Source organism: Somniosus microcephalus, chromosome 15, assembly GCF_052327205.1.
Source record: "Somniosus microcephalus isolate GS21.2 chromosome 15, FLI_Smic_1.0, whole genome shotgun sequence".
Classification (NCBI taxonomy): Eukaryota; Metazoa; Chordata; class Chondrichthyes; order Squaliformes; family Somniosidae; genus Somniosus; species Somniosus microcephalus.
This window is the reverse complement of record NC_141001.1, coordinates 9,025,948-9,098,036: the sequence shown is the minus strand read 5'-3', so window position 1 is coordinate 9,098,036 and position 72,089 is coordinate 9,025,948. Positions and strand designations below refer to the sequence as shown.

General features: G+C 46.8%; 1 protein-coding gene and 1 pseudogene across 1 annotated transcript; both read left to right on the top strand.

Annotated features, from left to right (window-relative positions):
• The first annotated feature begins 21,477 nt into the window (after nucleotides 1–21,477).
• On the top strand, nucleotides 21,478–56,568 carry LOC147106536 (mucin-6-like). Its single transcript, XM_086008470.1, has 7 exons — nucleotides 21,478–21,597; nucleotides 24,471–24,656; nucleotides 26,902–27,201; nucleotides 35,479–35,635; nucleotides 54,490–54,630; nucleotides 54,955–55,017; nucleotides 56,498–56,568. The coding sequence occupies exons 1-7, from the start codon at nucleotides 21,478–21,480 to the stop codon at nucleotides 56,566–56,568; spliced, it is 1,038 nt and encodes a 345-aa protein (XP_085864596.1).
• On the top strand, nucleotides 42,597–54,220 carry LOC147106537 (uncharacterized; annotated as a pseudogene).
• Nucleotides 56,569–72,089: the final 15,521 nt, after the last annotated feature.

Here is a 72,089-nt window from a genome sequence, read left to right as displayed (position 1 = left end):
CTCGTGTCCATGTTTGGACCAAGACTGTAATGAGGTCTGGAGTCGACTGGTCCTGGCGGAATCCAAACTGGGCATTAGTGAGCAGGTTATTGGTGAGTAAGTACCGCTTGATAACACTGTCAATGACACCTTCCATCACTTTGTTGACAATTGTGAGTAGACTGATGGGGCGGTAATTGGCCGGATTGGATTTGTCTTGCTTTTTATGGACAGGACAAACCTGGGCAGTTTTCCACATTGTCGGATAGATGCTAGTATTGTAGCTTTACTGAACAGCTTGGCTAGAGGCGCAGCTAGTTCTGGAGCACAAATCTTCAGCACGACAGCTGGGATGTTGTCAGGGCTCAAAGCCTTTGCTGTATCCAGAGCGCTCAGCCGTTTCTTGATATCACATGGAGTGAATCAAATTGGCTGCAGACTGGCTCCTGTGATGGTGGGGACTTCAGGAGTAGGCCGATATGGATCATCCACTCGGCACTTCTGCCTGAAGATGGTTGCAAACGCTTCAGCCTTGTCCTTTGCACTCACGTGCTTCATGGAGCCTCCTCCTCCCGTTAGTTGTTTAATGGTCCACCACCATTCACGACTGGATGTGGCAGGACTGCAGAACTTTGATCTGATCAGTTGAGTGTGGGATCGCTTAGCTCTGTCTATAGCATGCTGCTTCCGCTTTTTAGCGTGCATGTAGTCCTGGGTTGCAGCTTCCCCAGTTTGGCACCTCATTTTTAGGTACGCCTGGTGCTGCTCCTTATTGAACCAGGGTTGGCCCCCTGGCTTGATGGTAATGGTACAGTGAGGGATATGCTGGGCCATGAGGTTACAGATTGTGGTCGAATACAATTCTGCTGCTGCTGATGGCCCACAGCGCCTCATGGATGCCCAGTTTTGAGCTGCTAGATCTGCTCTGAATCTATCTCATTTAGGATGGTGGTAGTGCCACACAACACGATGGAGGGTGTCCTCAGTGTGAAGACGGGACATCGTCTCCACAATGACTGTGCGGTGGTCACTGCTACCAATGCATTTACAGATGCATCTGCGACAGGTAGATTGATGAGGACGAGATCAAGTAAGTTTTTCCCTCTTGTTGGTTCTCTCACCACCTGCCGCAGGCCCAGTCTGGCAGCTAAGTCCTTCAGGACTCAGCCAGCTCGGTCAGTAATGGTGTTACCGAGCCACACTTGGTGATGGACATTGAAGTCCCCCACCCAGAGTACATTCTGTGCCCTTGCTACTGTCAGTGCTTCTTCCAGGTTGTATTCAACATGGAGGAGTACTGATTCAACAGCTGAGGGAGGGCGGTAGGTGGTAATCAGCTGGAGGTTTCCTTGCCCATGTTTGACCTGAATCCATAAGACTTCATGGGGTCCGGAGTCAATGTTGAGGACTCCCAGGGCCACTCCTTCCCGACTGTATACCACTGTGCTGCCACCCCTGGTGGGTCTGTCGTGCTAGATGGTGATGGAGGAGTATGGGGCCTTGGCTGAGAGATATGATTCTGTGAGTATGACTATGTCAGACTGTTGCTTGACTAGTCTGTGGGACAGCTCTCCCAATTTGTTAGTGAGGAGGACTTTGCAGGGTCGACTGGGCTGGGTGTGCTGATGTCGTGTCCGTAGCCAGTGCCGAGGCCAGGTGGTCTGTCCGGTTTCATTCTTATTATTGTTTTTCGTAGCGGAGTGACATGTGGGATTCATGTTATAGTTTGCTGATAGATTGTTTATGAAGGGATTATTATCAACACTGAGGGAAAGGTGGTAGTGCTTGTAAGTATCAAACATTATTACATTGCCTTCTTAAAAGGTATGACTGCCTCTTATCTTGATTGCTCTGAGGAAGTCATTTAACTTTTTGCAGCATTGAGTTCCTGTGCTGGGCATGGTGGAGCTGGCATTTACTGCCGAGGCTTCCCCCTTCCATTATTCCTCAACAGCACATTTCAATGGATGATTTTGATTATTCTCAGAGGACTTCCTTCCTCTGCCTTATTTGGACTAGCAGCACATTGACCAAAAATATCAGAGAACTTGAGGGCTGACTTCTCAAGCTAGCTCTTAAGTTGCTAGTAAAATGGAGGGGGATAATAAGCAAGCATATAAGTCGAGCATCTTTATAGTCTGCACAAGCCTTATGTCTCAGCATAGAGACTCGGGAAGAAGACATCAATCAATTGGTATTGCTGGTCCCATGAGGCCAATGATCCTTCTTCCTCCGGGAGACAGATGTTCTTGCCTCACCTTGTCCTTCTGTGACACTGGTGCCTACTGATTATTGTGAACTTCATGCTGATGTGTCTACCAATGGTATTGTTGTGTAGTGTATAGAACATGATTACAACTTATGCCATCTTTCTTGGGATTGTAGCTGAAGCATTCTTTGAGCTCAGTAAAAGCCTGCTCAGCCATGAGACGTACTGTATCGCACTTTAGCACTTTAGGTGTTGGCCGTATCTCAGTGGTAGTACTCTCGCCTCCGAGTCAGAAGATTGTGGGTTTAAATCCTATTTCAGAGACTTGAGCACAAAATCTCAGCTGACACTCCAGTGCATTACTGAGGGGGTACTGCACTGTCAAAGGTGCTGTCTTTCAGATGAGATGTTAAACTAAGACCCCGTCTTTCCTTTCAGGTGGATGTAAAAGATCCCAAAGCACTATTTTAATGAAGAGCAGGGGAGTTCTCCCCGGTGTCCTGGCCAATATTTACCCCTGAACCAACATCACTAAAACAGATTATCTGGTCATTTTTGTATTGATTTCTTTGTGGGTTCAATGACGAGACATTTATGAAAGAGAATGTCTTTTAATCTAAAGTCTGTTCAACTCTTTATACAGCATTCAGGAGACACCATGCTAGTGCTGCATCTAGAATGAAACTGAAACTAAACTAAACTGCCTTGCTTGTCTCGGTCACATGCCCTCTGCTGGTCAGGCACAAGCAATCAATACATGCAAACATGCTCGTAAGGCATCATAATCAAACAGGCAAATACCATCTCTATTTGCTGATATCATTACATCTCCTTTTCTTAAAACAAAAGTATTTTACTTTTAACTAACAACATGTTTTCTTTGTATTAATCTGCATTTTAACTGTAACACTTAATGAACTTACATTATCATTATCATGATCAAGGTTTTTTAACCTTGCTTTGTGTGTTCACATGAAATACGTCAATACACTCGAACTTGAAGAAAGAATAAGATAACATTACTTCCTTCTATAACAATAGTCCTTAAATTTGCTCAATGAGTCTCTCAGGAGGCTTCACGTGTCTTGAGGATTCTCTGATTGATTGTCCTTGAATCTGAGTTGTTGCCTCAGATGATTGGTTCTCAGCTGTGTGATCAGGTTGTTCAACAGCATCAGTCTCTTGACCTGCTGTGGCTGGTCCCATGAGAAGATCTCGACGATTTCTTCTCAGAACAGCACCTTCATCTGTTTGAATGGTGTATGATCTTGGTTGAACTTCACTTAGGACAGTTCCCTTCTGAGTCCATGTGTTTGTTTTGTCTTTCAACCTTACTTGGTCACCAGTGTGGAGTTCAGGTAGGTTTTGTGTTCCTCTGTCATAGTAGTACTTTTGCTTTTCTTTCTGTTGTTCTTTGAACTTCCTCACTTTCTCCCCCTCTTTTGTTTTCAGGAGGTTCTCCGGGATGGGTAGGTTTGACCTTAGCCGACGTCCCATCAGGAGTTGGGCTGGTGACTTACCACACTCGAGCGGCGTTGTGCGGTATACAAGCATGCTTTGGTAGAAGTCAGTTCCACTGTCTTTTGCCTTGTACGTCAGTCTTTTCACTGTCTGGACCGATTTTTCCACTAGTCCATTGGACTGTGGAAAGTGAGGACTTGACGTTGTGTGGACAAAGTCCCACTCTTTGGCAAAGTGTCGGAAACTTGCATTGTAAAACTGGGGTCCGTTGTCTGTGAAGACCTCGCTTGCCACGCCATGGCTGGAGAATATGGCTTTCATACATGTTATCACAGCATCTGCAGTGGTGGTGTACAGTCTACAAACCTCTGGATACAGGAAGTAATAGTCTGTGACTACAAGATAGTCCTTCCCTTGACATACGAATAGGTCAGCGCCTACCTTCTGGTAAGGTCTGTCTGGCGCTGGGTGTGGCTTTAGTGGTTCTACCGGATTGCTTGCTCGATATTTCAGGCATATTGTGCAGTTTGACACCTCATTTGTCACATCTTGGTTGATTCGTGGCCAGTACATCACCTCTCGTGCTCTTTTCTTAACACTTTTTGATTCCCAGATGTCCTCCATGGATCTTTTTTAACATCTCTTTTCTCAGACTCTTTGGGATAACTATTTTACTTCCTTTGTAGATGATGTCTTCGACCACTGATAGTTCCGCCCTGCAGTTCCAGTATTCTGCCATGTCAGGTGAGCAGTCTTGCTTCATGTTGGGCCATCCATCCAAGATGCTTTTCCTCAGTCGTCTCATTGTTTCATCTTTGTTTGTCTCAGTCTTTATGAGCTCCATTTTTGCATCTGCTATGGGCAGTGCACTTGTGATCATGTCCACGTAGGCGTTCACTTTTTCATCCATTGTGTTATTTGCAGGCTCACTTGGGTCAACAGCCCCAGACAACGTGTCTGCTGTATACATCAGCTTACCCGGTGTGTACGCAACATTCAGTGTATAGCGTTGCAGCCTGATCATCATTCTTTGTATTCTAAGCGGACAGCTATTTAGTGGCTTTTGGAACAATGCAATCAAGGGCTTATGGTCAGTCTCTACACTGATTGCTTGTCCTGCCACAAACTGGTGAAATCTTTCACAGGCGTATGTGATGCTGAGCAGCTCCTTTTCTACTTGAGCATATCGCGTCTCCGCGTCTGTCATTGAGCGCGATGCATATGCAATAGGTTGCCAGTAGTCATATTGTTGCAGAAGAACGGCACCGAGCCCACTCTGTGATGCATCTGATGATATCTTGATGGGTCTCGCTGGGTCATAAAACCTCAGAACTGGTTCCTCTGTGAGCAGTTTCCTTAGATCGCTCCATGACTTCTCATGCTCATGATTCCATTCCCATTCTATGTTCTTTTCAGTTAGTCTTCTCAGTGGCGCCATCTTTTCTGAGAGGTTGGATATGAATTTCCCCATGTAGTTGATCATTCCATTAAACCTCTGCACGTCCTTTTTGCATTGTGGCTTTGGCATATTCTCAATGGCGGACACCTTTCTGGGATCTGGTCTGATGCCCTCACTGCTAAGGATATCTCCCACGAATGTCAGTTCTGTCACCCCGAGCTGGCATTTCTCTCTATTCAGCTTCAGGTTTGTTTGCCTTGTTGCTTCCAGCACTTTTTTCAGTCTCTCGTCATGCTCAGTTCTCGTGGTTCCCCATACTATGATGTCATCCATTGATGTATCAACTCCCTCCAGGTGCTCATAGATCATATGGATAGTTTTGTGATACACTTCAGGAGCTGAGGCAATGCCAAATGGTAACCTTAGGAATCTGTATCTGCCAAATGGACTGTTGAACGTGCACAGTCTTGAACTTGCCTCATCCAGCTTCATCTGCCAAAATCCTGATGATGCATCTAACTTGCTGAAATACTTTGCATTTGCAAACTGTGACATGATTTCCTCACGCGTAGGAAGCTTGAAGTGCTCTCTCTTTATTGCTCTGTTTAGATCTCTTGGATCCAGGCAAATTCTGAGCTTTCCATTCTTTTTGTCCACTACGACGAGGGAACTCACTCACTCAGTTGGCTCATCTATCTTCCGAATCACGTTCAGGCTTTCCATCCTGTCCAACTCTGCCTTCAGTTGCTTTTGAAGAGCAAACGGAACTTTTCTGCATGGATGTATGACCGGTGTCATACTTTTATCTACTCTGATCGTGTGTTCTCCTGGAATGCAGCCTAGACCCTTAAATAGGTCTTTGTACTCTTTCATGAGTTCATCATAGACTGTCTCTCCTTCGCTTTCCACAATGAGGACTCTCTTTACCAGGTTCAGTCTCTCACAGGCTTTTAAACCTAGTATGGCTTGCACATCCTTTGGCACCACGATTAATGCTAGCGTGTGCTCTCTGTCCTTGTGTGTTACTTTGACAATGCATCTTCCTTTCACTGGCATATCAGTACCTGAGTATCCTGTCACTTTCACTTTTATTCCATGTATCTTTGGCCTGGGTCTAATTTTCTTAAAATCAGTCTCTGATATCACATTAACTTGTGCTCCAGTATCCAATTTAAATGGAATGTGTATGTCATTCACTTTTAGTGTCAACATCCAGTCTCTTTCTTCTTTTTTGTTTTCAGACACAACATCTACATAGAACTCCTCTATCTCGCTTTCATCTACTGTATGGACCTTGCTTTGTTGCGCTTGGTTCTTACAGCAACGGGCATAATGGTTGTTCCTGTTGCAACTATTGCATGTTTTACCATATGCTGGACACTTTTTTGGTGGATGCTGTGTACCGCATCGACTACATGACTTTCGATTGTCCCTTTCATTTTCGTTCGCTGGCCATGCCTCCTTTTTCACATTGGTGCTCTTTTTGTTAAACGGTTTGTATCCATTCATTCTCACTGCATCCACGTTGCAGCTATTGTCACTGAACAGCTCCTTTGCCTGCAACTTCACAGTCTCTGTAGCCCTACACAGTGCTATGGCTTTTCCCAGGTCTAGATCTTGCTCTCTTAGCAGTCTTTCCCTTAGACCATTATCTGGAATACCACACACCAGTCTGTCTTTTATCAGCGAGTCTGTCAGTCCCCCAAATTCACACGATTTGCTTCTGTTTCTCAGTTCAGTCACATACTGATCAATAGTCTCTCCCGTTTTCTGTACACGTGAAAAATCTGTGCCTCTCAAACGTCACGTTACGTTTAGGTATGCAGTAGGCCTCAAACTGTTCCATTATTTTATCTAGTTTCATTTTGTCTCCATCAGCAGCGAATGTGAAGTTATTATACACCTCCAGCGCTTCATCACCCACGACATGTAAGAACAGTGACGATTTCTTTTTATTACTTTTCTCGTCAGCTCCGATTGCCACTAAATACGACCCCACACGTTGTTTGAACCTCCTCCAATTTTCAGCCACATTACCTGTCAACTGAAGCGTCGCCGGTGGGTGTAAACCTTCCATTTTTCACTTCGTTAGCTATTCTCCAATGGTAAGCAACGATGTTCTCTTTTGGCTTGCTAATTTGTGGAGAGCTGATTTAACTTCAGATTTTTTCTCTTCATCTCTTTCAATCACTTCTGACACCATGTATTGATTTCTTTGTGGGTTCAATGACGAGACATTTATGAAAGAGAATGTCTTTTAATCTAAAGTCTGTTCAACTCTTTATATAGCATTCAGGAGACACCATGCTAGTGCTGCATCTAGAACGAAACTGAAACTAAATTAAACTGCCTTGCTTGTCTCGGTCACATGCCCTCTGCTGGTCAGGCACAAGCAATCAATACATGCAAACATGCTCGTAAGGCATCATAATCAAACAGGCAAATACCATCTCTATTTGCTGATATCATTACAATTTTCACATTGCTGTTTGTGGGACCTGGCTTGAGCAAATCGGCTGCTGTGTTTCCTACATTACAATAGTGACTACACTTCAAAATTACTTCATTGGCTGTAAAGCACTTTGTGATGCCCTTTACCTCTGCTATGTGCATCAAGTATTTCCTCCTTTTAGAAGAGCCCGGTAATGTTGGCACAACAATCTGCATTTATATAGCTCCTTTAATGTCATAAAATATCCTAAGGCACTTCAAAGGAACATCATCAGATACAGGATGCATGTTTCACTAGAACTAGGTAAGCAGTTGGTCACTTACCATCTGCACATTAATGGAGTGAAAGCCCTTTTGTTTTAGGTATACTTTTTTTCTTGCCTGTCCCCAGCAAACCTTTACTCTCTCCCAAGCTGGTCATTCCCCCTGGTATTACCTCCATCTTCATCCCTCAAGTCCAAAGGGCGTAGACGTGAATGTATCTGACACACAACTGCTTTAACTGTCCATCACCAGACCTGGCCGCACCACACTATCAGGTCTTGCTGCCCGCGCTCTACTCTAGGATCATCCTGAAATACAAAGATAAGCCCTGGCTTCTTTTCTCCACCACAACTATCTCCTTAAACCCACTCCACTACCCCCCCCCCCACCCACCTTCATCTCCAGCAACAACTGCGAAGAGCTCCTGGACTTCCTTGTCACTAAGATTTAGACCATCCATTCAGTTGCCTCTGCCACATCCCCCTTCTCCTTGCCCACCAAGCCATACTTCCTCCAAGATTCCCCCTGTCCTAGCTTTTAACGTGTGTTTTTCTCGAGCTTATCGCCTATCTCCCTTCATGCTCTCTTTGAGCTCTCTGTAAGCCTGTCCCTTCCTAGTTCCCATGCTAGCTGACATTATAAATGATTCCCTCTCCTCATATCCTGTCCCCCTTCCTTTCAAAGCTGGCAGCACCCCCATCCTTAAAACTCCCACCTTTGACTCCTCTGTCCTTGCTATCTCCAATCTCCCTTTCCTCTCAAGTCCTAGAATGCGTTGGCGCCTCCCAAATTCCTGCCCATCTGCCATGTTAGAATCTCTGCAATCAGGTTTCTGACCCTGCCACAGTACTGAAACGGCCTTAATCAAAGTTACAAAGGACATTCCCTATGACCATGGTGCACTAACAATCTTTAAACTACTTGACCTCTCTGCAATTTTTAAAACACAGTTGGCCACACCAGCCTCCTCGAACATCTCTCCTGCATTGTCCAGTTCAGTATGATTGCCCTCGCTCTGTTCCACTCTTACCTATCCAATCATAAGCACGTCATCTCCAACAATGGCTTCTGTCCTGCCTTCACACTATAACCTCTGGAGTGTCCCAAAGATCTATCTGTGATATACAAAGACATCGCATCAGATTCCAACACCCAGCTCTACCTCACTACCACCTCTCTCGATTCCTCCACTGCCTCTGTGTTGTTGGTCTGCTTTTCCAACATCCAGTTCTGGATGAGCTCCAATTTCCTCCAGCTAAACATTGGGAAGACTGAAGCCATTGTCTTGGGGCCCTGCCACGAACTCCGTACTTTGGCCGCTGATTCAAACCCTCTCCCTGGACACCGTCTCTGGTTGAAGCTGACTGTTTACAACCTCAGCATCCGATTTGACCCCGATCTGAGCTTCCGACCCCATATCCTCTACATCACAAAGTTCGATTACTTCCATTTCTGTAACATCGCTCAATTTCACCCCTGCCTCAGCCCATCTCCTGCTGAAACCCTTATTCATGCTTTTGTCACCTCCAGATTTGACTACTCTAATGCTCTCCTGATGGAACTCCCATGCTCCAAGATCCATAAACTTCAGCTCATCCAAAATTCTGCTGTCTATATGCTAACCTGCATCAAGTCCCCCTCCTCCATCACTCCTGTGCTCACTGACCTACATCGCCTCCAATTTAAAATCCCTATCCCTTTATGACCTTGAACCTTGCTTTCTCTGTAACCTTCTCCAGTCCTGCAGTCCTCTGCATTCCTCTAACTCTGGCCTCTTGTGCTTTTCCGACTCCTTTCACCTCACCATTGACGACCATTCCTTCAACTGTCTAGGCCCCTGTGCTCTAGAATTCCCTCCCTAAATGACTCAGCCTCTTTCTCCTCCTTTAAGACTCTCCTGAAAACCTACCCCTTGGACTAAGCTTGTAGCCATCTCTCCTATCTTCTCCTTCACCTTCGTGTCAATTTTGTCTGATATGCTTGGGACGTTTTTTCTCATTGGCGATGCTACATAAATGCAAGTTGTTGTTTTGCTCGCTCTTCTTAGGCAGTTCCTCGGAACCGAGGATGATTTGCTTCCACACTAAAAATGAGTTCTCAGGCGACTGATGAGTCCAATGTGGGACCTACAGTCTCTGTCACAGGTGGGGCAGACGGTGGTTGAAGGGGCGGGTGTGTGGGGTGCTTGGGTTGACGTGTGCTCCTTCCGCTGTTTGCGCTTGGCTTCCGCTTGCTCCCGGCGAAGAGACTCGAGGTGTTCGGCGCCTTCCTGGATGCTTCTCCTCCACTTTGTGCGGTCTTGGACCAGGGATTCCCAGGGGTCGGTGGGGATGTTGCACTTTTTCAAGGAGGCTTTGAAGGTGTCTTTGAAGTGTTGCCTCTGCCCACCTGGGGCTCTCTTGCCGTGTCGGAGCTCCGATAGAGCGCTTGTTTTGGGAGTCTCGTATCGGGCATGCGGACGATGTGGCCCGTTCATCGGAGATGATCGAGCGTGGTCAAAGCTTCGATGCTGGGGATGTTGGCCTGAGCGAGAACACTGACGTTGGTGCACCTATCCTGCCAATGGATTTGCAGGATCTTGTGGAGGCAGCGTTGGTGGTACCTCTCCAGTGCTTTGAGTTGCCTGCTGTACACAGTCCATGTCTCTAAAGCATACAGGAGGGCAGGTATCACTACTACTCTGTAGACCATGAGCTTGGTGCTGGGTTTGAGGTCCTGGTCTTCAAACACTCTCTTCCTCAGGCGACCAAAGGCTGCACTGGCACACTGAAGGCGGTGTTGGACTTCGTCATCGATGTCTGCCCTTGTTGACAGTAGGCTCCTGAGGTATGGAAAGTGGTCCACGTTGTCCAAGGCCTCATTGTGGATTTTGATAATCGGGGGGGGCAGTAATGTGTGGCGGGGGCAGGTTGGTAGAGGACCTTTGTCTTACGGATGTTTAGTGTAAGGCCCATGCTTTCATATGCTTCGGTGAAGGTGTTGACAATGGTTTGGAGTTCAGCCTCGTCTGCATACTGTAATTCGATGACAGAGGATGGGACAACCTTGGATTTGGACTGGAGGCAACGGAGGTTGAACAGTTTCCCGTTTGTTCTGTAGATTAGCTCCACTCCAGCGAGGAGCTTACTGAGGGTGAGATGGAGCATTGCAGCCAGGAAGATCGAGACGAGCGTTGGTGCGACGACACAGCCTTGCTTGACCCTAGTCCGTACGTGAATTGGGTCTGTGGTGGATCCGTTGGTCAGGATCACAGCTTGCATTTCATCATGAAGCAGGCGGAGGATAGTGACAAACTTTTTAGGGCAGCCGAATTTGAGGAGGACATTCCATAATCCCTCACGATTGATGGTGTCGAAGGCCTTTGTGAGGTCAAAGAAGGCCATGTACAGCGGTTGGTGCTGTTCCCTGCATTTCTCTTGTAGTTGACGCGCGGTGAAGATCATGTCCATTGTGCCCCTTAGTGGGCGGAATCCACATTGCGACTCGGAGGAGCTCTTCAGCCACTGGGAGAAGGCAATTGAGGAGGATTCTTGCAATGACTTTCCCTGTGGCAGACAGCAGGGAGACTCCTCTGTAATTCCCGCAATCGGACTTGTCACCTTTCTTGAAGATGGTCACGATTAATGCATCTCTGAGATTCCCTGGCATGCTCTCCTTCCAAAGAAGAAAAATGAGTTCATGTATTCGTGCCAATCGTGCTTCTCTGCCATGTTTTAGCGCCTCGGTGGGGATTCCATCTGCTCCTGAGGCCTTGTTGTTCTTCAGTTGTTGGATGGCCTTTCCAACCTCATGCCGGGCTGGGGTTGTGCTGAGGTGGTGGCGGGTAGCATGCTGCGGGATGGAGTTGAGGACACTCGAGTTGAAGACAGAGTCTCGGTTAAGGAAATCTTCGAAGTGCTCCTTCCAGCGGGCACTGACTGCCTTTCTGTCCTTGATGAGTACCTCTCCGTTCTTGTCCCGCAGTGGGGTAGGACCATAGGTGCTTGGGCCATAGGTGGTCTTGACTGCGCTAAAGAATACACGCACGCTTTTGGATCTCCTGCACTTTCTCCACCCACCATCTGTTCTTTAGGTCGCGAGTTTTTTGTCGGACCTCGGCCTTCAGGCGTCTGTACAGCTGCTTTCTTGCTCTCGAGTTCTGTTGCTGTTTCCAGATCAGGAATGCCTTGCGCTTGCGGCTTATTAGTTTCTGGATCTCCTGGTTGTTCTCGTCGAACCAGTCTTGGTGTTTCCTGGTCGAGTGACCGAGCGTCTCTTCACAGGTGCTGATTATGGAGGCCTTGAGTGCAGACCAGGCACTGTGGACACTCTGTATTTCTGAGCTGGCCAAGTCCTAAAGGACATAGCTGCCAGACTGGGTCTGCGACAGGTGGTGAGGGAACCAACAAGAGGGAAAAACCTACTTGATCTCGTCCTCACCAATCTACCTGTTGCAGATGCATCTGTCCATGACAGCATTGGTGGAAGTGACCACCGCACAGTCCTTGTGGAGACGAAGTCCCGTCTTCATGTTGAGGATACCCTCCACCGTGTTGTGTGGCACTACCACCATGCTAAATGGGACAGATTTCGAACAGATCTGGCAACTCAAAACTGGGCATCCATGAGGCGCTGTGGGCCATCAGCAGCAGCAGAATTGTATTCAACCACAATCTGTAACCTCATGGCCCGGCATATCCCTCACTCTACCATTACCATCAAGCCGGGAGATCAACCCTGGTTTAACGAAGAGTGCAGGAGAGCATGCCGGGAGCAGCACCAGGCATACCGAAAAATGAGGTGTCAACCTGGTGAGGCTACAACACAGGACTACTTGCATGCCAAACAACGGAAGCAACATGCGATAGACAGAGCTAAGCGATCTCACAACCATCGGATCAAATCAAAGCTCTGCAGTCCTGCCACATCCAGTCGTGAGTGGTGGTGGACAATTAAACAGTTAACAGGAGGAGGAGGCTCCAAAAATATCCCCATCCTCAATGATGGTGGAGCCCAGCACGTGAGTGCAAAAGACAAGGCTGAAGCATTTGCAACTATCTTCAGCCAGAAGTGCCGAGTGGATGATTCATCTCGGCCTCCTCCTGAGGTCCCCAGCATCACAGATGCCAGTCTTCAGCCCATTCAATTCACTCCACGTGATGTCAAGAAACGGCTGAAGACACTGGACACTGCAAAAGCTATGGGCCCTGACAACATTCCGGCAATAGTACTGAAGACTTGCGCTCCAGAACTAGCTGTGCCCCTAGCCAAGCTGTTCCAGTACAGCTACAACATTGGCATCTACCCGGCAATGTGGAAAATTGCCCAAGTATGTCCTGTCTACAAAAAGCAGGACAAATCCGACCTGGCCAATTACCATCCCATCAGTCTACTCTCAATCATCAGCAAAGTGATGGAAGGTGTTGTCGACAGTGCTATCAAGCGGCACTTACTCAGCAATAACCTGCTAACTGACGCCCAGTTTGGGTTCCGCCAGGGCCACTCAGCTCCTGACCTCATTACAGCCTTGGTCCAAACATGGACAAAAGAGCTGAACTCAAGAGGTGAGGTGAGAGTGACTGCCCTTGACATCAAGGCAGCATTTGATCGAGTGTGGCATCAAGGAGCCCTAGCAAAACTGAAGTCAATGGGAATCAAGGGGAAAACTCTCCATTGGTTGGAATCATACCTAGCACAAAGGAAGTTGGCTGTGGTTGTTGGAGGTCATTCATCTCAATCACATGACATCACTGCAGGAGTTCCTCAGGGCAGTGTCCTAGGCCCAACCATCTTCAGCTGTTTCATCAATGACCTTCCCTCCATCATAAGGTCAGACTTGGGGATGTTCGCTGATGATTGCACACTGTTCAGCACCATTCGAGACTCGTCAGATACTGACGCAATCCATGTCCATATGCAGCAAGACCTGGACAACATTCAGACTTGGGCTGACAAGTGGCAAGTAACATTCGCACCACACAAGTGCCAGGCAATGACCATCTCCAACAAGCGAGACTCTAACCATCTCCCCTTGACATTCAATGGCATTACCATCACTGAATCCCCCACTATCAACATCCTGGGGGTCACCATTGATCAGAAACTGAACTGGACCAGCCCTATAAATAATGTGGCTACAAGAGCAGGCCAGAGGCTGGGAATTCTGCGGCAAGTGTCTCACCTCCTGACTCCCCAAAGCCTTTCCACCATCTACAAGGCACAAGTCAGGAGTGTGATGGAATACTCTCCACTTGCCTGGATGAGTGCAGCTCCAACAACACTCAAGAAGCTCGACACCATTCAGCATAAAGCAGCCCACTTGATTGGCACTCCATCCACCACCTTCAACATTCACTCCCTCCACCACCGGCGCACCGTGGCTGCAGTGTGTACCATCTACAAGATGCACTGCAGCAACTCGCCAAAGCTCCTTCAACAGCACCTTCCAAACCTGCGACCTCTACCACTTAGAAGGACAAGGGCAGTAGACGCATGGGAACATCACCACCTACAAGTTCCCCTCCAAGCCACACACCATCCTGACTTGGACCTGTATCGCCGTTCCTTCACTGTTGCTGGGCCAAAATCCTGGAACTCCCTTCCTAACAGCATTGTGGGTGTACCTACACCATATGGACTGCAGCGGTTCAAGAAGGCGGCTCACCACCATCTTCTCAAGGGCAATTAGGGATGGGCACTAAATGCAGGCCTAGCCAGCGGCGCCCACATCCCATCAATGAATTAAAAAAAAAAAATTTTTTTTAATCACTGGGTGTCGTCAGGTTGGTTGTGAGGCACAGGCTGAATAGGGCTTTCCTAGCGGGGTCTTTGAGTGCTCCAGCATTGATTTTCCTGCGGCATTGCTTCTGTTGCCGCCGCTGCTTTGGGGCTACGTTGATGGAGATGACAGAGTGGATTAGGCGATGGTCTGTCCAGCAGTCGTCAGCTCCTGTCATGGTGCGGCTGATGTGAACGTCATTGCGGCCCCTCGCTCGGACGGTGACGTAGTCCAGCAGATGCCAGTGCTTGGAGCGAGGGTGTTGCCATGAAGCCTTGTACTTGTCTCTCTGACGGAACAAGGTGTTGGTTATGACAAGGCCATGTTCTACGCATTTTGTCAGGAGAAGGGTACCGTTGGAGTTGGCTTTCCCTACCCCCTCTCTGTCGATCATACCTTCCCAGAAGTCTGTGTCCTTTCCAACTCTGGCGTTGAAGTCCCCAAGGAGGATCAGCTTGTCACCCGTTGGGACTCGGGACAGGGATTGTTCGAGGCTGGAGTAGAATTCCTCTTTGGTCTCGCCTGTGGTTTCCAGTGTTGGGGCATACGCACTGATGACCGTAGCGCACTGGTTCCGGGCTAGGGTGAGCTGCAGAGTCATGAGGCATTTGTTTATTCCACAAGGGGAGTCTCTGAGACGTTCAACTAGCTCATTTTTTATGGCGAAGCCGACCCCATGGAGGCGGCGTTCTTCTTCAGGTTTGCCTTTCCAGAAGAAGGTGTAACCACTGGCCTTCCCCTGCCCGCTGGGTCTCGCTTAGGGCGGCAATGTCTATGTCGAAACGTCTGAACTCCTGGGCAACGATAGCAGTACGTTGTTCCGGTCTGTCGCTGTTGGGGTTGTCCATCAGGGTCCTGACGTTCCAGGTCCCGAACTTCGTTTTAAAGGGTGGAAGATGCCTGTGCATGAATTCTTTTAACGTGGGGTGGCCGTTGCACACCAGCTACCACACGGGCTTCACAGAGCAAGGTCTTGGTCCAATGGCAAGGGGATCCAAGACGATTGGAGACCAGGCTCTGCTACATCAGCCTAGCACACACACACACAAACATACTCCTGCTGTCCTCCTCCCTCCTTCCCGCAGGTCCTCTCTGCCTGGGTTTCACAGGCTGCAGTGTGGTCCTCCCGACCCCACTGCTGGTCCACGCTGCGCCACTCCTGGGCCTCGATTTCACTGCTGGGCTTGTCTTCGCTCCTGGGCCCCGACCTCACTCCTGGGCCCCGTCCTCGCTCCTGGGCCCCGCCCTCGCTCCTGGGCCCCGTCCTTGCTCCTGGGTCCTGACCTCGCTCCTGGGTCCCGTCCTCGCTCCTGAGTCCCAACCTCGATCTTGCACGCCGTCCTCGCCCCTGGGCCCCGTCCTCACTCCTGGGCCTTGTCCTCGCTCCTGGGTCCCGTCCTCGCCCCTGGGCCTCGTCCTTGCCACTGGGCCTTGTCCTCGCTCCTGGGCCTCGACCTCGCTCCTGGGTCCTGAACCTCCTTATACTATGGGGGAGAAATTCAGTTGTTTGTGCCACCCGTTAGTGCCTTAAGAGGGCGATAAGTGGGGCGCGAGGCGGCTAGCGCCCGGGCGCGGCGAGACCGGCACCTCTCGCGAAATTGAGCGGACATTTAGCGGCGGCGCAAAATCGCAACGCCCGCTCAGCTGCGCGCGCAGATCCTGACGTCATTTCATGGTGCAACACCCTTGGGGCACCCCGAACCGGAAATTTAGTGGCGCCCCCCTCCTTTCCGCCTGGCGCTCCCAGCGACTGGTTGACTGGAACGGTTCCCAGTCGCTGTGGGGCTGGGGGGGCGCTATTTAAAGGGGGCTCTTCCTGGTTTCTTTGTGGTAGCCATTTTTGGACCACTCCTTCTGTGAGAAAGAGATTTTCAGAGAGACAAAGGGAGAGAGCTTTCTGCATTGAGTGAGCGCTCGCAGAGGTACTTTTGGCTTCGGCCCAGAACTCTGTAGTTGGTTTGCTTTTTCACTGGCATAACCTTGAGTGGCCACATATTATGGGGACTGCAATGGGTGGAAACGTTGGGTTTCTCCATTGCATTGAGAGGGCTCAGAGACGCTAAGAGAGAGTGCTAATCATGGCCAGACGGAGGAGGGCCAACAGGCGTCGGCACACGAGACCTTACCCTCCCAGGGTTTTCCACCAACAGTTCTCATACCTCAACATGTCTGAGGAGCAGTGTTTTCGGAGGCTGCGATTCAGCAGGGAGGTGGTCACTGAGCTCTGCCACCTGCTTCAGCCAGATCTGCAGCCTCAACTGAGGAGCAGGACGTCTCTGTCGGTGGCAGTGAAGGTGACAGTGGCTCTCAACTTCTATGTCACCGGCTCCTTCCAATCCGCTACTGGGGACATTGCCAATATCTCCCAGTTCGCGGTGCATTGCTGCATCTGTCAAGTTACGAATGCCCTCTTTAAAAGGAGACATCAGTACATTTCCTTCCCCATGACCCCGGACAAGCAGCAAGAGCGTGCAATGGGATTTGCAACAATAGCGGGCTTCCCCGTGGTCCAGGGCACCATTGACTGCACGCATGTGGCTTTGCGGGCGCCACAAGAGAATGCCGAGGATTACCGCAACCGGAAGGGGTTCCAGGTTGAACGTCCAGTTGGTGTGTGACCACAGACAGCTGATAGTCGCTGTCAATGCCCCCTTTCCAGGCAGCAGCCACGACGCCTTCATCCTGCGCCAGACTTCTGTGGCAAACCTTTTCGAGGCCCCGGCTCACCCAGGAGGCTGGCTTCTCGGGGACAAGGGTTATCCTCTGTGCACCTGGCTGATGACCCCACTCCGTGCTCCCAGCACCCCTGCTGAAGAACGATACAATGAGAGCCATCAAGCGACCAGGAACATCATTGAGCACACAATCGGCGTGCTCAAGCAACGGTTCCGCTGTCTGGACCATTCCGGGGGAGCCCTTCAGTACTCACCTGAGCGAGTCTCCCATTTTGTTGTAGTGTGCTGCATGCTACATAACCTGGCAATCCTCAGGACTCAGCCACTGCCACCAGCATTGGAGCACCAGCAGAGGAGGAGGAGGAGCACCAAGACGGGAGGGAGGCACAAAGTGCAAGGGCCGTCTGTCAGCGGCTTATTGCAAGTCGGTTCTAGGCGCCCTCTGAGGGAATGGCTTCTGCCATTGAAAGAACGTGAATGGAACCGTTCCGCAGCCCCTAAGCCAGTCAAGGCAACAAATAGTTCAAAGAGCAAACATGCACATTCTGAATAAAGACACTTCTTTATTTAACAAACTGTGTGCCCTTCCCGCATGACAAAGTAATAGAGATAAACCCCCAAAAAAGCAGTCAGACACATAACTGGCTCTCACAACCTGGAGACAATGAACAAAACAGTAACCAAAAAATGACCACGATCCTCGGCCTTCAATAAAACATTTAACAGCATTTTGCCACACCACCTACTTTTTGCCCTTCGAGGGTGATCTGTTTCACTTGCGAGATTCACCCCTTCCCACCCTGCAGCTCCTCCGCAACGGGACCCCAGTGGCTGCAGCAAGGCTGGGGGAAGGCTGCTGAGTGTCAGAAACTGAGACTGCAGATGCCCTTGAGGGAGGGCCTGGACCAGCTCTGGGCCTGGAGGGCCCGGCTGCTGACTGCTCCAACTCTGCATGGGCGGCAGCAGTATGTCCTACAGGTGGTGGCATCTCCAGTGGCGACGGGGCCAATCATCCGGCCTGCCATAATCCACTGGACTCACTGCTCCAGATCGGTGAGGGCTTGAAGGTGAGGCCGGCCTCCCCCGGTCCGTTGCTGCTGCCTCCTGTTATGGGCCAGCTTGCCCTGCAAGAGAAAGGATGGGCTCTGAGTACAGTGTGAAGCCCTGATCTTGGCTGCACTGCCTCCCATGGTGGACTAGCCCTTACAGTGTGAAGCCCTGATCTTGGCTGCACTGCCTCCCATGGTGGAATAGCCCTTACAGTGTGTAAAGTGCTGAATGTGCGTGTGAGTTTCATGAAAGGCCCATAGGTGTTGGATGAGGGCTGGGCATTGGGGCTTTCAGGACCCTTTGGCCATAAAGTGAGGTGGACATGCAGGGATGAAGAGGATACTGAAAAGGGTACTCACCCTGACGACCCGAGTGAGGCCGTTGAACTTCTTCCTGCATTGCACAGGGGTCCTAGGCACCGTGCTGCTGGAGGTCACTCTGTGAGCCACCTCCCTCCAAGCTTTGCGATAGTCGTTGGGCAGCGGCCTCCTGCCACTGTCCGGGAACAGGATAGATCGCCTGCGCTCCACTGCGCCAACCAGAACCTGCAAGGCCCCCCTCACTGAACCGCTGCGCTCGCTCCCTGGCCCTCTCCATGGTCCTAGGCATAAGAATGTGGCAGTAGGTCTGTCCAGGCCGAGAATCAGGGCTCCGATGCGCAGGGTGTGGCTGCAATCCAAGATCGAACCTCCCCTTTAAGAGCTGACCGGCGCCAGCGTGTCTGCGTGCAATCGCTAACTGGCCGCACCTGCGCTGCGCCCGCCCTCGGTGGTAGCGCCTTGCTTCTCCGGCTTAGTGCCTTAAGACAGTCGTGCAGCACCTGTTTTAGCGCTCCAAGCACCTCCTGGGGCGAAGCAGGTCAATTTAGCAGTAGGTGGCGATAATTTGCGCCGGGCGCTAAATTTTGCGCCTGCTCGAGTATTACGCCCCAAACGTGGCGATACTGAATTTCTCCCCTATGTCTCCTTCCAGTGAGTGTGTCCCACGGTGTCTCCTTCCAGTGATGGTGAGCAGGATCAGTAAAAACATTCAGGGCGCGGGGTTAGATAGCCTTTCTAACCTGGCCTGTTAAAAACACTGTGTGGCAGGGCTGAGGGGAGATGGAAGGTAATCTTTCTAACTGGGGCTGGTAAAGGCACTTGGGTTTGGAGGGGGCAGCCGGCACCATGCTGCAGTAAGAGGGGGAGCCAACTTGAAAAGTGGCTCGACAGAGGGTGATGCCTCACAACATTGGCCTGGAATTTGTGGTGGGTAATAACAGAGAACGAACAGCGTTCACTGGCATTACCCCTTTGAAACTGACTGCAACTTTAGGATGTAGCAATGCGCGTCCTAATACGGAAATCCTGAAGTTGCGGTCTGTCATTCACTACTCCGACACCGGCTGCGCTGTGCACCAACCCCCAACCCCGAGCCACCAATCAGTGAAATCTGTCAAATCATGGAAACTGATGAAAACTTTGGCCTAGAAATTGAGTTTTGGCGCAGCCAGGGCTTTAGCGCCGGAAGTTAGTGCCGGAGGTAAGTCGCGCTGGTCGGGCCCAAAATTCACCAATTCTGCGCCCAAACGGCTGCCGGCGCTGCTGAGAGCTGTTTGCGCCTGAAAACTGGCGCTACGCGCTGAATATCAGCGCTATTCCGGCGCTGCGGCGCCCGCTGCGGTGCGGCAGGTTCGGGAAGTGCAGGCCTCCTCCTTCCCTTAAGGAGGAGCTGCCTGCACCCGGCCGCGGCCCGCGAAAATCTTTTTAAAAATGAGCCCGGCACCTCGGACAAGTGCCGGGCTTGCTTCTGTTCCGGGGGGGGGTGGGGGGGGGAGTCCGGGGAGGGAGCTGCGGCCAGGCGGCCGGCGGGAAAGCGGCCGGCCGCCGCGGTGCCTTTAATGCGCCGGCGCAAAGTCATGTAAGACTCTGTTGCCAGAGTCTTGGTTGCGGCTGCCACGGGCGAGGCGGCCGCAACTGAATTTCGGCGCTGGGGCCCGTCGGCATGGCAACCGGGACGCTGCGCACACCGATGACGTCATCGGTGCCGGCGCAGCGCTACCGGTCTACCGCGGCGGAAGGGCCCCAGGCAATTTCGGCGCCGGCGCCAATTGCAGCGCTAGACCCTCTAGCGCCGCAAAATCGGCGCTAAGGGCACTGAATTTCTAGGCCTTTGTCTCTTCCACGGTAACACCGCTGTTAAGCACCCATTAAAAGTTAGACCCTTTTGGATTAAATGTAACTGGGGATTTAACAGCGTATTGACTGCTAAACAAATGTTATGGCCCTGAAAAACTAATTTAATTTTGTGGAGTGTCAAATTTACCCATTTTAATAAAAATTACAATTTTTAAGAAACTTTAAAAAATGATTTTAAATCTTATTTTAAAGTTTGTTCATCTTTATTTCAGGTTTGCCTTTTCCCCATGTGAGAGCCCCAGTCTTTGTTTTGCTCTCTCTAACATTTAAAAAAAGTTAGAATCATTACCCACTTCCTGTCTGTGAGAATTCTGCATTTTGATTGGCTGCTTAGACAGCTTGTTGATGTCACCAGCTCGTGTTAGGGATTCCCCATTAACTTGCGTTGATTTCAATTACGCGTCGGAAAAGCAGAACTTCTCGCCACAGAGATCGCGAGTTCCTGGGTCAAAATCTTGGAACTCCCTTCCTAACAGCACTGTGGGAGTACCTTCACCACTCGGACTGCAGCGGTTCAAGAAGGCGGCTCACCACCACCTTCTCAAGGGCAACTAGGGATGGGCAATAAATGCTGGCCTTGCCAGCGACACCCACATCCAAGGAACAAATATATAAAATAAATATTTTTAAACTTTACCTTTGAGAAAAAAATATTAAATGGGATTGTTCGAGTCTTTGAAGGATATAAATTGGAGCACACCACCCACTGGTCGGGATTTACAACTGCATGGTTACCATTGGCGTGCAACATTACCTAACTTATCATTGCAATTATCTATCACAGCACCACTAACCTGTATACCAGGCACTGTAGAGGATGTTGTGACCCACTCTGCATTTTAATATATAATAGATGAATTTTCAAAAGGCATTTGATAAGAGCATACTAGCTAAAGAGTATAAGGAATTGAAGGTAACTTCATGAAATGGATAGGAAATTAATTGGGAGATAGGAGGCAGTTAGTTGAGAGAGAAGTTTGAGCAGCGACCAGTGGTGTCCCTCAGAAATTGTTTCTGGTGCATCATCTTCTAAATCATTAATGAATCTATGTAGTATGAATGAGCTGGATTTGGAAATAGAGGAAAATATGCCCAAGTTTCCAGATGATACCAAGACAGGAGATATAGTGAACTGTGAAGAAGACAGCAGGAAACTACAAAAGGGCATAGCTAAAGTGACTGAGCAAATGCAGATTAACATAAATTGTGAATGGCAGATGTGAGCATAATCTAAATGGGAAAGCCCCCAAGAAGACCCGTAGATATTGATAAACAAAGGAACTTAAGGATACAGGTGCATAAACAGCAAAATGGCCCTAACCAAAGTCACAGCAACGTTTTCTATGACTGTGACCATGATGTATTATCCCTCCTCAACCTTTGCAGCCTTCAACACAGTTGACCACACCATCCTCCTCTTTCATCTGTTACCAGCTCGGTGGGATTTCCCTCGCTTGGTTTCATCTTACCTACCTGATCGTACCCAGAGCATATCAGCAATGACTTTTCTTCTCACCCCTGAACTATTATCTCCGGCGACTCCTGAGCATCCAGCCTTAGTTCTCTCCTGTTCCTTATCTGCATACAGCTCATTGGTGACATTATCAGAAACAAAGGGTCAGCTTCCACATGTACATTGGGGAGACCAAACGCAGATTGGGTGACCGCTTTGCGGAACACCTCCATTCAGTCCGTAAGGGTGACCCAGAGCTTCCGGTCGCCTGTCATTTTAATTCACCGCTCCATTCCCACTCAGACCTCACTGTCTGCGGCCTCTTGCATTGTTCCACAGAAGCTCAGCGTAAACTCGAGGAACAGCACCTCGTCTTCCGATTAGGCACTTTACAGTCTTCCGGACTCAATATCAAGTTCAACAACTTCAGATCATAACCTCGGCCCCAATTATATTTTTATATTTTTTATCCACACTTTTGGTTTGTGCCTTTTCCTTTATTCTCTCTCTCTCCCACATGGCAGCTGTCTCTCACTCTGCCAGCGCATTTCACACTTCATCTAGAGCCATTGTCTGTTTCTTTACCTGTCCTATTACCATCTCGTCTCACCTTTAATATCTCTTAATGTCTCTTCTTTCATCCCCTCCCCCATTTCCCAGCCCCTAAACTGCCTTTTGTTTCATTTCCTGCCTTTTCTCTCAGTTCTGTAGAAGGGTTTTGACCCGAAACGTTGACTCTATTTCTCTTTCCACGGATGTTGCCTGGCCTGCTGAGTTTTTCCAGCATTTTCTGTTGTTATTTCAGATTTCCAGCGTCCGCTATTGTACATTGATGACACCCAGCTTTTCCATTACCTCCATTATCTCTCTTGACCCCTCAACTGCCTCTGTGTTGTCAGACTGCTTGTTCATTTCCAGTTTTGGATGGGCCTTAATTTCCTTCTGTTAAGAAGTGGGAAGACTGAATCCATCGTCTTTGGCCACAGCCACAAAACCTGTACCCTCATTCCATTTCCCTCCCCAGCCATTGTCTCAGGCTGAACCAGACTGTTTGCATCCTTGGTGTCTTACTCAACAAGGAGCTGAGCATCTGATCCCATATGCTCTCCTGTCAGTCTGAAATATTGAGCATTCTGATTTGGTAATTGTATGCTTGGGATAGGAAATGATTACGATGGCCAAAAAAGCTAGTGGAAGAAGAGAACGCTTCAGACAAGCTTGGGCCTCCTTGTCACAAGTAGCAATTTCAGAGTTCCATAAAGGCCATGCCTATCCAATGACAAAATGTTGTTCTATTATTTGGCATACTAGAAAGAAAACTTATCTCTTACTACCGGACAAAGTAGAGCCCAAGGCAATGCAGACCGCACATTTAATGAAGATAGTTTACTGCAAGTCAGATTCCACAGCCTATTACATGAGAGAAATATTGCCAGGCTGTCAATCCATTACAACATAGTTACAAGATTGAATAAATCCAAAATCAGTAGAATTCTGCCAAACCTTCTTACACTGCTTCACCTCGTTATGAGGAGTGGGCCTTTGGCGTAGCGGTAGTATCCCCGCCGCTGGGCCAGAAGGCGTAGGGTTTCGAACCCCGCTCCAGACAGTCCCGGCAAGTGGAGTCGGAGCTCCGGTTCTAAATTCTGGGTTGACATCCAGCGGGATACTTGCGTCTGTGGGTGTGGGTGGCCCCCCCGTCGTATGGGTTGTGGGAGCCCGTAAAACCCTCCCACCATAGGACTAACCACCCTAATGGCTGGTACGAAGGTGGTTACGGTCACAGAAGGAGCATTAACGCAGCCAGAAATCCTTCCACCACTTCATACAGTTCCCCAAAGGGAACAGTATGAAGACATGTACGACGACGACCTCACTATGTAACTTTATCTCAGTGTCACTACTGGGATCTCTCTTCTTATGCACGTAGAAGTTTCAATGCAGAGATATCCTATCACTTGTTGAACTGTAGTTGCTGGAAGATACGGTCAGCAATTGGAAATCAGCAACTTTCCTGCTGATATTGAGGACAATTTCTGGAAATCTCTCTGGTCTCAGCATCAACAAATAGAGTCAATTTTATGAGATGTCCTTATTGTTGTTGCTTTTGGTTATACCCATCTGTATAGACAAAATATACAAACAGCAGGCACTTTTGGAATCTACAAAGACATTTTTGTCCTATTTATTCAGTAATGTAAAACCAGAATTTTGCCCCTTTTCTATTATCAGAAGTGTACCAGAACATTAAAGGATTTATTCAGTGATCCCGTGCTTACCAGTGGAGAGCCTCACTCTGCAGAAGTGCAGGTTGGCGAACTGCCGCTACAGTATTTTAGCTCTTATTTTTGACCTGCACTCTCATCTAGCCAGGCTTCCCATTGGAAGTGCGGGATCACTGAATTTATCCATGAATTATTATCAATAATCAGAATTTCTTCATCAGTTTCTTCTTCAGCCAACAGTATTTATTGATTAAAATTAATTTGTCATGCCTATATGGAATTGCGGTTTTAGTAAAACAAATAGAAGTAATTTCTGTATATTGTTATCTGTGATCATACAAATACATAGCGATTTGTATTGTTCTTCCAGGACTTTCTAATCAAAATGACAGACGGCACTTACAAGGTCATACCTGAACATGCTGCCGATAAATTCACTGTGGTTCACAATCAGATGTACCTCATATTTTATTTTGGAAACCCTGAAAGTCTTCAGCTAATAGTTACATGGAACTTAAAGATGAATACTTACATCCAGATTGTTGGACCATCAGAGGTAATTAAACAACAATTCCTATAAGAATACATGTATTTTTGTAGGCATGAATGGGTATATCTAGAGCAGGTGTGTCAAACTCAATTTATATGGTCGGCCTGATTTTACAACCTGGCTCATGGCGGGGCCACATTAAGCAACAGTTACTTAGACTGGGGTAGAAATTAGTTTGTGTTTTGCCCATTTTTTGCCTACAAAACCCACGCCATTACCCAGTGTTCCCACACTTCTCCCGACCCCCCTCTCTCCCCCGGGGCGGATGGAACTGTTCTGCTGGCCATATGTTTGACGCCCCTGATGTAGGGGCTGGAGTATCAGGGCCTGAGGATCAGGGGTGGGACGGAAGCATGGATCGGGGCTGAAGCATCGGGGCCTGAGGATCGGGGGTGGGAGGGAAGCATGGATCGGGGCTGGAGTATCGGGGCCTGAGGATCGGGGGTGGGAGGGAAGCATGGATCGGGGCTGGCCTAAGGATCATCAGTGGGGGGGGGCGGGGGATCGGGGCTGGCCTGAGGATCATCAGTGGGGGGGGGGAACGGGGCTGGCCTGAGGATCATCAGTGGGGTGGGGGGGGGAGAGGAACGGGGCTGGCCTGAGGATCATCGGTGGGGTGGGGGGGGAAGAGGAACGGGGCTGGCCTGAGGATCATCGGTGGGGCGGGGGGGGAGAGGAACGGGGCTGGCCCGAGGATCATCAGTGGGGTGGGGGGGGGGAGAGGAACGGGGCTGGCCTGAGGATCATCGGTGGGGGGGGGGGGGGGGAGGAGAGGAACGGGGCTGGCCTGAGGATCATCGGTGGGGCGGGGGGGGAGAGGAACGGGGCTGGCCCGAGGATCATCAGTGGGGTGGGGGGGGAGAGGAACGGGGCTGGCCTGAGGATCATCAGTGGGGTGGGGGGGGGGGAGAGGAACGGGGCTGGCCTGAGGATCATCAGTGGGGGGGGGGGGGGGGAGAGGAACGGGGCTGGCCTGAGGATCATCAGTGGGGGGGGGGGGGGGGGGAGAGGAACGGGGCTGGCCTGAGGATCATCGGTGGGGGGGGGGGGGAGAGAGGAACGGGGCTGGCCTGAGGATCATCAGTGGTGGGGAGACCGGGAAGGCGAGCAGAGGGTTCTTTGGAAGGGGGATTGGAGGCCTTGTGGGGTGTCTCCGATCTCGTTGAGTGGGTGAAGCAGGGGAACTGAACCCAGGAGGTAAGTTACCTCCTGGATCCAGCAGTCCTTGCCATACTTTAGCTGACGGGTTCTCCAAGGCCTGAGAAACCCAACCAGCCACAGCTAAATTTGAAATGCTGCTTAAATCAGAGGCACGCCAGCCTCATTATAATGTTTAAATGAGCGACCCGCCTCCTGGGAGTGGCTTGGCTGCCCCGTCCAGCCTCTGTTAAAACCGGAAGTGGGCAGGTTGGAGACTGGGGCGCTAACGAGAAGCTTAAAACAACCCAATTTCTAGCCCTATATAGTCTCCACAAGGGCTATTTAGTGGTCACGCCTACCATTGATATCATGTCTGTGACAGGTAGGTTGGACACCAGTGGATGTTCTGCTGGAACACTGTCTTGTTTCACTTGCTAACAGTGGCAGGCTCTATCTGTGTGACAGCGATCACACTGGGAGCCTGTCCTGCGTAACTAATGAGTCTCAACCTAGGAGAATGAGTCAGGGTCATATTGGTCAGTGGGATGGCCAGAAGTCCTGTCCCGACCCTCTTCTAGCAGCTAACTCATCCAGGAGGAAAATGTGCCCAAAATGCAATATCTTAAAGTTTGGACATTAGCTTTTGCAATTTTATAGGGAGAATTACCTTTTAGTTGTTTCTCCCCATGGCAGTTGTTTCACTCTGAGCATGTGTGGAGAATGTAACTACACCCAAAAGTGAGAAAACCCAAAAGGCGGCTAATTTTTTCGCTCACTCAGTCATCATTGGAATCTGTATTATTAGCACTCCATTTATCTGCCAGAACCCTTCACGAAATGCTGTCTGCATAGACAGACCCCCTAACACAAACCCTCTCATGTCTGACAGAAATCAATCTCAGCCCAGCAAAAGAATAAATTCACTTTAAGTTATTTGTGTTGTACTTTTCTTTTTTGAAAATCCTGGGCTATTACCATGTGATATAAATAAGATCACTACGCGGAGAGAGGCAATTACCTGCCATTATCCAGTAGTGGGGTTCCCGTCTATTAATGGCAGATAATTGACTCTCCGCATTATAATGCTAATTCATGTATTTGAATTCAAAAGGCATGCATGCTCATTAACATGTTAGCATTAAAAGGGAATAACATTCTTACATGTTGTCAGCTTTCAGTTTGTGGACTGTGCGGCAATGCCAATGGTAATATAAAGGATGAATTGATAACTCGGAGCCACTACTCAGCTTTCACTTTAATGAGCTTTATAAATTCCTGGAAAGAAAATCCCATGTGTGATGATGTGACTGAAGTTGTATATCCATGTTCCAAAAATCCATATCGTAAGTCCTGGGCAGAAAAACGCTGTAAAATAATTCACAGTGATGTGTTTCAGCCATGCCACAAACTGGTAAGTATGTTCAACAATCAGAAATCTCATTATTAAAATAGGTTAATCAAGTGTCACGGATAAGCATTGAACTAAAACCAGAAATCCAAAATCAAAATGAAACTGCCTAGTTTGGAGAATTTAACAGAGAAAATATATTTAAACATTTTTCATTTAAGAATGTTTCTTCTGTTTTGATAAAGTCTACAGCAATAGATAAGCTCAAGGAAAGTTAGGAGTGAAAAGAAGAAAAGACGGGCAGATGTTGTTATTTGAAAGATAATTAGGTTGTGTAAAAAGGTATCAGGGAAGACCATTGAAGCGCATAACATTAGTTAGGGTTAGGAAGCAACGAGCTGGATTTCTGGTGAAAGTGCAGGATACATTTAGAAGGCAGGTCGGTGGATTCATCTATTAAAAAGGAACAGGTTATTTGGGCCAAATGGCTTTTTTCACCCTAAAAATTCTGATGGGGTTAAATTTTATGAAGTAAACTTTGCGCATCAGGGGCACATATCGGAAATTCAGGTGCAGAGAGCATTGCACCTGAGTTATGATCTGCATGGCTTTCCATCTATCAATATTAAATACAAGAGAGCATTTTCAAAATCATTTCTGGGTAACCTAATTCTGTATTTATGGTACTGGACAAGCAACCTAGAGATGGTAAATTCAAAACCCACCGTGGCAATTTGTGAAATTGAATTTAATGATTCTGGTAAATTGTGGGCTCGTACCAGAGTAGAAAACATGGCATGAAAGTTGCGGGATTGTTGTAAAAACCCAGTTAATTCACTCATTTCCTAAAGGCAAAGGAACCCACAACCCATACCAGGCCTGGCCAACATATGACTCTAGTGCTAGACTACATGTTTGACTTTTAATGCCCCTTGAAGTGCCCTAGCAAGTCTCTCAATTAAAAACAATAAGAATATGAAAAATAGGAGCAGGAGTAATCCATTCGGCCCTTCGAGCCTGCTCCGCCATTCAATAAGATCATGGCTGATCTTCTACCTCAACTCCACCTTCCCGTACTATCCCCATATCCCTTGATCCCCTTAGTATCCAAAAATCCATTGATCTCGGTCTTGAATATAATCAGTGACTGAGCATCCACAGCCCTCTGAGGTAGTGAATTCCAAAATTCACCACCTTCTGAGTGAAGAAATTTCTCCTCATCTAAGTTCTAAATGGCCGACGCCTTATTCTGAGAATGTGGCCCCTGGTTCTAGACTTCCCAGCCAGGGGAAACATCCTCCCTGCATCTACCCCACCAAGCCCTGTAAGGATTTTGCATGTTTCAATGGAGTGGGCCTTTGGCGTAGCGGTAGCATCCCCGCCGCTGGGCCAGAAGGTGTAGGGTTTCAAACCCCGCTCCAGGCAGTCCGGCAAGTGGAGTCGGAGCTCCGGCTCTAAATTCTGGGTTGACATCCAGCGGGATACTTGCGTCCGTGGGTATGGATGGCCACCCCCTCGTATGGGTTGTGGGAGCTCGTAAAACCCGACCGACATAGGACTAACCACCCTAATGGCTGGTACGAAGATGGTTTCGGTCACGGAAGGAGCGTTAATCGTGGCCAGAAATCCTTCCACCACTTCATACAGTTCCCCAAAGGGAACAGTGTGAAGACACGGATGACGACCTCTCATTCTTCTAAACTCTAGAGAATATAGGCCCAGTCTACTCAATCTCTCCTCATAGGACAATACCCCCATCCCAGGAATCAGTCTGGTGAACCTTCATTGCACTCCCTCCATAGCAAGTATATCCTTCCTTAGGTAAGGTGACCAAAACTGTACACAATATTTCAGGTGTGGTCTCACCAGAGTCCTATATAATTACAGTAAGACATCTTTACTTTTATACTCAAATCCTCTTGTAATAATGGCCAACATACCATTTGCTTTCTTAATTGCATGCTGTACCTGCATGTTAACTTTCAGTGATTTGTGTACAAAGACACCCAGGTCCCTCTGAACACCAACATTTCCCAATCTCTCACCATTTAAAAAATACTCTGCTTTTCTATTTTTCCTACCAAAGTGGATAACTTCACATTTTGGTATGGTATGCTGGCCTTCATTACAAGAGGATTTGAGTACAGGAGTAAAGAAGTCTTACTCCAGTTATATAGGGCCTTGATGAGACCACACCTGGAGTACTGTGTACAATTTTGGTCTCCTTACCTAAGGAAGGATATACTTGCCATAGAGGGAGTGCAACAAAGGTTCACAAGATTGATTCCTGGGATGGCGGGACTGTCGTATGAGAAGCGATTGAGTAAATGAGGCCTGTATTCTCTTGAATTCAGAAGAATGAGAGAGGATCTCATTGAAGCATACAAAATTATTACAGGGCTTGATAGGGTGGATGCTGGGAGAATGTTTCCCTTGGCTGGGGTGTCTAGAACCAGGGGCCACAGCCTCAGGATAAAGGGTAGGCCATTCAGGACTGAGTGAGAAGAAATTTCTTCACGCAGATGGTGGTGAATCTTTGGAATTCTCTACCCCAGAGGGCGGTGGAGGCTCAGTCATTGAGTATATTCAAAACAGAAGTCGATAGATTTCTGACTAGTAAGGACATCAAGGGATTTGGCGATAGGGCCGATGAATGGAGTTGAGGCAGAAGATCAGCCATTATCTCATTGAATGGTGGAGCAGGCTCAAAGGGCTGAATGGCCTACTCATGCTCCTATTTCTTATGTTCTTATTTCTCCACATTATATTCCATTTGCCATGTTCTTGCCCACTCACTTAGTCTGTCTATAGCCCCTTGATGCCTCTTTACATCCTCCTCACAACTACATTCCCACCTAGCTTTGTATCATCAGCAAACTTGGATATATTAGACTTGGTCCTCTCATCCAAATCATTGATATAGTTTGTAAAAAGCTGAGGTCCAAGAACTGATCCTTGCGGTACCCCACTAGTTATAGCCTGCCAACCCGAAAATGACCCTGTTTTCTGTCCGTTAACCAGTCCTCAATCCATACTAATATATTACCCCCCATCCCACAAGCCCTAATTTTGTGTAATAACCTCTTGTGTGGCACCTTATTGAATGCTTTCTGAAATTCCAAATACACTACATCCACTGGTTCCCCCTTATCTACCCTGCTAGGTACAATCACAAAAAACTGAGATTTTCAAACATGATTTCCCTTTCATAAAACCATGTTGACTCTGCGCAATTATGTTCTGATTTTCTAAGTGCCCTGTTACCACGTTTCCCTACTACTGTTTCAGGCTAACTGGTCTATAGTTCCCTGTTTTCTCTCTCCCTTCTTTCTTGAATAGCAGGGTTACATTTGCTACCTTCTAATCCACAGGGACTGTTTTAGAATCTAGGGAATTCTGAAAGATCAAAACCATTGCATCCACTATCTCTGTAGCCACCTCATTTAAAACCCTAGGATGTAGGCCATCAGGTCCAGGGGATTTGTCAGCTTTTAGTCCCATTAATTTCTCCAGTACTATTTCTTTACTAATACAAATTTCTTGCATTCGACCTTTGGTTCCCCGCTATTTCTGAAAAAAATTTTTGTGTCTTATTCCGTGAAGACAGCAAGTATTTGTTTAATGTCTCTGCCATTTCCTTATTCCCCATTATAATTTCTCCCGTCTCTGCCTGTAAGTGACCCATGTTTACTTTTGCTAATCTCTTCCTTTTTACATACCTATAGAAGCTTTTACAATTTTTTTTGTCTCTTGCTAGTTTATTCTCATATTCCATTTGCTCTCTCTTCATCAATTTCTTGGTCCTCCTTTGCTGAATTCTACAATCCTCAGGATTATTACTCTTTTTGGCAACATATTAAGCCTCTTCCTTTAATCTAATACTATCTTTAACTACTTGTTAACCACGGCTGGACCATTTTTCCAGTGGGGGTTTTGTTCCTTAAGGTAATGTATATTCGTTATGAATTATGAATTATTTCTTTAAATGTTTGCCATTGCTTATCTACTGTCATATCTTTTAATCTAGTTTCCCAACCTATCTTAGCCAGCTCACCTCATACCTATGTAGTTTGCTTTGATCAGATTTAAGGCCCTAGTTTTGGCTTAACTAAATCACTCAAACTCAACATGAAATTCTATCATTTTATGATCACTGCTCCCCAGAGGCTCCTTTACTGCAAGATTATTAATTAACCCTGTCTCATTGCACAATACTAAATCTAAAATAGCCTGTTCCCTCGTTGGTTCCTCGACATACTGATCTAGAAAACTATCTTGAATGCATTCCATGAACTCATCTTCTGCACTATTACTGCATCTTTGATTTGCCCAGTCTATATGAAAATTAAAGTCCCCCATGATTATTGTATTACCCTTGTTACATGCAACCCTAATTTCCTGAAATATGCTGTGCCGACATTACATCTACTGTTAGGGGCCTATAAACTACACCCACCTTGTTGTTTCTTAGCTCCTCCCAAAGTGATTCTACATCTTGATTTTCCGAGCTAAGATCCTTTCTCCCTACTGTCTTTATCCCATCCTTTATTATCAGGGCTACCCCTCCTCCTTTTCCATTTTGCCTATCTCTTCTAAAAGTCAAGTATCCTGGAATATTTAGTTCCCAACCTTGGTCACTCTGCAACCACGTCTCCGTAATGGCTATTAGACCAAACCTGTTTATTTCTATCTGTGCTATTAATTCATCTATTTTGTTGCGAATGCTTTGTGCATTCAGATAGAGTGCCTTTAGCTTTAACTTTTTGCTATTTTTCCCTGAAGCCACCTCAGTCTCTGATGCCCTATTACCTTTGTTACTCTCTCTGTCCCTTCCTGACACACTCTGCTTAGTTTTACCTAAAGTGCGACTCTGCTCTCGAGCCTTGACATTCCTACAACTGCTTTTAAATTGACCCTTTCCTGAATCCTCCCCCCCCCCCGCCCCCCCCGCCACCTCCATTAGTTTAAAGCCCTATCACTTCAAGAGGATGATCCATTACTACCTTCTCAGGGTAACAAGAGATTGGCAATCAGTGCAGCTTTGCCAAGGAAGAAATGAGAATAACAGAATGAAATAGTGTGCACAGCGCTGTATACTCTCCCTCTGTGATGCACCACCAGGCTTACTGTGAAGTGCTGGTAAGTTGTTTTGTAAAACAGTTATGTAGAGGGTGAGAACACTTACCTTGCTAACCAAGCCCAGCAAATTTCTTTTCCATCTACTCCCAAGTTCAGGCCACAGGTGACACAGAATTAACTCTGCAGTCTCCTTCCAGGCTGCTGTGGCAGCACTTTCCACCAGAGGATGTCCCTCTGCTTCGAAAAGATGCATCCTTCCTTGTGGTACCTCCTGCAGAAGCACCTCCAAAGTAACATTTGGAATGGTGCTGTTCTGCCTTTGCACCTTGCCTCTGCCATTTTTTTTTAACATTTGGAGCCAGTTCCTTTTTAAGGGTGAGCACCAGGCCTGCAAAAGCTTCTGATGCCAGACACTTGTCCCTCTGACACTTCTGTGTCATATCCTGGAAATGTATTTAAATGAGCTGACCTTGCATTTTTGCACAAGATCAGCACAATGTGCTACAGGTGCATATAGCACCCAAGGTGCCTCCGTGCCAGGGCTGCATTTTCGAGCCCATAAAGAGGCTAGCACTTCAAGCAATATGATTGGCTCCACACCATTTTCAGAGTCTGATTTAGGGCAAATCAACATGTCTTTGGACAGACAACACAATAGTAGTTCTAGGTGAGTCCTCTGTCAAAACTCAGTGATGATTGCCCACTGATATATGGACAATATGATCATACCTCTGCTTCAGAACATAGCCAAGTGGGCAGCCAAGAATGAAGACGACAGTAAATACCTGCCTTAAAATAACACGAGCAGGAATATAGTGCAGGTACCTTTAATTGACCACAAGGCTTCTGAGCCAAATAGAATACATTCTAGGATCTTCAAGGAATTAAAGGAGAACCAATGATGCTTTGGCTGATATTTTTCAGATGGCCAACAATACTGTAACACCCGCTCCCCTTCCCCCACACCTTCCCATGCAAGTGCAGGAGATGCAGCACCTGCCCTTTTAACTCCTTCCTTCCCACTGTCCAGGTCCCCAAACACTCCTTCCAGGTGAAATGACAATTCACGTACTTCTTCCGACTTAGTATGTAGTCGCTGCTCACAATGCGGTAAGAACATAAGAATTAGGAGCATGAGTCGGCCATTTGGCCTCTTGGGCCTGCTCTGTCATTCGGTAAGATCATGGCTGATCTTCTACCTCATCTCCACTTTCCTGCACTATCCCTTGATTCCATTAATATCCAAAAATCTATCGATCTCGGTCTTGAATATGCTCAATGACTGAGCATCCACAGCCCTCTGAGGTAGAGAATTCCAAAATTCACCGCCCTCTGAGTGAAGCAATTTCTCCTCATCTCAGTCCTAAATGGCCAACCCCTTATTCTGAGAATGTGGCCCCTGGTTCTAAACTTCCCAGCCAGGGGAAACATCCTCCCTGCATCTACCCTGTCAAGCCCTGTAAGAATGTTGCATGTTTCAATGAGATCACCTCTCATTCTTCTAAACTCTAGAGAATATAGGCCTAGTCTACTCAACCTCTCCTCATAGGACAATCCCCCCATCCCAGGAATCAGTCTGGTGAACCTTCGTTGCACTCCCTCTATGGCAAGTATATCCTTCCTTAGGTAAGGAGACCAAAACTGTCCACAATACTCCAGGTGTGGTCTCACCACGGCCCTATATAATTGCAGTAAGACATCTTACTCTTATATTCCAATCCTCTTGTAATAAAGGCCAACATACCATTTGCTTTCTTAATTGCTTGCTGTACCCGCATGTTAACTTCCCTTTCATAAATCCATGTTGACTCGGCCCAATCCTATGATTATTTTCTAAGTGCCCTGTTACCACGTCCTTAATAATAGATTCTAGCATTTTCCCTCCTACTCATGTCAGGCTAACTGGTCTGTAGTTCTCTGTTTTCTTTCTCCCTCCTTTCTTAAAAAGTGGGGTTACATTGGAGAGACCAAATGCAGATTGGGCAAGTACTTTGCTAAACACCTCCGTTCAGTCTGACCCTGAGCTTCTGGTCACTTTAATTCTGCATCCCACTTTGACCTCTCTACATGGTTCCAGTGAAGCTCAACGCAAGCTCGAGGAACAGCGCCTTATCTTTCAATTAGGCACTTTACAGCCTTGTGGCCTCAACATTGATTTCAACAACTTTAGATTAGAATCACTGCTCCCATTTTTTTCAGACAGCAGGTGCTGGTAATGGTTCTGCTATAATCACTTACACCTCCTCTGGACCCATCTTTTGTTTCTTTTCTTGCCCCATTACCACCCACTTTTGCCTTGCACCATCATCCCTTTTGTCATTTAATCGCTCCTGCCCTCCACCCCATCATAGACCTTCCCTTTTATTCTTTCCAGTACCCCTCCCCCGTCCCCGCCGTTAACTCTGTTCCTCTCCACAGATGTTGCCTGACCTGCTGAGTGTTTTCAGCACTTTCTGATTGTAAAACTGCAATAGTACCTGATAACAAATTAATTCCAATATTCAAAAAAAGAGTAAGTCATGAACCTGGTAAATACAGGTCAGATATCATAGCATCCCTACTGGGAAGAATGCAAAACAATCTCCTAGAAAATTCTATATGATCATCTAAAGAATATAGCTATCCTATGGAACACTCAGGATGGTTTTAGAAGTAATACCTAACAAACCTACTGGATTTCTTTGGATGAGCTGAGAAATGGTTGAGGCTAATTCAGCAGATGTAGTTCACTTGGATTTTTAAAAAGTGTTTGACAACACTCACGTGAAATTCATCGGAAAAGTTATAATTCATAAAAATGTATGTCTAGATGAATTAATAATTAGATTAGCAACAGAAGATGGTGATAATTGTGAAAATGCCCTGCCTGAAAAAAAAGTAACCAGGGTGTGTGTTCCACAGGGATCTGCTCGGGAATTCCTGCTGTTTTACAATATTTCTGAGTGTTACAATGGATAGCGAATCAACTGAATCGCGTTAATCATGAATAAGCCTTTGTGTGGGAACGAGCATTTGAAAAAGCGGCCCTCGGGCTTCTAGCTGTATTATTAAATATTACTGAAAATTGTAAAGGAAAAGCACCAGTTTTGTTAGATATTCATGGCAGTGATTCTGGATTAAAACAAATGTTACTATTTATAGTGATGACACTAAAGGAGATGGAATAATACAACTTAATTATTGTCATCCAGTTTTGTAGAGAAAACTCAGGATTCCTAAAATGTAACAAATGGGCTACTTAAAATGTTATTTGTGTTCTAGCTCCACTGGCTTCCCTACTATGATAAATGTATCAGAGATGCATGTGGTTGTGAACTAGTTGGGGATTGCGACTGTCTCTGTGACGCTGTTGCAGCCTTTGCTAAAGCATGCTTAGATGCTGGAGTCTGCATTGACTGGAGAACCCCTGACTTTTGTCGTAAGTTTTACCAACAGCATTGTAAAGCCTTGTGATATAAACAAATCTGCTATTAATGTTGTAGTGAACAGTGAAACTAAGTGTTAATATGCCACATGTTGGGCTTACAAGTAGTTATTTTTGTGTTAAATTAATTTAGGACATTTTGTATTGATAACACATTATACTGGAATTTATGGATATATTTATTCTCCTACCTGTATACAATTCAAGAAGAATATCCCGAGTTTTTAAAAATTGTGTTTATACGAGTGTTTTTTAAAAAACTTTTATGCAGCTTTTCTTTTACAAAAGTATCAATTAATGGTCCAGAAATTCGGGTCGGGGGCTTCCCGCGGGTGCAAGCCCCCGACCTGCACTTACCTAGCGCGCCAGCCGTTGAGCTGTGGGCCTGCGTGGGATTCCGATCCTGGGCCTGCTCCAACTGCCGGCGCGCAGTGCTTGCGTATCCCGGGGCGCAGTTAGTTCGAAGCGTCCCCTGGGATCACGTGGGCCATAGAGAGCCAATCGTATCAGGGAATCTCTATTCATAGATTTGACAGGAAGACCTGTCAAATCTATGATTAGAGTTCAGCCCCAAAACATAAATAAAACTTCAAATAAATTAAAATAAAAACATCACATTTTTAACATAACTATAAATTATATAAAATAATTATTTTACACAATAATTTAAATTTTTGAAAAAATTAATTACAGTTTTTAGCGGGGCTAAAAATAAACTTACCTTTCTTTAAAGTATTTAAAAATAATAAACCTGTGGAAAAAATGTTTTAATTTTACTTAATTCACCACTTACCTTGTTAAAAGCAGGCCTTGCGACTGCTTTTTAAAAGCGTAGTTCCTGGAGACTTACCCTCCCGGAGAAATCTGGAAAAAGAACAGAAGTTCCAGGCGCACGCGCTGCCTCGCCGGTGCACGCGTTCAACCTGTGAACCCCTTCCTTTAAGGGAACGGAAGTTCCAGTTTCCCGCGCATGCGCAGTGCATGCACAAAACCGGCACTTTCGTTGGGCCTACGCGTGGGTACCCAGCGCGTACTCACCCGTGGGGACCCGAATTGCTGGCCCATTATAAAATAGATTTCCTAATGAAAATCCCTTGCATCTTGTGGTATGAAGAGGATGAGGAAGAGGAAATGGAAAAGGCTAGATTGGAGGAACTTAGTGAGGCATCACAGAAGGTGCTTGATTCCAACCCATTTATGCCTCTCCAGAAGGGTTACAGACCGAGAAGATCTTGCTTGGATATCTCTGCCCGTCAGTGCCTCAGAAGTCCACAGTTCCCCCGAAGCTATTGGTGGAATTATGCCACCTGCGAGCTGAAGACAGGCAGCCCAACTCCACCAGGAAAACAGCATTATCTGCTGCAGTAAAAATGACCACATACTTGAATGTTTTGCCAGTGGATCTTTCAGTGAAGGCTTGGGTGACCTTTCTCATAGTAGCCAGTTGAAGCCTGTATAAAGAAGGTTACTTATGCTTTGTTCAGGTGGTCCTCGCAGTTCATTAGTTTCTCAATGAAATCTGTAAAACAAAGAGAGCGAGCAATCTGATGCTATAGACTGCTAGTGATCCCACAGTACAGGGAGCAATTGACAATATAGATGTGGCCTTGGAAGTCCTTTATGACAAGCCCCTCAATTTCACAGGAAAGGGTTTCATTCTATCAACGTCCAGCTAGTGTATGATGCCAATCACCTTATCCTGCATGTTAATGCTGCCCCCCAGGAAGCTGCCATGGTATTTAACCATGAGAGAATCCTCCTCCAGTTGTGTTTTCTTGCTATTGGTTGTCTGCAACTCTTTCCTTTGCAGAGACAGAATACAGTAATGTAGGTATCTGTGTGGCCATTACACTTCTCTTCACCCAGGTGTATGTATCCATACCAAGATTATGAAGCTTGCAGGTGCAGGCTCCCTGTAAACAGCTCTTCAAAATTAGCACAACTTCCTTGTGAAAGGCAATGCGAGTTTAGACAATGGTACAGAGTTAACAAGATGCATTACTGATTTCAGAGGTTGCTTATGAATAGTGTAGGCTTCCTTGCACCCATTTAGTGACAGAAAGGACATGAAAGGTAAGGAGGTAAGTTATGCCTCTGTCATTCTTATAGCATATCCATAGGGAATAGAGCAATTGCTTATCTTGGCCAACCTTATGAACTCATTAAACCCCTTTCAGCACTGTGTAGTGGGTTATGGTGTGGTAAGGTTGTACTGACTGTCTCTGTCACCTCCCGCTACAATGTTTGTACAATCCTCTTAATTCTCAGTTCCAAAAAGTCCATCCTTGCTAGCTCCCGTTGGATTTAAACATCCACGGCTGCATCAAATGCCCTGGGCTTTCATGCTGCTGCTGCACGCCCTCCCCCCCAAAGCTGCTCCTCCTTCAGCCATTTTGCAGTCTTTCATTTCCTGTTCTGTTGCTCTAGAATTCATAGATCTCCATGCCAACTCTTATTATTAAACATGCAGTATGTATTCCAGTGCTCAAGAATTTATTTTCTAATTCCCCTTCCCTTATCTCCAGAAAGTGAACCTTTGTGTTGGGTACAGCTCCACAGATCCAAGCTGTACTGCAGCTATTCTTCATTAGTGACCTTGGTCAAACTGTGTTTTGGAACTCGCTGTCCAAGGAGTGTATTACAGTCGGGTTTGGTGCTGCCTTCACCCATAGGCCAGACATGTAATTACCAGCAGGTCTCAGAAGCAGGCACCTTGACTGACTTTTCTCCTTTATAGCCCAGGGACAGTGAGGCCAATTATAGTGCTCCCATCATCATCCCAGTTGAGATCAATTAACAAAGCACATTCCTGGCATCAAATTCTGAATCTTCTTGGTTGCTGTGGTTCAGTATATGACACATTTGCCTATCGAATTTATCAGGGGAGAAAAGAGTGAACATTTTCCCAAGGACCAATCTACTTTAGAGCATAAAGAAAACATGGAGAAATTATTATTTCTCCCATTAAGTTTGCTTCTTCCACAGTCCAATCTATCCTATCATGGTCTCTTCTCTACCTGTTCATTCGCTTGACTGAAAATGTTTCCCTGGCCCCTCTGTTATTAATGCTACATCACGGCTTATCTATCCTTTTCCAAATCTCAATATTCATGGTCGGCACAGGTGGGAAACAGCCAGTCCAAGCACTACTTAAAGGAACACTCAGCTGCTATAATTTAGATTGCTGGAATCATTTGGTAGACATTTCTTTGTAGTATTTGGCAGCAGCATCGTGTTATCTTTTATTGTAGTTGCTGCACAACCTTCAGGAAGCTCAAGGTGATACTGGCTACATCGGAAGATGGGAATCCTTTTGGCTAATCCATTCTTGCTAAAGAGGAGAAACAGCAACAGGAAGAAGGACCACATAGAACTGCAGCTGGAGCTACAGATTAGGAGAAGAGCTTGCAGATATCCTTACCTTCCAAATTGGGTGGATCGTCTCAGAGTCCCCTATCTCCAGTTCTCTGAGGAGCAGTATATAAGGGGATGGCACCTTTCCAGGGCAGCTGTCACAGACACACCACACAGGGAGGAGGACCATCATGCTGGCAACTGTTTACCTACTTCCCAAATGTACAGGCATGCCATTGTTTTTCCTGACCACTCTATTGTTACCATGCTAACGTGTTTGCCCTGTAGCCTTTGCATGTAACAGATGCCAGCAACTGCAGGCAGGAGGGGACCTAGCAAGCATAAGAGTCATGGCTCTCTTTCCCCCAGAAATATCGAGCCCTGCAGATTGTTAAAGGCCAAGCTTTGTTGACAAATAAATGGGCAAAAAGATTAGGCTAATTCAGGAAAAGCTCTGGAAAATTCCTCTCCAACTCCCTCAGGCAGTCAAGCACTGCAGGAGATCACAATAGCCCATGACTCATTGTATCCTCAATTAGCAACTTACAACCAGAACTTGAAATTTCTTCTTTGAATATCATACTCAGATAGCAGCCTTTTATAAGCACAGTCCAGTGGCATTGCAGACTCCTACAGCATAGAATAGAAAGGGATTCCACACCCTCAATGTTCAAATTGTGTTCAACTACAACAAGTCTGTTTGCAACCTTGCAGTCATATTTGATCATGAATTGAGCTTCCTACCTCATATCATTAAGACTGCCCCTTTACCACCTTCATAATATCGCCTGTCTCCACCCTTACCTCAACGTATCTGCTGCTGAAACCCTCATCCATTCCTTTATCACCTCTAGACTTGACTATTCCAATGCACTCCTGGCCCTAGTTCTACCCTCCATAAACCTGAGGTCATCCAAAACTCTGCCGCCCGTGTGCTAACTTGCACCAAGTCCCGCTCACCCATCTCCCCTGTGCTTGCTGACCTACATTGGCTCCTAGTTAAGCAATGCCTCGATTTTAAAATTCTCATCCTGGTTTTCAAATCCCTCCATGGCCTTGCCCTTCCTTATCTCTTGTAATCTCCTTCAGCCCTATAATCCCCCTAGACCTTTACGCTCCACCTTTCTGACCTTTTGAACATCCCTGATTTTAAATGCTCCACCATTGGTGGTCGTGCCTTCAGCTGCCTAGGTCCTAAGCTCTGGAATTCCCTCCCTAAATCTCTCCGCCTCTCCACTTCTCTTTCCTTGTTTAAGACGCTCCTTAAAGCCTACCTCTTCGACCAAGCTTTTGGTCATTTGCCCTAACATCTCCTTATATGGCGCAGTATCAATTTTTTTTATATAACACTCCTGTGAAGCACCTTGGGACGTTGTATTATGTTAAAGGCGCTATATAAATATAAGTTGTTGTTGCATGTGTGTTTCTTCAGTCTCGCCAAGGCATGCCAAGTGAGATTTTGGTGAGATGAGATTTGATACGAGACATTAAGCTTTTTCATTTCCTACCAGATGAACATAGAGAACAGATATGTTCAGATTAATTTATTTCCATCAGTACAACTTCACAAAATAAAATAAAAATATTGAACATGCTATGCTAACCCACTTCAACAAAATTATAATGAAGTACAATATTGTTATTATTATATTGCACTTTCATTAGGAACCGATTCAGGCGGCTAAATTTGATAGCCCCCGAAAATGGGTGCAGGTATCACGATCTGCGATTAGCCTGCGCCTGGTGAATCTGATGCAGGCAGCGTGTAAACATCGTGTTGCCTGCATATTTAAATGATGGCTATGTTTATTTGCAACAGCAGTGCGTTGGACCAGATTTATGGTTGTTCCCCTTGGAGGGCAAGACACACCCAACAGTTTGATAGCAAAATACTGCAGATGCTGGAAATCCGAAATAACAACAGAAAATGCTGGAAAAACTCAGCAGGCCAGGCAACATCCGTGGAGAGAAATTAGAGTTGACGTTTCGGGTCTAACCCTTTTTCAAACTGGAAAGGAAATAAAATAGATCGAAGGCAGGGCTGCGATAGAACAAAAGAAGTAAAAGAGACATTAAGAGGTATTCAAAACCAGACGAGATGGTAATAGGACAGTGGAGACAAAAGACGGCAAGATTAGGTGTGAAGTGTACTGGCAGGATGGGAGACAGCTGCCGTGTGGGAGAGAGGAAAAAAAAAGGAAAGGTGGGGGAAGGGAAGATCCAAAACAAAGGGGTGGAAAAAAAATATAAGTAAAAATGTAATAGGGGCCGAGGTTATGATCTGAAATTGTTGAACTCGATATTGAGTCCGGAAGGCTGCAAAGTGCCTAATCGGAAGATGAGTTGCTGTTCCTCGAGTTTACGTTGAGCTTCCGTGGAACAATGCAAGAGGCCAAGGACGGTGAGGTCCGAGTGGGAATGGAGCGGTGAATTAAAATGACAGGCGACCGGAAGCTCGGGGTCACCCTTACGGACTCCCAACAGTTTGTCTGCAATGTGTAATTTGATCCAGTCTTGTAAGGCAGCCTACAGAAAGTAGAGCCTTCGTTAGCTTTGTGAAGATCCTCTGTTATCTAGTCTTGACAAAGGGTTTGACCTGAAACGTTGACTCTTTTTTCTCTTCACGGATGTTGCCTGGCCTGCTGAGTTTTTCCAGCATTTTCTGTTGTTATCTCTGTTATCTAATGTTCTGCAATGGTAATTATAGTTGTCCTTGGGTGGTAAAATTAAAAGACTTTGGCCTAGGAATTGGATTAGCCTCGAAAACTGCTGGTGTCACAGGCCAGCGCTGTTTGCCTACGTCCATTCAAATTGGTGCAGGCAGCATGCAAAATTCGTGCTGCCTGCTAATTATAATGATTGGAACGTTGATCTCAGTGCTAAACACGCTGCTGATTGGCTTAGCGCCCAACGAGGGGGGAGTGGGGTGCAATATCAGGTGCAGTCTAATGACCAGTAATGTTTGGCCTAGGCTCTTTGCACTACTTAAAGGGGAGGTGCTCTGTTGCAGCAGCACCTCATTGTCAGTGTGGATGAAAGCATGGCTCAGCAACCAAGGAATCGAGCAAGAAGGTTCTCAGACGCTGCACTGGAGGCCTTGATCGTGACCATGCAACAAAGGTGGACTGTCCTGTTCCCGCAGGGTGGCAGGAGGCCACCCAAGGCCAATTGCAGAAGGTTGTGTGAGGAGATAGCTGACTCCGTCACAGCCACCAGTGTGACCCCAAGGACCTGGATCCAGTGCCAAAAACAGTTTAATGACCTCACACAGCAGGGCAAGGTGAGTGAAGGCTTCAGCAAATGCCATATCCCACCATCTGCACCACAAGCCACACACACTGCTCAATGCACCACACCCCCATCACTCACCTACCAACAATCTCTAACTATTACCACTCATACCTCACAATCATGGCTTCACTTCACCCTCACAATCTTTCCACTGCTGCAACACTCACACCCATATCTCACACCTTGCACACACTGACAGCTATCCAACTATGGCAGGCACATCACCCAAACATATTGCACTGCGCTCACCATCACACTTCCCTTTCTCTTGCAGGCAAAGGTGGTGCATAACAGGAGGGAGCAGCGGCAGATGGGAGGCGGCCAAGCCACAACACAGAACCTCACCGACCTGGAGGAATCCATCCTTGACATTTTTGGAGAGGCAGTGACGGAGTCCGTGGCCACCGCAGAAGTTGAAGCCGCTGCTGTTAATGACAGTATGGTCATACCTAATCCTTCTTCTCACATCCCACTTCACCCTCATCCCACAATCTCGTCACTTACAAGCTGCTGATGGTGTATGCATGGATATCTTGCTTCCCCTCCTTGTGCCTTGCTGCTTTCAGATACCCAAGACCTGCCAGCAAGCCAGCCTGTCCTTGTGGAGGAGAGTGATGGAGGAGAAGGAGAACACATCGGCACTGCATCTGACACCAGCTCAGAAAATGGCACTGCGCGGAATTAAGAGGGTAGTGTAGAGGCGGGATCAGCACATAGTGAGGCACCGGGCATGAGTGGGCTGCAGCCAGGCCAGGGGGAAAGGGCAGCTCGGGTGCCAGCTCTCCGGAGGGCGAGCTCGCACACGAGTTCTGCTGCACATGACTTAGATGATCACCTCGATGGGACGGCCTTCAGAAGAAGGGTGATGGGCATGCACATGGAAATGCTTGCTGGAATGGCAGGCCTGCCAGAGAGCCTCTCATCAGTGTCAAGGAGCATGGAGGAGTCTGGCTCCAACATTGCACAGGGCTTTACGTAGAGCTTGGAGCCCAGGATGGAAATGATGGGCAACTCCAGGAAAGACCATGTGAACCCGACCGTGATGCAGGGTGTGATGGGTGATGTCGCGGCTTTCATTGCAGCACAGGCGGAAGTGACCCAACGTCTCACTGCTGCAGAGGAAGCTCAGACTCCTGCCATTGTCGCTGGATTTACGAGTGTCAAAAGCGGCTTGCAGGGTATTGCCATGGGCCAGTAATCTGTCCTCCAACAGACTGCTAGCAATGCTGAGGTGCCGTCCCGGGGGATGGCAGTGGGTCTGTGGAACAAGAACCTGCTGTCCTCTCTCAGGATTACAGCATTCCTACTCACACCACTGCCACTCCACCATTGCCCTTGCCACTGCCTATCAGCCAGTCAGCCCATGCCGAGGTGGTGCAGTCTACAGCCGGGCCGTCTAGGTCCATAGCTGGTCGAGGTCATCATGCAAGGCCATCTTCCCCACTGAAAGTCAGCAGCCTTCCACCAGCCATGCTGCAGCCACTGGGGTAGCACTGCATAGGAGCACTAGGACAGGCAAAGTCACATGAACAACATACACTAACATAGAAACATAGAAGATAGGAGCAGGAGTAGGCCATTCGGCCCCTCAAACCTGTTCCACCATTTAATGAGATCATGGCTGATCATCCAAATTCAGTACCCTGTCCCTGCTTTCTCCCCATATCCCTTTAGCCTTAAGAAATATATCTAACTCCTTCTTGAATATATTTAATGAATTGGCCTCTACTGCCTTCTGTGGTAGAGAATTCCACAGGTTAACCACTCTCTGGGTGAAGAAATTCCTCCTCCTCTCAGTCCTAAATGGCTTACCCCTTATCCTTAGACTGTGACCTCTGGTTCTGGACACCCTTGCCATCGGGAATAGCCTTCCTGCATCTAGTCTGTCTAGTCCTATTAGAATTTTATAAGTTTCAATGAGATCCCCTCTCATTCTTCTAAACGCTAGCGAATATAAGCCTAATCGACCCAATCTCTCTTCATACGTCATTCCTGCCATCCCAGGTATTAGTCTGGTGAATCTTCGCTGCACTCCCTCCATGGCAAGAACACCCATCCTCGAATAAGGCGACCAAAACTGCACACAATACTCAAGATGTGGTCTCACCAAGGTCCTGTTCAATGGCAGCAAGACATCCTTGCTCCTGTACTCAAATCCTCTCGCTATGAAGGCCAACATACTATTTGCCTTCTTAACCACCTGCTGCACCTGCATGCTTACCTTCAGCGACTGGTGCACAAGGACACCCAGGTCTCGTTGCACTTCCCCTTTTCCCAATCTATTGCCGTTCAGATAATAATCTGTCTTCCTGTTTTTGCCACTGAAGTGGATAACCTCACATTTATCCACATTATACTGCATCTGCCCAATCACCCAACATGTCCAAATCATACTGGAGTTTCTCTGCATCCTCCGCACAGCACACACGCCCATCCAGCTTTGTGTCATCTGCAAACTTGGAGATATTATATCTAGTTCCCTCGTCTAGATCATCAATATATATTGTGAATAGCTGGGGTCCTAGCACCGATCCCTGCGGTACCTCACTAGTCACTGCCCGCCACTCGGAAAAAGACCCGTTTATTCCAACTCTTTGCTTCCTATCTGCCAACCAGTTCTCTATCCAAGTCAGTACCTTACCCCCAATCCCATGTGCTTTAACTTTGCATGCTAATCTCTTATGCGGGACCTTATCGAAAGCCTTCTGAAAGTCCAATTACACCACATCCACTTGTTCTCCCTTATCTATTCTACCAGTTACATCCTCAAAAAATTCCAGTAGATTAGTCAAGCACAATTTAACTTTTGTAAATCCATGTTGACTTTGTCCAATCCTGTCACTGTTTTCCAAGTGCTCTGCTATCACATCTTTTATAATGGACTCTAGCATTTTCCCCACTACCGATGTCAGACTTACCGGTCTATAATTCCCCGTTTTCTCTCTACCACCTTTTTTATATAGTCGGGTTACATTAGCTACCCTCCAATCCATGGGAACTGTTCCAGAGTCCGTAGAATTTTGGAAGATGACCAGCAATGCATCTACTATTTGTAGGGCCATTTCCTTAAGTACCCTAGGATGTCGATTATCAGGCCCTGGGGATTTATCGGCCTTCAATCCCGTCAATTTCCCTTACACCATTTCCCTACAAATACTGATTTCATTCAATTCCTCCCTCTCATTAGACCCTATGTTCCCCGACATCTCTGGGAGGTTATTTGTGTTCTCCTTTGTGAAGACAGAACCAAAGTATGTATTTAATTGGTCTGCCATTTCTTTGTTCCCCATTATAAATTCCCCTGGTTCTGACTGCAAGGGACCTACGCTTGACTTCACCAAACTTTTTCTCTTCGCATATCTATAGAAGCTTTTACAGTCAGTTTTTATGTTGCCTGCAAGCTTACTCTCATATTCTATTTTCCCCCTCTTAATTAATCCCTTTGTCCTCCTTTGCTGAATCCTAAACTGCTCCCAATCCTCAGGTTTGCTGCTTTTTCTGGCCAATTTATATGTCCTCTCCTTGGATCTTATGCTATCCCTAATTTCCCCTGTTAGCCACAGTTGAGTCACCTTTTTTGTTTTATTTTTATGCCAAACAGGGATGAACAAATTCTGTAGTTCATCCATGCGATCTTTAAATGTTTGCCATTGCCTATCCACCGTCAACCCTTTAAGTAACGCTCCCCAATCCATCCTAGCCAACTCGTACCTCATACCATTGTAGTTTCCTTTATTTAAATTCAGGACCCTAGTCTCTGAGTCAACTACTTCACTCTCCATCTGAATGAAGAATTCTATCATATTATGATCGCTCCACCACGACAATTGCCTGTTCACCCTCCCCCTCCAGAATGTCCTGCAGCCGCCCCGAGACATCCTTGACCCTTGCACCAGGGAGGCAACATACCATGCTGGAGTCTCGTTTGCGGCTGCAGAAACGCCTATCTATTCCCCTTACAATAGAATCCCCTATCACTATAGCTCTCCTGCTCTTTTTCCTCCCGTCCTGTGCAGCAGAACCACCCACGGTGCCAGGAAGTTGGCTGCTGCTGCTTTCCCCCAATAAGCCATCTCCCTCAACAATATCCAAAGTGGTATATCTGTTTGAGAGGGGGATGGCCAAAGGGGACCCCTGCACTACCTGCCTGCGCCTACTACTACATAAGAACATAAGAACATAAGAAATAGGAGTAGGAGTAGGCCAATCGGCCCCTCGAGCCTGCTCCACCATTCAATAAGATCATGGCTGATCTGATCCTAACCTCAAATCTTCTATCACTGTCCATCCACCCGAACCCATATGATCTCCCGGGAGAGGCGAAAAACCAGATAAAAAACCCAATGGCCAATTTGGGAGAAAAAAATCTGGGAAATTCCTCCCCGACCCATCTAGGCGATTGAAACTCGCCCAGGAGATCACTCTGTCCCTATATTTTCTACAGTACTTATCTTCTGTAAAGGCGATCTCCACCCCAGCCAGGACCAGGAATAAAACCATCTCCTGAAATCTAACAGAATTAGAACACAGTAGGAGCAGAACCAGGCTACACGGCCCCTGGGCCCACTCCACTACCCACAGGGCCATGACCATTCCGAACCTAGACTCATGTCCAATTTCCTGCCCGCTCCCCGTAACCCTTAATTCCCTTTACTTCTAGGAAACTATCTATTTCTGTTTTAAATTTATTTAATGATGTAGCTTCCACAGCTTTCTGGGGCAGCAAATTCCACAAACCTACCACCCTCTGAGTGAAGAAGTTTCTCCTCATCTCAGTTTTGAAAGAGCAGCCACTTATTCTAAGATTATGCCCGCTAGTTCTAGTTTCACCCATCATTGGGAACATCCTCACCGCATCCACCCGATCAAGCCCCTTCACAATCTTATATGTTTCAATAAGATCGCCTCTCATTCTTCTGAACTCCAATGAGTAGAGTCCCAATCTACTCAACCTCTCCTCATATGACCACCCCCTCATCCCCGGGATTAACCGAGTGAACCTTCTTTGTACTGACTCGAGAGCAAGTATGTCTTTTCTTAAGTATGGACACCAAAACTGTATGCAGTATTCCAGGTGCGGTCTCACCAGTACCTTGTACAACTGCAGCAATACCTCCCTGTTTTTACATTCTATCCCCCTAGCAATAAAAGCCAACATTCCATTGGCCTTCTTGATCACTTGCTGCACCTGCATACTAACTTTTTGAGTTTCGTGCACCAGGACCCCCAGATCCCTTTGTACTACAGTACTTTCCAGTTTCTTGCCATTAAGATAATAACTTGCTCAATGATTTTTCCTGCCAAAGTGCATAACCTCACACTTTCCAGTATTGTATTCCATCTGCCAAATCTCTGCCCACTTACTTAGCCTGTCTATGTCCCTTTGCAGGTTTTTTATTTCCTCCTCACTCACTACTTTCCATCCCATCTTTGTATCATCTGCAAACTTTGATATGTTACACTCGGTCCCCTCCTCCAAATCGTTAATATAGATTGTAAAGAGTTGGGGACCCAGCACTGACCCCTGCGGAACACCACTAGTTACTGATTGCCAGTCTGAGAATGAACCATTTATCCCAACTCTCTGCCTTCTGTTAGAGAGCCAATCCTCCACCCACGCCAGAATATTACCCCCAATCCCGTGATTTTTTATCTTGAGCAATAATCTTTTGTGTGGCACCTTGTCAAATGCCTTTTGGAAGTCTAAATACACTACGTCCACTGGTTCCCCTTTATCCACCCTATATGTTACTTCCTCAAAGAACTCAAGCAAATTTGTCAAACATGACTTTCCCTTCATGAAACCATGCTGAGTTTGTCCTATTAAATTATGTTTATCCAAATGTCCCGTTACTGTCTCCTTAATAATGGACTCTAACATTTTACCAACCACAGATGTTAGGCTAACAGGTCTATAGTTTCCAGCCTTCTGCCTACTACCCTTTTTAAATAAGGGTGTTACATTAGCAGTTTTCCAATCTGCCGGGACCTTTGCTGAGTCCAGGGAGTTTGGGAAAATTATTACCAATGCATCCACAATCCCTACCGCCACTTCCCTCAAGACCCTAGGATGCAAGCCATCAGGTCCAGGGGATTTATCCGCCTTGAGTCCCATTATTTTACCAAGTACCACTTCCTTAGTGATTGTAATCGTATTTAGCTCCTCCCCCCCTAGAGCCCTCTGCCTGGCGGTCACCCATTCCCTTCCTGCCTGTGCAGCCTTTACCTGCGATATGACCAACTCATTAAACGTGATATCCACGATGTCCTTCAGCATCGCGAATGCTCCAGTATGTATCCCTTCGCAGCTCCAGCGCCGCAATGCGGTCTGCCAGTAGCTGTAGCTGGATACACTTCCCGCACACATGGTCGTCAAGGACACAGGAAGTGTCCCTGATTTCCCACGTCGTGCAGGAGGAGCATGTCATGGGGCCAAGCTGTGCTGCCATGACTTACCCTTTAATTAATTCAAATTAAATTAAATCAAATCAATACCACTAATTACACTACAATTAAATGATGTACTCAAGGACCCTTGTTTACTAGCACCCGCTATACAACAGAGATCTTAGAAACTTTAACCACAAAAATTAAGACCTTCTAAACGTTATAAACTATTAACCTTAACTGTCAAACTATAGAGCAGTATAAATACTCACCTGGCCGTACTCACCCAATCAGCTGCTTCCTCTTGCCCGCATCACTTTTTGAACCATGACGTGGCTCTGGAACACCGCCGCCAGTCTGTGAGATTGGTAAGCCTCTGTAAAAAAAGCCCGTGAAAGTGAGTTTAAATACTCACTGTACCGCCACTCCCGACACCGGCCTCTGTAAAAAAGCCCGCGAAAGTGAGTTTAAATACTCACTGTACCGCCGCTCTCTCCGCTCCTGACACCGGCTTCTGTAAAAAAGCCCACGAAAGTGAGATTAAATACTCACTGTACCTCCGCTCCCGACACTGGCCTCTGTAAAAAAGCCCGTGAAAGTGAGTTTAAATACTCACTGTACCTCCGCTCCCGACACTGGCCTCTAAAAAAGCCCGTGAAAGTGAGTTTAAATACTCACTCTACCTCCGCTCCTGACACTGGCCTCTGTAAAAAAAAAAAGCCTGCAAAAGTGAGTTTAAATACTCACTGTACCGCCGCTCTCTCCGCTCCCGACACCAGCCTCTGTCAAGGGAATAGACAAGGTTGATCAGTTAATATTGTAAGTTTGATTGGATTCAGATAAATTTATGATTTTGTTTGGAATGTATGTTTTTGGTAGCTCTCATTTCAGCTTTGTGCCCAGGAGGATGCTGTGATGTTCCGTGACAGAGGGAAGGTATGATGGGGAAGTGGTGAGCAACAGGGATCTGGGGTTTCATTCATTGGAATCGGAGTCTGATGAGACATTCACGGACAGCCTGTCTAGAACGGGGATTTGCTGCCTGCCTCTTCCCTCCTGCTCTTTCTCTTCCTCCCCCTGAGGTGGTCCTGTAATCCCTGGTGGCAAGGGCTGGGCCCTCATGATGACCAAGTTGTGGAGCATGCAGCAGACCACCATGAAATGGGACATCTGCTCCGGTGAGTTCTGTAGAGCTCCTGAACAGTCAAAGCAGCAGAACCATTGCTTGAGCACCCCAATGGTCTGCTCGATGATGTTGCTCATGGCAGCATTGCTCTCATTATATGAGTGCTGGGCACGAGTGGTGGGGTTGTGGAAGGGAGTCATGAGCCAGGTGCAGGTTAGTTGCCCTCGTCTCCGAGCATCCACCCTCGGGTTTGATGTGGTGGCTGGAAGATTGTTGGCACAGCAGACTGGCGCAGGATGAAGGCATCATGATTGCTGCCAGGATAGCGGGCATTCACCATCATGATGTGCTGGGCGTGGTCCCACAACAACTGCTCTTTAATTGAGTGACAGCCTTTGCGGTTATGGAACATCTCGGGATTGGTATACGGTGCCCGCAAAGCCACATGTTTGAGCAATCGATGGTGGGGAAGCTCACTATCCTGGCAAAGCCACATGGATGCTCATCCTGCTTCTCTCTGTTCAGGGAGAAGACAATGTAGTCCCTTCTTCTGGAGTAGCGAGCCTCTGAGACCTCCCGGAGGCAGCGATGGACAGCAAACCGGGAGATAATGGCCCAGAAATTCGGGTCGGAGGCTTTCTGCGGGTGCAAGCCTCCGACCTGCACTTACCTAGTGCACCGGCCGTTGATCTGTGGGCCCGCGTGGGATTCCGATCCTGGGCCTCCTCCAACTGCCGACGCGCAGTGTTTGCATATCCCAGGGGCGCAGTTAGTTCGAAGCGTCCCCTGGGATCACGTGGGCCATGGAGAGCCAATGGTAGCAGGGAATCTGTATTCATAGATTTGACAGGAAGAGCTGTCAAATCTATGAATACAATTCAGCCCCAAAACATAACTAAAACTTCAAATAAATGTTAAAAAACATCACATTTTTAAAATAACTATAAATTACATAAAATAACTATTTTAAACAATAATTTAAATTTTTGAAAAAATTAATTACAGTTTCTAACGGGGCTAAAAATAATCTTACCTTTCTTTAAAGTATTAAAAAATAATAAGCCTGTGGAAAAAATGTTTTAATTTAACTTAATTCGCCACTTGTTAAAAGCAGGCCTTGCGACTGCTTTTTAAAAGTGTAACTCCTGGAGACTTAGCCTCCCGGAGAAACCTGCAAAAAAAATGGAAGTTCCAGGCGTACGCGCTGCCTCTCCGGCGCACGCGTTCGACCTGTGAACCCCTTCCTTTAAGGGAACGGAAGTTCCGGTTTCCCGCGCATGCGCAGTTCATGCACGAAACCAGCACTTTCGTTGGGCCTACGCGTGAGTACCCAGCGCGTACTCACCCGTGGAGACCCAAAGTTCTGGCATTAGCTATGTCTCTTGCTGCAGACTGGAAAGATCCGCTGGTGAAGAAAATGAGGGCCATGGTGACCTTGAGGGCCACTGGGAGAGCTGTGGTCACCCTGTTCTGAGGTTGCGGGTCTGGTTGCAGGAGGTGACAGAGTTCTGTGACCATCTCCTTGGTGAAGCGGAGCCTCCTAATACACTGTGGAGGTAACAGAATTGCTCTTGGAAGACCCTAGGTGGGTTAGGCATCCTGTTGAGAGCCCTCCTTCCCCTTCTCCTCCCTCTGCGAGCATCTTGTCCTCTTCTTTGCTGCCTCCACTTCCTCTCCCAAAGATACTTGAGCGCAAGGGGGACTGCAAGTAGAGCCCCGATGACTGTGAGCAGGTGTTGTGAGCAGAAGCCTTTAAATTAGAATGAAGGCATTCTCCACTTGCAATAACTCTCCCTGTGACCTCAGCAACTTTATACAAATTTAGAAAGCTGCAAGAGTTTCAGAAAGTTACACAGAGCCAGTCAAACTGAGACACCATGTCAGCTGCAAGTTGTTGATGCTGATCCCTTTAAAACGCTGCTGACAGTCCTTCCTGCTGAACACTTTGTCAGCTGGTCGTAATTAAGTGAGGACGGTAAGTGGAGCGGCGACTTCAAAAATGGCAGATTTTGCGTCAAGTGAGCGTTGTACACTCAATGATGTCATGATCTGCCTCGTTTCCATTTCTGCAGCGAGCGCTGGCAAGGCACCCCTGCTGAAAATGGCGGCCATTGCGGGACTCGTCAGAAGTGGGTGGAAGTGAGTTGGCCGCCATTTTTCTTTAAACGAGCCTTAATGGCCGGCGCTAAACCCTTGAATTTCGATGCCTTTACACCCTATTAGTGTGTTACAGGAAACTCTCATTTAAATGGCACCTAAATATCCGGAATTCTCTATTAACCGGCAAAATTCTCACGCCGAAAACAACACCTCAATAACCGGCAATGTTGCCGAGTCCGAGTCTCCCGCGGTGGCCGAGTTAGTCAGTGGAGGTAGTTCTCCAAACTGCCACTACACGGCTTCTTGGCGCTGTCAGAAGTCGGAACACCTCAATACCCCTGTAACAGGAGTCTAACTCTCGCGCGCTGCCGGTAGTCTCTTCTGATTCGCTATTTTACAGGGGTACTGTGTGTCTCCCACGCTGCTGGTAGTCATTGCATTGCATTACCCTCAACTGGCAGTACTGTACTTAATCAAACATCTCCCACCATCCATTTAACACATAATTCTGTAGGTGAGTACCCAATTACTGTACACTGCACATTTCTTGATTTTTTTCTTTTTCTTTTTTAAAAATAGCCTCGGTAGATAACCCTCGCCGTCATCCGGAATTTTTGATCAACCGGCAACACGCCGGTCCCGTCGGTGCCGGATACCAAAGAGTTTCCTATAGTTACTTCTTTGGAGTTTTATTTTTTTCCTCCTGGAATTGATAAATATTCTTTAATTCAGAATGAAGGAACCAAGGTCTTGGCTACAACTTTAAGGCAGAAACGCTTATTAAAATAGGAAATGTAAAACAAGAAGTGCAAGTATTCAATGGCTTCCGGATCTCAGGTGGTGCTACTACAGCAGGAAGCAAAGTAACCATTTGCCAGTCAATAAACCAATGGATGCAGGCGTGTGGGGTACGAGTGTGTGGGTTCCGTGTGTTTGTATGTGGGGTGTATGTGTGTGTGTGGGTACATGTGTGGGGTGCGTTTGTGTGTGGGTTCCGTGTGTATGGGTGTCCACACATACGCACCCCACACAGCCCAGCCAGAAAGAGGCTGTATTGTTTGCCTCCTCCCTTCCTCCTCCTCCTCGCCGTATACCTGGTGGCAAGGGCTGTGCTCTCATGATGACGAGATTGTGCAGCATGCAGCAGACCAGAACAAATCTTGAGATATGCTCTGGCGAGTACTGCAGGGGTCCTCCGGAGCATTCTAGGCAGCGGAAGCGTTGATTAGGCACGCCAATTGTCTGCTCGATCACATTCCGTGTGGCAGTATGGCTTTCATTATATGCATGCTGCCCACGTGTGCTTTAATTGCGCACTGGAGTCTTGAGCCAGCAGATAGCTCTTGTCGTCCAGTAGCCACCCTCTGGTTTGTCAGGGTGGCTCAAATGTGGCTGGTACAGCGGACTGCTGCCAGGATACCGAGCATTGACCTGCATGATGCTCTGAGTATGGTCGGACACCAGCTGGACATTGAGGGAGTGGAATCCCTTCCAGTTGTGGTACATCTCCGAATTCACATGTGGCACCCGCAAAGCAAGGTGTGTGCAAGTCAATGGCACCCTGCACCGCAGGAAAGCCTGCTATCCTGGTGAAGTCACGTGCTCGCTCCACCTGCTGGCTCTCCCTTTAAATAGTATTGATGGGGGGGTCCTTCCTGCTGCTGACGCATGTTCAGCTGTGCGTCTTTAAGGGAGGGCATTAGCTGGAGCGTTGAGGTTGAAAATGGCAGCACTGCCGTCCAATCAGTGTTACACACTGACTGACATCACGATCTGCCTACTCTGCATACTTCCGGCACACTCGCACAGCTCCCGTGCTAACGACCTCACCAAAATATCATCCAGCGTGGCCCGCACCAGAAATGTTCGCGTGCGGCGCGGATGCCATTTTGGACCCAAAACAGCACCCATGCCGCCATAAAACCGGGCGCTATGGAGGCGAATTCCACGGCCTCAGTATTTATGTCATGTGTAAAGAGGAATTCGAGGCATTCCAGAAATGAACTAGTTTTGACTGAGCAAGGGAAAATTGGGAGGAACACATGAGCTAGATCTTTAACTGAGCACAGAACTACAGTGATAACTTGTTTAAAATAAGTACATTAAGCATTTGTGATAAATAAAATGGTTTCTGATTTTGAGACCAATTGTCAATTATTTTCCTGTTGATTTACTTGTTATACTAGGGTGAGTTCTTCTCCACCTATGAGGGTGGATTTCGGCAAGGGTTCTCCTGCTCTTCTGCTGTAACTTCAGTGGAAGGGCTGTGGAACCCCATAAAAATGGTGTTTACTCAGCGGGTTCTGTGGCTCTTCCACTAAAGTTATGAAGAATGCCCGTTGAAATTCACACCATAGTGGTTGAGCCAGGTTATAGGAAACATATGGAATGACCATGTAATTGTATCGAGCTTCTTGTGTAACTGACATAGCAATATGCAATAGGTGTCATTGTCTTCAGGAATACACCAGCATAAAAAGTGTTAAAGCAAGAGATTAGTTATCAAGGAATGTGCTAAATTAATTAACTCAATTAAACCAGCATTAATTCTTAGATGTCTGAATAATTAATCATTTTAAATATCTTCCAGCTGTGAACTGTGATTTTTACAATACTCATGAGCGAAGAACTAACAGTTATAAATATGCTGGTGACATTGAATGCAAATGGCATTATCAGCCTTGTTTGTGTTATAACACACCATGGACCTTCTCAAAAACCAATATGGAAGGTACGATAACTTCTTTTCTCAGTTAACTAAAATTTTATGTTGTAACTGATACATTAGTCATTTAATGAAAATCACTTCCTTCTGATAAGATTTTAACTCATCCTACTTCTTCGTGGATTATCCAGGAACACCTTTACAACCCAACATAATTAACAATTAATTGTGTTTGATGAATAATTCTACATGTAATTATAGCAGCGTCTTTGTATGAAATAATTATACAAATTATATTTGACAGCTGCAACTCTGCACATTTATACAGTTAATAGATAAAATATTTGCAAGTCCATTAACAAATAATTGATTGAATGTTTCTGTTAAAAGGTTGTTACAATTGCAGCATAGATGAGTACTATGATGCAGGCCAGCAGCGCTGTGTGCCATGTGGTAAGTAGAAAACCTGTTTTTGACGCTTGATGCTTGATTTTTTTTAAAAAGTCTCCTTCTAAATCTGGTGGTAGGTAAATACATAAATTATTTTAATATAAAAAGGTTAATCAATTGAGATTAAAGACAAATTGTTTATATTTTCATTGTCACTGCATTCAACCAAAACCAACATTCAGATTTTTTATTTAAAGAGGAAGTATATTATATCGAAAACATAGACATAGAAAAATAGGAGCAGGAGGAGGCCATTTGGCCCTTCATGCCGCTCCGCCATTCAATATGATCATGGCTGATCCTCTATCTCAATACCATATTCCCCCTCTCTCCCCATACCCCTTGATGCCTTCTGTTGTGATTCAGACTTTTTCACAACTCATGTTCATAGCAAATTAATCAAAGGCATGTAACGAGCAGGAGTACTGTACCAAAAAACTAACAATTATTCTTTTACTGAGAAAATTGTCACTGAAGAGTACATAGGTGGAAAAAGACTACGCTGTTAGATCATATCATTCAAGTCAAAGCAATAAGTTGAATTTCTTTGCGATTAAGTTTATACTTTTCTGCCACCACAACAACCTCCACGTTTGTGGCAAGCTGCAACTGTTTATATGTGCTCCATCACCAGATCTTGCACTCCACCACCAAGCATGCAGCCTAGTAAGCTGAGGGTTTAAGGCCTAGAAATTGGGGTGAGGTGCCAAACTGGCGCCAAGTTCGCCTGGATGCAGATTTTTGCGCAGCATTCGGAGCAGTAGCAATCGTCAGATATTCAGCCTCAGTGCCCCTAGAGGGAGATGGGGCGCGGCTCGAGGCGCTCTGCGTCCCTCTTAGGGCGCTGAAAGTGAATTTCGCAGCGCAACGTGCCGCAGCGCCACACACTGCGGCACGGCACGCTGCGGTACTGCAGGCCTTCCTCCCATTGTTAAGGGGGAGGGGCCTGCAGCAGCGCGTACCCTGATCGCGAGTGCCGGCAAAAGAGCCCGTCACCGCGGAGAAGTGCCGGGCTCTCGGGAAACAGCCGGCAATGCCGCGGGGGGGGGAGGGGATCTGGAGGCCGAGGATGGAGGTGCTGGCAGGCGGCCGCCGAAAAAAACGGCCGCCCCGCACCTCCACCTTAACTTGCGCCTCTGCCGGCGCAGTAAGGCCCCGTGAACCGGGCACGGGTAGCGAACGGCGCAACAGTGGCGTTCGCTACCAAATATCGCGATCGGTGCGCGAATGGGGCGCTGCGCACACTGATGACGTCATCGGTGGCGGCGCAGCGCAACAGGCTAACGCTACCATTAGTGCCCCTGCTGAATATCGCGGGAGGCGCAGCCAGTGGCGCTACAGCCACTGGCTGCCTCTTTAGGCGCTAACAGGTGGTGCTACTCACCCAATTTCTCCCCCTAAGAGTTATATTGCAATATTTGGCATTGTATGTTCCCTGAGCTATGTCTTTGTTTAAGGTCGACATAATCTCAATTTTTTGCAGATTGCAAAATAAGGATGAATAACGATGTCTGTAAGCATGCAATCTTTGATGCTTGTATGACTGGAATTTAGAAATAAAATATCTATTATCCTTCAAAGGATTAATTACTTAGTCATGAAAAATATACCTGCAGAAATTGTCTTGTTTCTGGATTTTCTAACTGGTGTTTTCCTTTGAACAATGATGCCATTGGTTAATAACTCCAGATTCATGTCCCCAAATGATTAATTACCTTCAACTTCACAGAATCACAGAAACCCCCACAGTGCAGATAGAGGCCATTTCGGCCCATCGAGCCTGCACCGACACATATCCCACCCGATCCCCGTAACCCCTACACCAACACATATCCCACCCTATCCCCGTAACCCCACGTATTTAATCCCCCTAACACTAAGGGTCAATTTATCATAGCCAATCAACCTAACCCGCACATCTTTGGACTGCAACAAACATTACTTCAATAATAGGTCAATAACACTGGAAGGTGCACAAGCATTCTATTGATTTGATAATGGTCACTTTCTATTACATGAAGATTGCTGAACCTGAACTGCTGAACATTTTTAACACGTGTAATTTAATCTATTTCCTTTACAGCATCAACTTCACCAATAACTATGAAACTTCCATGTCATTTCAACAGTATGAACTAATCAATCAACCAACAAAAATGATACAAAACGTTTAAAAACAGTGATATTTTCTTTATATCTTGTGTCTTCAAATTCCTATTTTCCAGCTCCATTACCCACACCACCTTATCCTACATTTGCAATAGTAACATAGACTTCAACTACAGGTAGCACCAATGAACTATGTTCTTTATATCAAACAACTATATAAAAGTCGGTTGTGGAAGAAAAATTCTTCCAATTGCCTCAACCTCCAATGTGTTATATTGCAGCAATCGGGTTGCAATGCCAGTTTTATTCTTTTGCTTTCATGGTATTATTTCCAGCGTTAAGGGTTAGTGTCAGTAAGAAACTGAAATCCAACAATGGCTATGAAATGTAATTTCTGCTTCCTACAGATTGAATCTTTATAGAATTATGAAGCTTGTCATTTTCTCTGTATTTATTTCTTCCGATTCCTTTTTCTCGGTGCAGGAACTTCCTTTCCACTACTACCTTTGAAAGGAGATCTGGGGCTGGTTCCTCTTTGAATCACTATCTGTGACTGCAGGATCTCTTATCCCTTAACCTTTTTCTTCCACTCTGCAAAGGATCTGAATTCTATTTCAGTTTTCAGCTCTGGCTAAGGGCCTTGCACCAACAACCTGTCTTGTGTTGACTGTCCTGCTTCGTATTTTCATCCTTTTAGCTTTTATTTCAAATAGCCAGGATCAGGGTGTTTGTCATGATGCAAATAGACATCCACTGTAATTGATATTCCCCAGTACCCAGTGCATTGCTTCCAATGCCACAGTCTTTACAATACCTGCTTTCAACCTTGAATTGCTCCTCTCACTATCCTTTGCAGCATCAACATTAAACGGGATTGAATTCATTGCTTCTGCTGCATATTTCCACCTGTTTGTTCAATTCATATCCAGTATTTCCCATTGAAAGATGATGGAATTGCTCAGTATCCTCCTCACCTAAACCTTCAAATCTTTACTTTACAGCATCGTCAACAATGGCACCGACAACAACCTTGACTTCTACAGCAGGTATCTAATTACCAATATAAATTGAATCATTTTGTATTGATCTCTGAACAAATTCATTTGATAAAAAATGTGCAGGAAGTTTTAGTCCATGATATTTGTTTGCAGGATGAGTCAGTTCAAAACCAAACACAATTAAGTACAGGAAGTTATTCTGCCACTGTACAGATAACAATGAGATTCATTCTGCAGAGCAGAGCAGAAAGGGGAAGGAAATTAGAAATCACTTCCACATAGGACTGAGGGTTATGAGGTGGTCATGATTGATTACCTGACAACTGGTATTCTGCTTTCCAAGATGATGGGATGATTTTGCGCACTCCAACTCACACCTTCAATTGTATCTTTTCCAGCATGGACGACAACTACAACTTCAAAAGGTATGAAATTAAAAACATATAATCAACAATTTTTTCCAATTAATCTGGGAACAAACATATTTCAGTAAGAAATTAATAACAGCTTCTTTGTATTGCGATGGTATCTTCTGTTTTCCATTTTAAACCGATGTATTCTCCACAATTACATCAGCGGTAGCCTCTCCAGTACCAGCATCTAATACAGAATCAAAAACAGGATCAAAATTCCAACAGTTTCTATTAATTTATTATTCGGCGTCAACTTACATAAAACACATTCAAAAGCTGTGTTTCTGTTGACTTTCAAAATGGCACTTTTGTTTGAAATAATTGAATCACAATAAACTACCTATAAAGAAGCACCACAAAACTTTCTGAATTGTCACTTGGTTCAAAACACATTAAAGAAATGCACAATATTCATTAGTCAGTGTGAATCAATCACTAGTGGTACAAACTTGGAACTGGAATTCATCTTGACAACATTAAGGGGTAAATGTCACCTTTACCACTTGGACATTAAAACAGCGGAGATCACCCGCCTGTTATAGAAACAACCCAATGTTCATTTACACCCAAGTGGTGAAGGTGAAAATTAGTGCAAGTCAGTAGTGCAGACTTGGGGAATTTAAATTCAGTAAATGAAATAAAACTGGAATAAAAAGCTAGTATCAGTAATGGTGACCATGAAACTACTGGATTGTCGTAAAAACCCATCTGGTTCACTAATGTCCTTTAGGGAAGGAAATCTGCCGTCCTTACCCGGTCTGGCCTATATGTGACTCCAGACCCATAGCAATGTGGTTGACTCTTAACTGCCCTCTGAAATGCCCTAGCAAGCCACTCAGTTGTACCAAACCGTTACGAAAAACAATAATAAGAATAAAACCTGACAGACCACCCAGGATCAACTTCAGCACCAGCTTTGGACGCGACAAAGGCACACCCAACCCAATCTATCCTGCCGAGTCCTCCTCATTAACACCTGGGGACTTGTGCCAAAATTAGGAGGGCTGTCCAACAGACCAGTCAAGCAACAGCCAGACATAGTCATACTCACAGAATCATACCTTTCAGCCAATGTCCAACACTCCGCCATCATCATCCCTGGTTATGTTCTGTCCCACCAGCAGGTGGCGGCACAGTGGTATACAGTCGGGAGGGAGTGGCCCTGGGTGTCCTCAACATTGACTCCAAATCTCATGAAGTCTCATGGCTTCAGGTCAAACATGGGAAAGGAAACCTCCTGCTGATTACCACCTACAGCCCTCCCTCAGATGAATCAATACTCCTCCATGTTGAACAGCACTTGGAAGAAGCACTGAGGGTAACAAGGGCACAGAATGTACTCTGGGTGGGAGACTTCAATGTCCATCACCAAGAGTGGCTCGGTAACACCATTACTAACCGAGCAAGCCAAGTCCTGAAGGACCTAGCTGCCAGACTGGGACTACGGCAGGTGGTGAGAGAACCAACACCGGGAAAAACCTACTTGACCTCGTCCTCACCAATCTACCTGTCGCAGATGCTTCTGTCCATGACAGTATTGGTAGCAGTGACCACCGCACAGTCCTTGTGGAGACAAAGTCCCATCTTCACACTGAGGACACCCTCCATCGTGTTGTGTGGCACTACCACCATCCTAAATGGGATAGATTCAGATCAGATCTAGCAGCTCAAATCTGGGCATCCATGAGGCCATCAGCAGCAGAATTGTATTCCACCACAATTTGTAACCTCATGGTCGAGCATATCCCTCACTCTACCATTACCATCAAGCCAGGGGACCAACCCTGGTTCAATGAGGAGTGTAGAAGAGCATGCCAGGAGCAGCACTTGAAAGAAGTGCCAACCTGGGGAAGCTGCAACACAGGACTACATGCATGCTAAAAAGCAGAAGCAGCATGCTATAGACAGGGCTAATCGATCCCACAATCAACGGATCAGATCAAAGCTCTGCAGTCCTGCCACACCCAGTCGTGAATGGTGGTAGACCATTAAACAACTAACGGGAGGAGGAGGCTCCATGAACATCCCCATCCTCAGTGAGTGCAAAAGACAAGGCTGAAGTGTTTGCAACCATCTTCAGCCAGAAGTGCCGAGTGGATGATCCATATCGGCCTACTCCTGAAGTCCCCACCATCACAGAAGCCAGTCTTCAGCCAATTTGATTCACTCCACGTGCTCCAGAATCAGACGCGCCTCTAGCCAAGCTGCTCCAGTACAGCTACAACACTGACATCTACCCGACAATGTCCTGTCCACAAAAAGCAGGAGAAATTCAATCCAGCCAATTAACACCTTATCAGCAAAATGTTAGAAGGTGTCATCAACAGTGCTATCAAGCGGCACTTACTCACCAATAAACTGCTCACCGATGCTCAGTTTGGGTTCCACCAGGATCACTCGGCTCCAGACCTCATTACAGCCTTGGTCCAAACATGGACAAAAGAGCTGACTTCCAGAGGTGAGGTGAGAATGACTGCCCTTGACACCAGGGCAGCATTTGACCGAGTGTGGCATCAAGAAGCCCTAGTAAAACTGAAGTCAAGGGGAATCAGGGGGAAAACTCTCCACTGGCTGGAGTCATACCTAGCACAAAGGAAGATGGTTATGGTTGTTGGAGATCATTCATCTCAGCCCCGGGACATCGCTGCAGGAGTTCCTCGGGGCAGTGTCCTAGGCCCCCACCATCTTCAGTTGCTTTATCAATGATTTTCCGTCCATCATAAGGTTAGAAGTGGGATGTTCGCTAATGATTGCACAGTGTTTAGTTCCATTTGCAACTCCTCAGATAATGAAGCAGTCCATGCCCGCATGCAGCAAGACCTGGACGACATTCAGGCTTGGGCTGATAAGGGACAAGTAACAGTCATGCGACACAAGTACCAGGCAATGCCTGTCTTCAAGAAGAGAGAGTCTAATCACCTTCCCTTAACATTCAACGGCATTACCATCCCCGAATCCTCCAACATCAACAATCCTGGGGGTCAACGTTGATCAGAAACTTAACTGGACCAGACGCATAAATACTGTGTCTACAAGAGCAGGTCAGAGGCTGGGTATTCTGCGGCGAGTGTCTCACCTCCTGACTCCCTAAAACATTGTCACCATCTAAAAGGCAGAAGTCAGGAGTGTGATGGAATACACTCCACTTGCCTGGGTGAGTGAATCTCCAACAACACTCAAGAAGCTCAACACCACTTGATTAGCACCTCATTCACCCCCTTAAACATTCACTCCCTCCACCACCGGTGCACCATAGCTGCAGTGTGTACCATCTACAAGATGCACTGCAGCAACTTGCTAAGGTTTCTTTGACAGCACCTCCCAAACCCGCGACCTCTTCCACCTAGAAGGACAAGGGCAGCAGGCGCAAGGGAACACCATCACCTCCAAGTTCCCCTCCAAGACACACACCATCCTGACTTGGCTAGAGGCGCGGCTAGTTCTGGTGCACAAGTCTTCAACACGACAGCCGGGTAGTTGTCGGGGCCCACAGCCTTTGCTGTATCCAGTGCGCTCAGCCGTTTCTTGATATCGTGTGGAGTGAATCGAATTGGCTGAAGACTGGCTTCTGTGATGGTGGGGACCTCGGGAGGAGGCCGAGATGAATCACCACTCGGCCCTTCTGGCTGAAGATGGTTGCAAATGTTTCAGCCTTGTCTTTTGCACTTGCGTGTTGGGCTCTGCCATCATTGAGGATGGGGATGTTCATGGAGCCTCCTCCTCCCGTTAGTTGTTTAATTGTCCACTACCATTCACAACTGGATGTGGCAGGACTGCAGAGCTTTGATCTGATCTGTTGGTTGTGGGATCGCTTAACTCTGTCTATAGCATGCTGGTTCTGCTGTTTAGCATACAGGTAGCCCTGTGTTGCAGTTTCCCCAGGTTGGCATTGCATTTTTAGGTACATCTGGTGCTGCTCCAGGCATGCTCTTCTGCACTCCTCATTGAACCAGGGTTAATCCCCTGGCTTGATGGTAATGGCAGAGTGAGGTTTGTGATTGTGGTGGAATACAATTCTGCTGCTGCTGATGGCCTACAGCGCCTCATGGATGCCCAGTTTTCAGCTGCTACATCTGTTCTGAATCTATCCCATTTAGCACAGTGGCAGTACCACACAACACGATGGAGCGTGTCCTCAGTGTGAAGACGGGACTTTGGCTCCTTAAGGACTGCGGTGGTCACTGCTACCAATAGTGTCATGGACAGATGCATCTGCGACAGGTAGATTGGTGAGAATGAAGTCAAGTAGATTTTTCCCTCGTGTTGGTTCTCTCACTACTTGCCACAGATCCAGTCTGGCAGCTATGTCCTTCAGGCCGTGCTACTGAGCCACTCTTGGTGAGACTTTATGGGGTCCGGAGTGAATGTTGATGTTATAACCGGGTGGTTAAGGTCCAAATAAGGGATATAAGTGAGACTTCAGGAACTCAAAACTTTGCTTTTAATTTACACAGAACCAGGAGAGAACAGAGCTCTCACAACTACAGGCATGTGTAAAGTCTGTGGGTTGTTTAGTTAATTAATACACTGACTCCAAGAGTAACTTAAAACAGGACTTTACTATTCGAAGGTCAGGGCGAATCTGCCCAATAACTCCTGGCACAACACTTATATACTGGTGTGGTCACCGTCGGTATTACCGTATACAGAAGCCAAACAAAGTAGTGCCACACCTAAAATAGTTCTCTTAAAGGTGAACGGTTACATACAATAGTTCTCTTAAAGGTAGACGGGTACATACACTACAATCCTCCCTTTTTAGCTTACAACATACTTATTCCCCATTAAACATAACATATAATCAACTTCATGTAAAACAATTCACAGATATAGTCTCTGCGGGAAACAGTTCACAGATTCAGTCTCTGCAGGAACAGTTCACAGATTCAGTCTCTGGTCTTGACTCGGTCCGAACAACATCTCTGTGGTGTAGCCGGTTCACATTTCTAGCGTGACTCATCCAATAGTCTTTCCCTTGGCTTAACAGCTTGAACTTCCGTCCTGCTGAACCAGCAGTGCTGACTTTTACAAACAGCTGGACTGCCTTGGTAATTTTTCCTACTTTCCAACTGATTTGGCCCCCTTCGTAGGGCCCACGTGCATGATCTGATAGAAGTGATAATGATTTAGATGGTTATCGTCTTCTGCTTCGTCTTTTTCTTTTCTGCTTCTTGGATACTCTCGGGGCTCCCTTATCCGCTGCCAGCTGTAGCGCCACCATCTCCCTATGTTCCTTAGACTTTAAGTGCTTCATCCTGATTTCTGCACTTTGGGAGTTTTCATCACAAGCTGGGCAGACCAAGTCATCGTAATATTCCGTGTCACTCAACAGGTCATGGTAATATTCGGTGTCGTCCTGAGCTAGTCTAGCGAGAGGGCCTGCTACTTCTTCCGTACCCAACTGGACGTTAGCCGACTGTTGTTCCCTCCCTAGACATCTTTCCTGAAGAGACTTCTTCATGCGTTCATATTCATCCCGCTCTTCCTGGGTTTCCTGCAAATCCTTCACTAATGACCTCGTTTGTGATTTCAATACTTCCCCTTCCCTCGGGGATTGATTGATCAGGCTATTCAATCCTTCTACTGGAGCAGCTGTTTCAACATTCTGCTGTTCACATTGACGTGATTCAGCGTACTTTTGGCATCCCTGTAAAATCTGTGTTGCAACCTCAGCTATTTCCATAACTTTTGAGAGCTCCGAACTCCTTCCCTTTGAAGATTGAAGCTCGTGTTCAGATTGTTCCCATTGTAGAGTCTTGTCCTTCAGCATATGAAGGAGTTGGCTGACCGTTAACTCTTCCACGGGAACACTGTGGGTCAGAGTCTTCTCCATTTCATCCACCTTTTCCTCCAATGCTTTCACCTTCTTTTCCTCTTGTACTTTGGCTTCCAGCGCTCGGAGAAGTTGCGCCTTGATGCTCTCTAGCTCATGTTCAGAGGCCATTCTTACAGTCTCTGTGTTTCTTACAGTTCCCTTTTCTTCCACTGAATGGATTCCCAGTTGAATCTGTTCTTCAAGTTGTTGAATCTCGGTCATTGCCGCCCCATATTTGTCTTGGGTTTCCTTTAATATTTTTATGAGTTCTTGTACATCTTGTCTTTCATGTTCTGCCATGTCTTTCACCTCTAATTTCTCATCTATGGATGGAACTTCTACCGATGAGTCTGTCTTGGCCTTGAGCTCATCAAGAATTTCCTGCAGCCTTTGGACTTCCTGCTCATGTTCAACCTTCAGTTGCTCATATGCTTCCACTGAAACTAGCTTTTCGGAGGTTGCCGAGTTAACCCCTTCCAGAATTGTAGCCTGGGCCTGTTCATACTGTTCTTTCAACTTCTCACACTCTGCTTGTAAGGAGTCGTAGAGAAGAACTGGAATAAAATCCTGGCTTCCTGAAGATTCCTCTTCATTTGCTTCTTCCTGCAAATATTCTAACTCCTGAACAGCATAAGGGAGATGTGATCGGTAATTGGTCACAATGGCTCTATGGTCGCTCTCTGCTTGAGCTAGCTGCTTCTGTTGTCTTTCCAGATTCTCCCATTCGGTGTCATAGAACTTTTTCATTGTTTTCATCTCTTGTACGAGACGGTAACTCAATTGTTCTAATTGTTGTCGTAATTTGAAATAAGTCTGAGTCCGAGCTCGGTGTTCTTCCGTCATGGATATGTCCGTAACTTGAACAGGCTCAGAATTTTCTGTCAAACTAGGTTGTCGTTGTTCGGTGGAGTTCTGTTCTGAAACTTTGTTCTTCTCTGGAGCATAAGCCTTTATGCATGCCTTCGTTTTTCCAACCTTCGTCAGCAAGTCCATTTCAGCCTTGTCTTTCATATTTGGGTTGGTCTTATCGTCATCCGTTTCAGCATCTGAGCTGATTGTCTGCACCGAGTCCTCACTCGTTATGGCTTTTAGATACTGCCATTCCATGTCTATTTTCTTGATCCACTCCCGTCCTAGAAGTGGTGGTCCTCCCTCATGTAGTACGTATAAGTTCATTCTTGGGTGTTCTTTCCCCCTATCTCTCACTTTGACTCTTATCTTTCCCATGGGGTATACTTTATGCCCCGTGTATGTCTGCAATAGGAACTTGGTATCTCTTAAGGGTATATGTGAGAATAGCCGGTGGTAATCCCTTCGATTTATGACTGATAGAGCTGATCCAGTGTCCAACTCCATTTTCACTTGGATTCCAGCTATTTTTAGCATGACCCAGATAGTTTGTAGGTCAGCTTCCTTACTCACATTGTGAATTCTCAGACTACCCAGCTCCTGGCCGTTTGGGTCTGAGTCTGAATTCTGTTCATCTGAACTCTTCTCAGCCACCTTGTGTACCTTGTTGTACTTTTCCTGTGATGGCTTCCTTTGGTTGTTGGTCCTTTGGTTGTTGGTCTTCTTCCCTGACCGGCATACCTTAGCTATGTGACCCAGTTTGCCACATTTCCTACATTCCTGGTTCTTAAACCAGCATTGGTTCTGGTCGCGTGTTGTCTTCCCACAACGATAGCATTTTGTTGTTGTCGAGGTAATTTGATCCACACTTAGTGCTGCTGTCTTTAGCTGCATTTCCGCAGTTCCCTTCGCTGCGGCTTCGTGCGATGCTGCAATAAGGACAGCCCTGTCAAGTGTAAGGTCGTTCTCTTCGAGTAGTCGCTTTTGCGTTCCTTCCTTTGCCAACCCGCACACGAACTTGTCTCGCAATGCCTCTGTCAGATTCCCTCCAAACTGGCAGTATTTCGCCAGTCTACACAGTTCGACCAAGTATTCTGCGTTGCTTTCGTCTTTCCGTTGCGTCCGAAAGTCTGATCCGCCGGTTTAGCTGGTGATAGTAGATGCTTCAAGAGCCCGTATGTCTTCGCGCCCATCGAGTTTAGCAAGGTTATAGCTTTGTCATCTTCTTCTATTTTATTGGCCTCACAATAGATCTCGATGCGTTCCACGTACGTGGCCCAGTCTTCTACCTCGGCATTAAAATCGTTGATGTTACCACACTTAGGCATCTTCCTCTCTTTCTGATAACACCCCGAATTATTTCTTTAACTTATTTTTTTTTTTCTAAGATGGCGGTTTTCCCGCGAAAATGGCGGTTTCCCGCGCTTATCTTCTCTCCCCGCCCACTTCAATGGCGGTTTCCCGCTTCTGTCTTCTTCCCCGCCTAATGGCGGCTTCCCGCGTTTCTTCCCTAGTGGGAGGGGTACACTTTCCCCCACAGGCGACGGCCGCTGGCTTTCAGATTCACAGCCTGCGCGTCGGCTTCAGTGCTTTCCCTTTTCTCGGCAAGGCAACCGGCGCTGGGTACACCCTGTTGACGGCGAACAGGTTCAGCCGCTGGGCTGGCTCTCGCTCAGTTCCCCTTGCTCGGGCTCGGTCTCTCTCCCGCTCTCTCGGCTCTACCGGCGCTGGGTACACCCCGTTGACGGAGAACAGTTTCAGCCGCTGGACTGGCTCTCGCGCAGTCTCCCTTGGTCGGCTCTGCCTCTCCCGCTCGCTCGGCTCTACCGGCGCTGGGTACACCCCGTTGACGGAGAACAGTTTCAGCCGCTGGACTGGCTCTCGCGCAGTCTCCCTTGGTCGGCTCTGCCTCTCCCGCTCGCTCGGCTCCCAAACGCCTCTCCCAGCCGTCTCGCAGTCCGGTGCTTCCCTCCCCGGCTGCGGCTGAGTTTTTATATCTTCCCGCGCCTACGCTCCCGGTCGCAGCGCTTCGTGGCTTCGGTCGCTGCCCGGCCTTTTTCGCCGGTCGCGGTCTAGCTGTCTCACGACGCCGTTGCGTCCCCCAGCCTGTCTGTACCGCGGCTTCCTTGCTCCACGCTGCCCCAGTCTCAGCGCCTCTGGGCCCGACTTCTGTCCGGCTCCTTTCCCCCTCGACCGTGGTCGAGTGCACCGCCCTTATCCTCCGGTTATTCTTTTTACTTTTCCCTTACTCACAGTCACCGTGGCCGCCTTGCTTCTCGTGCTGATCGGCTCACTCCTCACCGTGGCAGAAGGGACAGTCAGTGCCTGTTGCTGATGGAAGTCTTTGTCTCTGAATTCTTCCTCCTTTCCAGCTCTGCAGACTCGAGTTTTCTCCCAGCAGAATGACGAGGGCGGCTGCCTCTTCTCGACGCTCGTTAACTGCTTCGGAATTATTGTTGCCGCAGGGTACGATCGGACTCGTCGCCACTGTAAAGTCTGTGGGTTGTTTAGTTAATTAATACACAGGCTCCAAGAGTAACTTAAAACAGGACTTTACTATTCGAAGGTCAGGGCGAATCTGCCCAATAACTCCTGGTACAACACTTATATACTGGTGTGGTCACCGTCGATATTACCGTATACAGAAGCCAAACAAAGTAGTGCCACACCTAAAATAGTTCTCTTAAAGGTGAACGGTTACATACAATAGTTCTCTTAAAGGTAGACGGGTACATACACTACAGCATGCACATCAATTCAACTGCACGAGCAATCTAAGATGGAGGATCCTATGATGTCATTCTACCCATAATGCAATTTTACCTTAAGACTAGTAATTATAATCCCCTTAGCATTTGTCTCCCTCTGGTGGACAACTTAAGCATTACATCCAAGATTACTATAGTTGAGGACTCCCAGGGTCACTCCCTCCCAACTCTATACCCTTGTGCTGCCACTTCTGGACATACCCAGGGATGGTGCTGGAGGAGTCTGGGACATTTACTGAAAGGAATGATTCTGTGACTATGACTATGTCAGGCTGTTGCTTGACTAGCCTGTGGGACAGCTCTCCCAATTTTGGCACAAGTCCCCAGATGTTAGTGAGGAGGACTTTGCAGGGTTGACTGGGCTGGGTGTGCCTTTGTTGTGCCTGGTGATCAATGCCGGGTGGTGTGTCCGGTTTTATTCATATTATTGTTTTTCATAGCGTTTTTGTACAACTGATTGGTTTGCTAGGCCATTTCAGAGGGCAGTTAAGAGTCAACCATATTGCTGTAGGTCTGGAGTCACATATAGACCAGACCAGGTAAGGACGGCAGATTTCCTTCCCTAAAGGACATTAGTGAACCAGATGGGTTTTTACGTCAATCCGGTTGTTTCATGGTCACCAGTACTGATACTGGCTTTTTATTCCACATTTATTTAAATAACTGGATTTAAATTCCCCAGCTGCCGTGGTGGGATTTGAACTCACGTCTTCGGATCATTAGTCCAGGCCTCTGGATTACTAGTCCAGTAACACTATGCTACCATACCCCTATTCCTCATCTATATGGTGCCCCTCAGCAACATCATCTGAAGACATGGTGGTGCGGCAAACAGGTTTAGGGAGGTAATTACAGAGCTTAGGGCCTAGATAGCTCAAGGGATGGCTGCCAATGGTGTGGCAAAAGGAGTGGGGTATGCACAAGAGGCCAGATTTGGAGGAATGCAGAGAGTTGTAGGACTGGAGACGGTTACAGAGATGGGGCAAGATGAGGTCATGAAGGGTTTTGAACACAATGAGAATTTTTAATTTGAATGTAGATCAGCGAGCACAGGGGCGATGGGTAAGCAGGGTTTGGTGCGAGTTAGGATACGTGCAGTAGAGTTTTAGATGAGCTCAGGTTTCTGGAGTGTAGAAAATGGGAGGCCGGCCAGGAGAGCATTGAAGTAGTCGAGTCTGGAGGTACCAAAAACACAGATGAGGTTTTCAGCAGCAGATGGGCTGAGGCTGGGCGAAGGCAGGTGATGTTAGAGATGGAATTAGATACAGGGTCGGAAGCTTAGCTGGAGATCAAATACGACACCGTGGTTGTGAACAGTCTGGTTCAGCCTCAGACGATAAACAGGAATGGGGATTGAATCGGTGGTGAGGGTATTGCAGAGAGGGCAGAAGACAGTGGCTTTGGTCTGCCCAATGTTTAACTGGAAGAAATTGCCGCTCATCCAGGAGTGGATGTTGAACAGCAGTCTGACAACACAGGCAGTGGAGAGGTCAAGAGAGGTGGTGAAGAGGTAGAGCTGGATGTCATCAGCATATATGTTGAAGCTGACACCATGTCTTCAGATGATGTTGCTGAGGGGCATCATATAGGTGAAGACTAGGAAGGGACTGAGGATGGCTACTTGTGGCGCTCCAGAGGTAAACGTGCAGCGGCAGGAAGATAAGCTGAAGATTCTCTGGCTACAATTGGGAGGCTAAGCGAGGGTAGTCCAACTCATCTGGACAATGGAGGAAAGTTTATAACGTCAACTAGCATAGAAGCCAGGAGGGGAAGTTAGGTGGGCAGCAGTTTAATGGGAATGAGGTTTTGAGAGAGCAAGAGATGAGTTTCATGGACAAGATTAGCTTGGAGAAGGGATGAGGGGAAATAGAAGACCAACTTTAGAAAGATGTAAGTTCAGGGCTAGGACAGGGAGGATCTTTGGTGGCTTGGTGAGCAAGGAGAAGGGGGATGCAGCAGAGGCATCGGAATGTATGGTCTCACTCGCAATTGTTGTTGGAGGTGAGGTTGAAGGGGGCGGAGAGACGGGTTTAAGGAGATGGTTGGTAATGAAGAAAGTAAGCCAGAGATTAACTTTGCATTTCAGAATAAACCTGGCATAGTGAGCAGGTTTGACAGAGCAGAGCAGGTCCCAGTAGTGCTTGATGTGATCCAGCCAGGTCTGGCAAAGAATGGCTCAACCAGTTGTGCACCAGATGTTCATGTTTGTGCTCCTTGGGCTTCAGGGAGCCGAGATGGAGGGCATGCAAGTGTGGAAGAGAGCAAGGGTTTTACTGGGTACAAGGACATTGACGGTGCAAGTGAGAGAGTGATTGAGCAGATCGACAGCTGCAGAAGTAATGTGGAGAATGGAGGGGCAGTTTGAAAGTGAGATTTTAAGTGACTTATGGGAGAGTTTTTTCTAGGGGCGGTCACAGAAGGAAGTGGTTTGAAAGAGGGGAGAGGAATGTGAGTGGTGAGAGATGCAATGAAGCGGTTGACACGATGGGGGTAGAGAGGCCATGTGAGACGGCAGGGTTGGGTGGGAGGCTGTAAATATGGGTAGGAGAGTTTATATTGAAGAAGAGGTTAAGGGTGGATATTGAATTTGGATAAGAGAGGACAAGGTAAGGTGAGGTGTACAGTAAATTGAAATGTCCAGGTGTTCTATCCCTCATAACCAATAAAGTTCTTGAAATGCTAGTGTCAGGCATTTACAGATTTATTAAGTATATAATACATGCCATTGTACTTAAGCATACACTTAAAAGCATACACTTTAAAGAGTACTGTACTTACACGCACATCAGCTGAAGAAAGTTGGGGAATCTATGCATTAGAGTTCTAAGCTCAATATTCAGGTTGGTCAATGCTTCAACTTCAAATTCCTGTTCCAATTCGCCACTTTTATATGTTTCTCTTATGCCTGCTACGTGATAACCAACCTGCCTTCTACATTAGAGAGTTGTACCAAATGTTACCACCTTATATTTGTGATCTTTTCCCATTACAATGAATCGCAATTTGATCAAAAGCTTTTCTTAACTACAAATGTACTTTTATATCTTTAAACTTAGAGCAGATGAGTAATGGGTAATTTTACAATACATCTATTGATTGACATGGCTGAAGATGTAAACATCTTGCTTTTCACTTTCTCACGCACCTTGTCTCTTTCTTGAGGTCACCAGACTTCTATTTCAGGCATTAGTATCTCTGTACTCTCATGGTTCATGCCATGAGAAAGATGCAGCTGTTTGTTCCAAGTGAGGCCTCTCTCTTTCTCTTCAGTGCTTTGATAGACATGGGACCATTCAGCCTCTGATTCAGTAAGGGCTGAAGTTAGAACTCCACATTTTAATCTTTTCTTACAAAATCGCCGATGATGAGAAGTCACTCAGTGCAAACGTTGAGAGGGGAAAGGAGTGAGAATATCTTGGTGAGAAACTCGGTGTGCAGCTTGGGAGGGCGGTAGAGAATGAAGATTTTAAAACAAGAGGTGAAACAAGGGGAGGTTCTCAAAGGAGGAGAAGGTGCCAAGAAGAGAGACAAAGTTGTGATTTGATGATGAGGGCCACACCGCCACTTCGGTGGTTTGGACAGTGCAGGTGGTAGGTATAGCCAGGCAGGGAAGCATCAGTACTGGGCAAGGTGTTGTCACCCGTGAGCCAGGTATCTGTCAAGACCATGATGTCAATGCAATCATCACAGTAAGGTTGTGGATGGCAAGGGCCTTGTTTGCAAGTGAACAGACATTCTGGAGGGAGATGTGGTGAGGGGCGGTGATTGTTGATCTGCTGGCAGAGTCCAAGGGGTCAGCAGTGGGAGGGCTGAGTGGGATGGGAAGGACGTTGTCCAAGATTAGCCCCAAGCCAGCATGCTGGGTGGGAAGGTCAGCAAGAGAGGAGGATGGGGAAGTTGGGGTTATTGCACGTTATGGGGTTATTGCACGTTATGAGCCAGCGACAAAAATCTCGATGTGTCTTTGGAGAATGCCAAGAGAAGCACAGAGATCTTATCCAGGAAGGATTCAAGTCTGGAATAGCAGCAGGGGAGTGGGAAGGCAGAGGAATAGTGAAGGGTTGGAGTAGCGATTTGGGGGGCAAAATAGCTGAGTGGAGAGAAATGAAAGCTGGCGTGACTG

Coding starts and splice junctions, on each gene's coding strand:
- LOC147106536 (XM_086008470.1), top strand. CDS start 21,478: ATGAATGAGCTGGATTTGGAAATAGAGGAAAATATGCCCAAGTTTCCA. Junction 35,636..54,489: donor GAGAACCCCTGACTTTTGTC/GTAAGTTTTACC, acceptor AATATCTTCCAG/CTGTGAACTGTGATTTTTAC. Junction 55,018..56,497: donor GCAGCGCTGTGTGCCATGTG/GTAAGTAGAAAA, acceptor AATTTTTTGCAG/ATTGCAAAATAAGGATGAAT.